At 29.4% G+C, this 60,948-nt stretch overlaps 2 protein-coding genes across 2 annotated transcripts; both read right to left on the bottom strand.

Annotated features, from left to right (window-relative positions):
• Positions 1–225: 225 nt before the first annotated feature.
• LOC123297703 (facilitated trehalose transporter Tret1-2 homolog) lies at positions 226–8,720 on the bottom strand. Its single transcript, XM_044879460.1, has 4 exons — positions 8,658–8,720; positions 6,902–8,202; positions 5,798–5,915; positions 226–2,009 (listed from the first exon to the last, which is right to left on the bottom strand). The coding sequence occupies exons 2-4, from the start codon at positions 8,078–8,080 to the stop codon at positions 679–681; spliced, it is 2,628 nt and encodes an 875-aa protein (XP_044735395.1). The 5' UTR covers positions 8,081–8,202; positions 8,658–8,720; the 3' UTR covers positions 226–678.
• A 5,224-nt stretch (positions 8,721–13,944) lies between these two features.
• LOC123299032 (facilitated trehalose transporter Tret1-like) lies at positions 13,945–24,187 on the bottom strand. Its single transcript, XM_044881169.1, has 2 exons — positions 24,017–24,187; positions 13,945–15,342 (listed from the first exon to the last, which is right to left on the bottom strand). The coding sequence occupies exons 1-2, from the start codon at positions 24,084–24,086 to the stop codon at positions 14,012–14,014; spliced, it is 1,401 nt and encodes a 466-aa protein (XP_044737104.1). The 5' UTR covers positions 24,087–24,187; the 3' UTR covers positions 13,945–14,011.
• Positions 24,188–60,948: the final 36,761 nt, after the last annotated feature.

Here is a 60,948-nt window from a genome sequence, read left to right as displayed (position 1 = left end):
TGAAATTAAATAAAAGACCTGATAGAAGGTAACCTTCACTTAGCCCTTGAAAACTCATTAGAAATTCAGTTTTTACCGCAAAGTCGCGGATTAACGGGGCAGATTAAAAATAATGTTTTTTAAGTCATTGAACACAGGCAAATGAATACACTAAATTTTTGTTATTAATTTTATTCAACAATAATTTAACAATAATAATTAAATAAATTTTAGAAGTAATTTTTTTTTTGCTTTTATGCTAGCAAAATCGTGAATTATCTTTTCGGCATTTAAATTTCTAGCGAGTTCACTGTTTATAGCAAGTACCAATAATCGAGAGCCAAAGATTCAAGGGCCTAAGGCTAAAGCCTTTTTGCCTAATAGTTAATCTGGCCCTGAATCCTAGTTTTAGAAAGTCCTATATGAGATAGTCGCCTATAACATATTCCTATCGATATTATCAAAGGCTTTCTCAAAGAAATATTATCGAAATTTTGTTTCTTTTTACCTTTTAAGTGATATTGCTACTTCCCAGGGCTGGATTTAAGCTAAGGCCCGTGAGGCCCAGGCTTAGGACCTCACGGACCTCCTTAGATTGAATGGTAGTTTAATATTTAGGCACGCATTGTGGCAAGTAGCCACAATTTCAACAGTTTTCTAATATAGGTCCATATTCTATGTGTATGTAACAAATTGTTTCTAACTTTTTGTCATTTCTTTTTTAGATTTCGGCGTTGTCAAATATTCTTGAATTTCTGTGATTGATTTATTTTTAGTTTCTGGTAGCCAAATATATGTAACTAATACCCCCATTAAGGTAAGAACCGCAAATATCCAGAAAATTATGTGCATGCCCCAATGAATTGTCATTATTTGAAATAGTGAATTTGCACCCAAACCAAACACACCAAAACTGATAGATAATATCGCACCGCCATAATTTTGCATATTATACGCAAATAATTCCGATGTATACACAATTGGAATATTACCAAGACCAATACTTGCGAAAAATACATATAAAATTAAAGCGATCAATGGTAAAATGGTCACTGATTCAACATTGTAGTTCATATTTTTGAAGAAAAAATACGTTCCTAAGGCAAATAAACATGCGGCTGTGCCAACGCATGAAATGTATAATAATGGTTTTCTTCCATATCGATCCACAATAAAAGTGCAACCAATTCCTGACAAAAATTGTACAAAAGAATATATGACTATGGGAATGATTTCCGGAAGATTGACTTGTGCTTCCAACACTATTGTGTGTAAATACATAGTCATTATAATAATTCCCGAGCAATTCCATATGAAAACTGTCACAAGAATAATTAACGAAGCTTTTAAATTAGCTCTTACTCGGAATAAATTAAAAAAATTTTCAAGTACTGAAACATCATTTTCAATATTTGTTTTAATTTCTTCGAATTCTTTGCTTATATCAGAATTTCGAACCATTTCTAACTGTTTTTTAGCTTCTTCAACTTTACCTTTTGATATTAGATAAGACGGTGATTGAGGCATGAACAGGAAAAGAATAAACATTATAAATGGAGCTGGAAGGCAATACAGTGGATATGTTTTCAAAGGTAGGACATAACCAAAGTATAAAGTAATTACTATTCCCAAATTGTATGAAATCATAATAAATGTTGATAATATTCCACGTGAAGATGGTTCTGAAATTTCTCCAATATATGCGGGTGCACCCACAAAGCACATTACATCACAAATTCCAACTAAAAATCTTGATATATACAATTCGAGAACTGATGTTGAAAATATGATCAATAAGAGTGATAAAATCATTGGAATATTACTCAATAAAATTAAATTTTTACTGCCAATTAAGCGAATTGAATGTATTGAAAATATTGCTGTAATTGACGCAGCTACTAGCATCATTGATGTAAGCCATGCTTCTTGTTCTGGAGTTATTGATATCCCAGAATCTCCTGCTACTAATTTTGGAATTACTGGTGACAACCACACGTAAATTAAACCATCATCAAACAATGCAATTGTAGCTAAAACAAATAAAAATAGTTCAATAAATATATAAAAAATAAAAATAATAAATGATATAAAATATACTCATCCGCATTGTGCTTTGGGAACTATACAATTTTGGGAAAATATCTTTTTCAATATATGCTCATTTAAAGTCTCTTTCACTACGTATCTTATTTCTGAAGAAGGGCAGATTTATGATATAATTATCCTCCAAATTCTCCTCCTTCAGCGTTCGATTTGCAAGAAATGAATTTAAAATATACATTAGTCGAACCTGAAGAAGCAAGAATAATATAAAGGTTCGATTATTATACCCCAAAAAAGCTTCTCTACACGAGAAAAGCAAATCTCTGCAAGTCTTTAAGACTTTTAATAACAAAATTCTATACTGCACGGGAGGGGATAACGATGTCTTGAGAAAGAACTGAGCAATATGTTATCATGGAGACTTTTTTAAGTTTAATTAAATAAATATTATCTCAAAATACAGAAACATTTTAAGTGTATGAAAATTTCAAGAAGCTGTATCTCGGAGAACAACAGTCTAATATATCAATCTACAGTTCGTTCAAAATCTTATACTAGTTTTTCAATCGTAAGTCGAAAATTTTTTATCATCCATTAACGCTTTGATCTTTGAATGAGTACACGAGCCTCAAATTATATCCTGCAAGAAATCCAATGTACCCTTTGGAAAGCTTATGTGCTATGCTAAAGCAAATTTGGAACTTGCGAATTTAAACCACTTTTTTCCTTTTGTGGCTTTTTTTACTCCAGAACGAAATATTTCATTTATGACGAGTGTAATTCTAGCTTTTTATGATACTAGAAACATTTTTATGCCTTCTTTATTTCCGAATACACAACTTGTGAAATTCAAAAGTCTAATTTCGTTAACTGTAAGCAGCGGTATCAAAGATAGCATTTCTCATCTCTCCTCGCCACAAAGCGATACGAGGAAAATTTTGCTGCAAAAAACTGCTTATATCAACTTTTCTACAAGTGTATTACATAATTTGATCGAAAAGGAATTTATAATCTAAAATAATCTGTTATTCATTTATTTCTATTGACAGCAACGTAGCAACGGTAACCAAATCCGTAGCAGAAAGTCAGTCAACTATCAAGGGAAAATTTTGTATATTAGGTGAGTAAATTTTTGGTGTCGGAAGACCCCAACACCAGCCTCCATAAGGGAAAATAAGAAAATTTTAAAATCATACAAATATACATATTTTCCCTCTGGCTTTTACAACATGCAAAAGCCATTTGGCTTTTCTTTAACTTTTATTCTTGCTGGAATTATTTGTTCATCATTTTCTCACTTCCAGAAGTAACATATATGAAGATTTTTTTCTTTGGAGATTACGACCGTATTATTATTGGTATCCTCGAGGATGTATTTCGTACAGTTGAACTGGATTTTGACTAAAGAACTTGGTTTGTATATGTTACCGGATTATTGTAAGAATCGTTAGTTTATAATAAATCTAGGAAGATTGTAAACTAACGATAGATTGTGAACGAATAATCAGATTTAATCTTACGCTTTTCTTTCGTTACTTTATACACGAATAATGTTTATCAGTCAAATCTGATTGGTTGAATAAGTAATTAATTATTCTTTAATGACAATAAATAAACCAGATAATTTTATGTATTATGTCAGTTATTATTAGTGCTAAAATAATATATTTTTTTATAAATATTTATTATTTATTTAATTGCCAATTAATATAAAAAAGGTAGTTTATATTAATAAGGTGATAAATAAATATAATTACCTTGATAAACAAGCCGTGTATAGAGTCTGGTGCGACCTTTGAGGTCCCCACGAATAAGTATCCAGCATAATAAAAAGTTATAAAAAAATTTCGAAATCTCGAAACTCGGAAAGGACTCAACCTAATGCTAGGAAATTCTTTTTGGATCATATTGTCTTTAATACGTTTCGATTGACACTTCAACGAAGTCGATTTCACTTTTTGATCGCGCGATATCGACGATGATAAATTAGTGTACGAACGTACACACACACACACGCTTACATACTTCTCTAAATTAGTGTTAAAGCCTCGTCCTATCCATGATACGTAAAGATATGTTGACAATTTCGATTTTGAAAATCGGACACATTACAATAAGCTATAGTGGGTGGGAAGTAAACGAAAATTTTCCATAGAACTACAAAAGTATTTTTGTGTTCATAAAGAAAATAATAAGAATTATATACGGTCAAATTAGTTAGTTTAAAGTGTAATCGAACAAATAGATAAATTAAATTTAGCTGAAATTCTAGTAAATGAACCATTTGATTAACAATGCCATCATGCTAAAAATATATGCCATAGCTGTTTCGTCCCTTTTTTTCTCCACAGCGTCATGTGGTTTATGAACGACACCTAAGTGATGCTAGACTATGTTTATAGTTTTTTTACTGGAATTTTATTTTATTCATTCTGTGAAATTAAAAGATATGCTAGAATATGTTTATAAATGTTGTTATTATAAACAACATTTTTAAGTAATTATTTAGTTTAATTTTTGTATTTTAATAAATTTTAGAGATATATTTCGTAGACATTCTTTAAACCTATTCATTTCGATTTGTAATTCCACTATAGGCTCTAAACAATTTTTATAACTAACGGCTGAAAATCGTTAAATTATTAGTTTATAATCCTACGAAAACACAAACGTTAGATTATAAATCTTATTATTTATTTCCAATCTTTTGTTAGTTTACAATATGTCTAGATTTATTATAAAATAACGATTCTTACAATAATTGGGTGACATATATATTCATCCGATAAATGCTCTTCTAATAAAAAACTATCTCCATTTATGAGAACTAGCCTGACTATTGCGGACTTTCACAGTCCTGTACCCCTAGCTAAAAATAATATGTAGGTACATGAGTAATTTATTTTCTTTTTATTTATAGGCAAGTTTATTACAGATATGACATACAAATTACATAGTGAACAAAATTTCTTCTTAATATAATTATTTCTCTAGCCTGTTTTTCCTAAACGCTACATTCTTAGACCGTGAGTCTGTTTTTCGCCAGCACAATAAGCTTGAAAATGAGGGATAAATCATGTAATTTAATAAAGGAATAAGAGAGACAGGGAACGACACCCGTGAACAGGGAAAAACAGGCTAGATAAATAAACAAATGATACATAAAATGTACATGGTTTAAGATTAAATACCTAAGTCTGAATTTGTTCAATTACAATAATCGATTCGTTTGATTAATTCGTACAGAAACACGAAATTCTTTTTTTGGATATTTTAAGGGATATAACACCAAAATGAATAGTTCTAGAGGGTACCACCTATTTTTGTATGTTGGTAACGAGGACAATATCGTCCTGTATTTAAAATTTAAATTAATTTTAACCAAAAACCAAATTTATTGTTAAATGTGTTGAGTCCTTTATGAAAATGTCAAAATACATTAAATCAAAAAAATCAAATATCTTAAAATAAGCCTAACTACCCAACTATAAATATTAAAATTACAGTATACGTTTTATTATTTTTGGATGATTTTTACAACGTTTCATGTAATTTTCATTAAAAAAAAACTCAACTTTAATGTGAAGAGTAATCTGTGCAGACACATTAGAGCCAATTTACGTAAAAACTTTTAGTTTTTTGGCTGGGTTTATGCCAAATTTTTTTTTACTTGAAAATGAAATTCCGCAACCTAATTTCCCATTGTTTTTTGTGATACGCGCGTAAAAGAAGCTTGATTTTCAATTGAATAATGTTACAAATTAGTGATATTTACCTGTAAAACATGCTAAATATTGTTTAAATTTTGCTGAACGAGCTCGTTTACTATAATCAATAGACACATCACCCATTATTGCACTCAATTGAGTATTTTTTTCACGCAATAGATCATACAAATTTTTTATACATATACCAAATTTTTTATTTCCCCATTATTTAGTTTTATTTAAAAAATTAAAAATTAGTCAATTAAGAAAAGTTTCAAAAAAATATATTAAACAATAACAATTTTTTGGATAGTAACAATTAATTGTATTGTTTAAAGCGAATTTTAGTACACTTTAGTAATTGTTGTACGACACTTGATAGTTGCCCACTCTAAATAAATTTTAGAAAGACAGGCTACTGTGTAAAAACTTGAGAGGCTGACTAACATGTCTAATCTTATACGGAAATTCGTTTAAAAAAAATCCAACGATTTATTAAAACAGGTTTTACCAGCTATATGAAGTTAGCAGACCACTTTAAGATCTTCCCAATTTTATTATACTGAGAAATTACCGTTTTTTATTCGTAAAATTTTAAAACGGGTCGCTAAACACGAATATTACTATTGAATTGGTCTCCGAGGATGAACGGTCTCTCCATCATCTCCTGGGGTTTTAGTTTTTTAGTTCGAATTCTCGTTAGTTTGATAAACGACTTGTGTCAATCTTTCTTCCGTAACAAGTATTACCTAAGTAACCTATTTCTCTAAAGTAAGAAGTAACCTATTTCTATAAAGTACCTATTAAAAAAAATTCTTTCCAATTATATCGGTGGACACACCATGAAGTAGTTAAGCAGTTTTAAACATTTTTTACTACTTGTTTTTGAGAAAACTACTACAGATGTGTTCGTTGTAATATTTAGGATATTCTATTTATTTTTAAATTACGTTTCGTTTTTGTTTCTATCGAAAAAATACCAAATCGCATTTAGATAAATTTGTTGCCTAGACTTGTTCTTTTATCATTATATTTGAAACAAAAAAAATCTTAATTGAACATTCAGTTATACCTACGCATTGGCAAGTAGTCTCAATTTTCTAATATAGCTACATATTCTATGTTCATATAACAAATAGTTTTTAACATTTTGTCATTTCTTTTTTAGATTTTGGTGCTGTTAAATATTCTTGAATTTCTATAATTGATTTATTTTTAGTTTCTGGGAGCCAAATATATGTAACTAACACTCCCATTAAAGTAAGAACAGCAAATATCCAGAAAATTATGTGCATACCCCAATGATTTGTAATTATTTGAAACAGTGAATTTGCACCTAAACCAAACACACCATAACTTATACATAATATTGCACCGCCATAACTTTGCATATTATATGCAAATAATTCCGATGTATACACAATTGGAATATTACCGAGGCCAATACTAGCGAAAAATACATATAAAATTAAAGCGATCAATGGTAAAATCGTCACTGATTCAACATTGTAGTTCATATTTTTGAAGAAAAAATACGTTCCCAAGGCACATAAACATGTGGCTGCGCCAGTGCATGAAATGTATAATAATGGTTTTCTTCCATATCGATCCACAATAAAAAAGCAACCAATTCCTGATAAAAATTGTACAAAAGAATATATCACTATGGGATTGATTTCTGGAAGACTGACTTGTGCTTCCAACACAATTGTGTGCAAATACATAGCCATAATAATAATTCCGGAGCAATTCCATATCAAAACTGTTACAAGAATAATTAATGAAGCTTTTAAATTAGCTCTCACTCGAAATAAATTAAAAAAATTCTCAAGTACTGAAACATCATTTTCAATATTTGCTTTAATTTCTTTGAATTCTTTGCTTATATCGGAATCTCGAATCATTTCTAACTGTTTTTTAGCATCTTCAACTCTTCCTTTTGATATTAGATAAGACGGTGATTGAGGCATGAACAGAAAAACAATAAACATTACAATTGGAACTGAAAGACAATACAATGGATACGTTTTCAAAGGCAGTGCATAACCAAAATAATATGTGATTGCGATTCCCAAATTTAACGATGTCATTATAATTGATGATAACACTCCACGAATAGACGGTTCTGCTATTTCTCCAATGTATGCGGGGACACTTACATAACACATGGCGTCACATATTCCCGCAAAAAATCTGGATATATATAATTCAGCGACTGATGTTGCAAATATAATTGATAACAGAGACAATGTTACTGGTATACAGCTCAGCAAAATTATCGTCTTGTTTCCAATTAATCGAACAGCTTTGATTGAAAATATAGATGCAATTGATAAAGCTATTAACGACATTGACGTAAGCCATGATTCTTGATCTGAATTTATTGGGATTTCAGAATCCTTTGCTACTAGTTTTGGAATCACTGGTGATAGCCATACTTGTAATAAGCCATCATCAAAACATGCAATTATTGCTAAAATAAAACAAATCTGTTTAATTTATTAATTTCTGTTATAATACTTATTAATTTTTTTTCGCTGTGGATATAAATGCGAATTCATATCTTAAAATTTTTTTTTTAAATTCACTATGACCTGTAACTATGGAATATGACTTAACTTTAAGGAAAGAAATATTAATATATTGCCGATTATATTAAAATAATAGCTTTTTAGATGAAAATTCGATCTAGAATGGCTGGTTCTTCTGACTGTACTTACATGAGACACTCAAATTAATACACTTAAAATCATATTGCTACGGCAAAATAGCCGTAGTCATGTCTAATCCAAAAAACATTGTTCAAATTTTCCTTTGGAAATTTTTTAATAAAAAAAAAATTATATTCCGACAAAAATTTTTACCCGTAATAATCACTGTATCACTTTTTATTCGGGTATTCCTGAACAATAAAAGTCTTTTAATTACCTGTAAGACAAGCCAAACATTGTACAAATTTTCCTTTCGATATTTTTTTTCTTAAATTATCAAATAAAATCATTTTAGTTCAAAAATGTTTATAGATTTTCATTTAACCCAAAAATAGTATGATTTCCTTAAGTATAATTCAAGAACACCGCATAACAGTATTTAATATACATTTTACTTCATTTTTTCACTGTAATAACTAAAATATACCGATAACAGAGTTTAGAAAAGCCGGCAATAATTAAATTATCACGATAATAATAATTATATAGAATCATAAAATTTTAATCTTTTGGTGTTAATAGTACAGTTAAAGATGTTACAGATAAAGGAAAATGAAAGAAACCGCTCGCATTTTGCTAAAATCTAATGGAATGTGTTTCTTAGGTGTCAAATATTATTAGTAAGGCATGAGTTAGTGGTACAAAAGTTTCTATTTGTTAATAAACAATATATTGTTAATTCAATGTTAAAGTTGACTTACAATATTCACAAATAGGCAACTTGAACTATATATACGTTGTACATGTATAATAGTTTTCGATTATTTGACAAACACTTAACATTTACGTCATACAAGTTGCCTAGTTACTCATTTTTTAAGTGAACTTTAACATTGATCGTTTCATTGAATTAAAATTTTATTATTTATTAACAAATAGTAACATTTTTACCACTAACTTATGCCCAACTAATGATATTTGACACCTAAGAAACACACTTCATGAGGTTTTAGCAAAATGCGAGCGGTTTCTTTCATTTTTCTTTATTAGCCGATTTTTGTAACATTTTTAACTGTACTATAAAATGAACTTGAATATTACTTAAGTAATGCATTTCAGATGCATGAGGTGTAAATTAACTCAAACCAAAGAAAACACTGCCTGCATACAAGCGATTCTGAAAAATATACTATAGAAAATTCGACAAATGATCAAAGAGAAATTTCCGTAACCAACTATCGACTAGCTTTATCGATCGAAATCATTGTTTTCATTTGTTTTCCTTGATAGTGTATAGTAATACCTATTTTTTATATGGTTGCTTATTTAAAAGAATTTGCATTTATCGCATACTATCCTTATAAAAGATTTAGACCATTTAAACCATAATAACTTTGCAAATAACAAGATCTGTAAAATATTAATTGATAACTGGAATTTGCAACCCGCCAATTTGTGTTAATAATTCGTACTTATTTAAAGAAAGTGGGCCCGTTTCCAGTTATTCCAATTAAGACTACCAGGTTACTTACCAGTTATCAATACTGCACTTTAATATGTAACAAATAAAAGAAAATGAGTGAAACCGCTCGCATTTTGTTGAAAAAACCTCATGGAATGTGATTCTTAGGTGTCAAATATCATTAGTAAGGCATGATGTTATTGGCGTAAATGTTTCTATTTGTTAATAACCAATAAATTGTTAATTAAATCAAACGGCCAATGCAAAAGTTGACTTAAAAATTAAGAGATAGGCAACTTGTAATACACAAATGTTTATGTTTATGAAATAATCCAAATCTGTTATACATATTTAACTTACACGAGATACAAGTTGCTAATTAATTATTTTTATACCATGTATATGCAATATACATAGTATATTAAAATTAGTCCCAAGTTTGTAACGCTTAAAAATATTGATGCTACGAAAAAAAATTTGGTATAGGTAAATCGATCGGAAATCGATCCGATATATCGTTTTTTTTTTCGAAAATTTCTCGGCCAATCGCCAAATAAACTCGATTTTTGAATTTCTTGGGTCAAAATTACCTTATAAACTGAGTTTCATCAAATTCCGAATCAAATAATTTTTTACGATTTTTTCGATTTTTTCTAAGGGGTACCCCTTGAAAAAATTGCAAAAAATCGATACAAATTTATCGTCTCCAATTTCGATAAAACTCTGTATATAAGGTACTTGTGACCCAAAAAATACAAAAATCGGTTTCATTTAACGATTGGGCGAATAATTCTCGAGATAATACCGGAAATCGATCCGAAATATCGTTTTTTTCGAAAATTACTCGGCCAATCGCCAAATAAACTCGATTTTTGAATTTCTTGGGTCAAAATTACCTTATAAACTGAGTTTCATCAAATTCCGAATCAAATAATTTTTTACGATTTTTTCGATTTTTTCTAAGGGGTACCCCTTGAAAAAATTGCAAAAAATCGATACAAATTTATCGTCTCCAATTTCGATAAAACTCTGTATATAAGGTAATTGTGACCCAAAAAATACAAAAATCGGTTTCATTTAACGATTGGGCGAATAATTCTCGAGATAATACCGGAAATCGATCCGAAATATCGTTTTTTTCGAAAATTACTCGGCCAATCGCCAAATAAACTCGATTTTTGAATTTCTTGGGTCAAAATTACCTTATAAACTGAGTTTCATCAAATTCCGAATCAAATAATTTTTTACGATTTTTTCGATTTTTTCTAAGGGGTACCCCTTGAAAAAATTGCAAAAAATCGATACAAATTTATCGTCTCCAATTTCGATAAAACTCTGTATATAAGGTAATTGTGACCCAAAAAATACAAAAATCGGTTTCATTTAACGATTGGGCGAATAATTCTCGAGATAATACCGGAAATCGATCCGAAATATCGTTTTTTTCGAAAATTACTCGGCCAATCGCCAAATAAACTCGATTTTTGAATTTCTTGGGTCAAAATTACCTTATAAACTGAGTTTCATCAAATTCCGAAACAAATAATTTTTTACGATTTTTTCGAATTTTTCTTCCACTTTCAAGGTTGGGATACCGCCGAATGCCTTTTCTACATAGGTACATTGAAATTTTATAAATCAATGTTTCATTTTAATCTATTATAGCTAAAAGTTCGTTTGGTAGTAAACCAATCAAAAACTACCTTTAATAAAGAGTTTAGGGAAATTTGAAAACAAGATGAAAAATATTTTGCAATTTTCTTTATTACAAATTTATTATAAACTAATTAAAAAAAAATAATTTATTTACAATTAATTAAACTATTTTTAATAATATTGTAGCTGAATAAGTGTGGAGCATCAATTGAATTCGACTGAAATGGATGCTTAAAGTATGCCTTTATCAAAGTTTTTCTTAAAATATTTTATGTAGTGAGGGCAGATATCGAAGTTGCTTGGCTTATAAGATGTGTTCATAATTTTTATAAACAAATAGAAAAAATTAAATTTTTGAACAGGATTAAATTTTATTAGGTTTTTTAACTCATCAGTACCTACTCGATAATTAAAACATCAATAGTTTTCGAATTATGAATTTCCAGATTTTTTCAACCTATCTTATACAATTTTTTTTCAAGCCCTTCTGAAATTAAGAGAATTTCCCTCATTATGAGACTAAAGATGGAAGCACAAAAATATTACTTATACGGATATTCGACTGTGTACGTTATAAATCGTTGAAATTTATTTGTGAGACTTTATAGTAGTGGGAACTTTAAGTATCGCTTTGAACATGTATTCGTCAACTTACGCCATGTGACCCCTTTAAAAAGTCTCTCAGCCTCCTCACATTACCAGGAAAAGTTCCTGATAATGTGAACATAGCGGATAAGTATGTTAGGCGCGAGGTATACAACAGCCTCATAAATTCCCGATGGTGTAAAAATGAGTTGCAAAAATGTACAGTACACTGAAACTTGGGTTAAACAAAAGCTTCTGGAAAGCCAGCAGTAGAGCTATTTAAGGATGTATGAGCACCGAGGCAATTTTAAATAAAAAGCTTGATTTTTTTTATATGAAGTTGGACTAAGTCTTAATCAATTCTGAAAATTTTAAGGGATTTGTCCGATTATTTAAATAAATAAATGACTTCAAAAGTAGGCATATTTAACATTGGTTTTATGGTAAAACGGTAGATGGATGATATGTTTTCATAGATTTCTCCAAAACTTCAATTTTGATGGCGAATTATTTTATAACTTGACAATATTAAAATAAAAGTAAGAATAAAATTTTTCGATATCTGAAATTATTTTCAAAATATCGAAAATTGAAAATTTTGTTTAATTATTTAGCTTTCGATATTTCGAAAACCAAGGCAGATATCGCAAAATTTTATTTTTAGTTATCGTCTACATTTATGAAGTTATAACAAAATTCATCATCAAAGTTGGAAATAAGATACAAATAATTTCAACCCTAAATTTAAAATTGCCTTGGCGTTCGTACTACCTTAACTGAGCTTATATCTATAGGTATTAGATAGATAATTAACAGCTGCAATCTTTGGAATAAGGCAACTCCAAAATGAAATCAACAGATGGCCCACTCTATACCTACATCCAAAGTTCAATATTATCTAGCCTTTTTTATTTTATCACACTATAGTTATAAAAATACTGGTTAATATATTAAATGAATTTGATTAAAGAGGCTATTTTTTGTACCCTTTATAAGTTTATATGAAACATATCAGAATATAATAAGTTAAGTTCCAAGTTTGTAACGTTTGGAAATATTGATGCTAAAAACAAAATTTTGGTATAAATATTTATTATATCACCTAATTAGTCCATTTTCGTATGTCAGTCCGTCCGATAACTCAAAAAAAAAAACAGTTATCGAGCTGAAATTTTTATAGCGTGTTCAGGACGTAAAAAATGACTATTAGTGTTTGAACGAGCAATGTAGAACGCATCTTTTAAACCGTATCAGAATTAACACAAATTTAAATTGAAAAATTGTCCCTTGACTAAAAATAAACAACTTTTGTTTGAAAATTTCTTTTGTAAAAAATCTTTGAATTCCTGTGAGGGCCCAAATTAGGGCAAAACTGAAGTTTCTATTTTCTCATATTAAATAGAGAGTTGAAAATTTTTAAGTAGGTAGCGTTAAATGGCAAGTCTTTTGGTTTCAATTTCATATTTAACCCAATCGATAATATTATGGAATTCGAAGGTTGAAAATTTTTTCGTTAAAAAAATCGTTTCAAAGCATATAGATACCAAAAAACAAAAACTCCTTGAATAATTTTCGAAAATTTTTGGGAAAAATGGCTATCATTTTATCCTACATGAATCATTTAGTTTTTAAAACTTATTTTATTTATAAAAATAATAGGTACAAGCACTGATATTCTGCACTGTCTATATAGGGTATTTCAATACTTAACTCAGTCAATTATTTATTTTCACTTTTTTAAATATTTTTTGGTAATAGAAATTTCACAAAAAATTGAAAATATAGACTTTACAATATATTAAAGAGTTTTATTTTTTTGGAAAACTTTTAATTATAATGCAACAAGTTTTTATAATTTTACGACAAAAAGTTTTTTTCATAAAAATTTCAGCTCGTCGAGAATATATGCATATTCAATCAGGAAGTTTCTAACATTTTGTCATTTCTTTTTTAGATTTTGGGGCTGTTAAATACTCTTGAATTTCTATAATTGATTTATTTTTAGTTTCTGGTAGCCAAATATATGTAACTAACACTCCCATTAAGGTAAGAACAGCAAATGTCCAGAAAATTATGTGCATACCCCAATGATTTGTCATTATTTGAAATAGTGAATTTGCACCCAAACCAAATACACCAAAACTTATACATAATATTGCACCGCCATAATTTTGCATATTATATGCAAATAATTCTGATGTATACACAATTGGAATATTTCCTAAGCCAATACTTGCAAAAAATACATATAAAATTAAAGCGATCAATGGTAAAATCGTCACTGATTCAACATCGTAGTTCATATTTTTGAAGAAAAAATACGTTCCCAAAGCACATAAACATGTGGCTGTGCCAGCGCATGAAATGTATAATAATGGTTTTCTTCCATATCGATCCACAATAAAAGTGCAACCAATTCCTGACAAAAATTGTACAAAAGAATATATCACTATGGGAATGATTTCCGGAAGATTGACTTGCGCTTCCAACACAATTGTGTGCAAATACATAGCCATAATAATAATGCCAGAACAATTCCATATGAAGACTGTCACAAGAATAATTAACGAAGCTTTTAAATTAGCTCTCACTCGGAACAAATTAAAAAAATTCTCAAGTACGGAAACATCATTTTCAATATTTGACTTAATTTCTTCAAATTCTTTGCTTATATCGGAATCTCGAATCATTTCTAACTGTTTTTTAGCATCTTCAACTCTTCCTTTTGATATTAGATAAGACGGTGATTGAGGCATGAACAGAAAAACAACAAACATTACAATTGGAACTGGAAGACAATACAATGGATACGTTTTCAAAGGCAGTACATAACCAAAATAATATGTGATTACAATTCCGAAATTTAGCGATGTCATGATAATTGTTGATAATATACCACGAATAGACGGTTCTGCAATTTCTCCAATGTATGCAGGAACACTTACAAAACACATTGCGTCACATATTCCCGCTAAAAATCTGGATATATATAATTCAGCGACTGATGTTGCAAATATAATTGTTAACAGAGACAATGTTACTGGTATACAACTCAGCAAAATTATATTTTTGTTTCCAATTAATCGAACAGCTTTGATTGAAAATATGGATGCAATTGATAAAGATATTAACGCCATTGACGTAAGCCATGATTCTTGGTCTGGATTTATTGGAATTTCAGAATCCTCTGCTACTAATTTTGGAATCACTGGTGATAGCCAAACATTTAATAAGCCATCATCAAAACATGCAATTGTTGCTGAAACAAAAGAAAAATGTTTAGTATAGTAATGTGGTGTTAACAATTAACCCGAAAATATAAATAATCTTTGGACAATTTAAAAAAAAAAGATACAATATCGGTTTATATTACTTAAACAGAGATAGAAAACTTATACAAGTAAAATATAAACAATAGAACATACGTGACAGTTCTAGAATTTGCTAGACTGTACGGTAACAATTACAAGTAAAATATATGCAATAGAACATACGGGACAGTTCTAGAATTTGCTAGACTGTACGGGAACAATTGATTGTAAATATATAAACAGAGCACAGCGTGCGATACGGTCAGATTACAATACAGACTCTTCTAGTTAACTGGTCATTTCAGGTCATTTTATTGAGGGCAACATAGAAAATACTTAAAAATGTCGATAATCTTCATATGACTATAACCCCTTAAGAAAAGAGATAATCAAAAGATATGAATACGTACCTATCTATTCAATAAATAATTACATACATACGAACAGTTTAATAATAAATAATGTGTAAGTTTATCGGTTGAACTCGAAGGGGGAATTTAAATCAATGCAATGGTGTATTATTTCATTATATTAGATAAATATTAACAAATAAATTTTATACAAATTAAGCATAATTACTTCGCATTAAATAGATCAAATAGGAGAAACAAATCATTGTCAATTACATGTAGAAACGTGTGTCCATGGTCGGCTTCATTTATACCTATCTATGTTTGAAACATTTGTATTCAATTTGAACATTTCAAGCTAACTCACAGCTTCGTATGTCTAATAGTTTTTGAGATAATAGAAAAATTTTCATGGTTTTCAGAAAATTTAAAATTTTGAGTTTTGCTTATGCTAAGCCGTTAGAGATAGAACAAAAACAACTTTTGTTTGAAACAATTTTTCGTAAATATCATTGTTTTCTCGTGAAAGAAATGAAAATTTGTTGGTAGCTTCAACTAGTGAACCTTATGAAAAATTTTTGAAAAAAAAGTTTTCCAGAAAATACAAATGGCAGCCGGAAGGCGATGTATAGCTGATTTTTCAGTATGTTATTTGGACCGCTTAGGGGAATGTGAAACTACGTTTTGCAAGCAAAAGAAAGTTGTGCTACCTGCATAATAGGTGAAAAATATTTGAAAAATATTTTTTTTCATTTTTTCCAAAATTTTTTCATAAAGCTCACTAGTTGAAGCTACCTATAAATTTTCATCTCTTTGTTTCAATTTTCTAATTTTTGAAAATCTTCAGAAGTTCACAAAATATGAACGTTTAAAACTCTTAATTAAACAAATAGTAAGATATTTTAAAAGTAACGCCATTGTTGAATATGGGTATTGAGATTTCGCATAGAATGGTCTGTTTTGCAAGAAAGAGGCGTTCAACAATCTATGAATGCCTATAACCTCTTCTTGTTTTTTAATCAATTTTAATTTTACTTTCATATTTTGTTATTGTATCAAGTCTATGGGTAGGTAATGTGGCAAATTCGTTGTCAGTCATCTACCAAATTAAAAAATTACAGTTTCCATTAGTGTTCTTTTTTTAAGGACAAAAAAGTATAACTTTTTATAAATTTTGGATAATATACCTCACCTTGCCCCGATAAGTTACGATGATTAATATTTTGAACTTTACCTCGCCTTGTGCCTCTTAATCGAGGAACGAGAGCAAGGGCAAAGCACTACATTTTGCCAACAAGCCTCTTTGGCTTCTAACGAAAGGAAGGTTTGTCAATACCTTATAGTGACAAAGGATGAGAAAATTTTGTGTGGTTATATTTGCTTACTCTTTAGTCAGAAACTTTATAGTCAAGCACTTAGCTAGTCTTCATTGAGTTATATTTTGTGGGGTAAGTTAGAAGCAGAAACATTTTTTCAACCAAAATTGTTCAGATCTAAGTGGGACAACCTATATGGACCTTGAGTTTGTTTTTAATAGTCATTTAAAATCTATCTGTACACAAAAGTCTATTTTTGTATTCAATTTCTGATAATTAAAACAGATACCTAGAGCGAAACTAAAAAAATTTTTTTTTTTTTTCATTTTTATTTATAAAAAAACTAACAGTTTTTGTTGGGAAATTTTGTTTTTTACAAAGCGGTTAGATAACGTAGAGTTCCTATACAAATTGAAGTTTTTGTCACTTATCAATCATAAAACATAAAAAAATTTTCAATTTGTACAGTTTTTACATTCCATAGCACACTAGTTATTCAATTCAATTCAATTCAATTTATTAATTCTTTTTTAAACAATACAATATTGTACAGAACATGTCATTATAAGGGATAGGGAAAAAGAAACGAAGGGGAAGGTATGCAGCTATGGTTGATTTTGTTAGGAACATATCTTATAAAAAATATCTTATAAAATTAAAATGAACTTTTATAACTAGTGTGCTATAGCATGTAAGAACTCGACAAATTTCTTATCTATAACAGAGAGCCGTAAGGTATAAATATCTTAAAATTTCCGAATCCAGGAATCCAGAAAGTCAATGAATCTTTATAAAAACTGTGCGAATGCATTGTTTAAAGCTTACTTAAAGAAGTTAAAAACAAAAATTTGTGCGATCTTGCCCAGAGGGTGGTAGCCACCCTTTTTCGGGGGTGGGAAAATTTATGCTGAAAATGACAACGGAAATCGATATAGTAAATTTTAAGTAAAGAGAGTCAATGAAACATACTTCGAAAAGTCAATACTTTCCGAGTTATTGGCGATTGAAATTCGGAGTATTTAACGTCAAATAATAGAAAAATTTGACGTTTTTTGTGAAAACTATATCGTGCACTTTTTAAAGAACTATAAAATATCTTGAAAATGAAAAAAATTTCAAGTCATTTGCATAAAAATTGGCGAAGCTATGATGCAAACAAAGCTTAACGGACCTTCCTTTTTATGTTTTATTAAGTACAAAAACTGATGAAAATACCCCGGGAACTAAAATTAATGCTTGCCGCTTTCCAATTAACTTTATTTAGGTATTAGCAACAGGCTCAAGATGTTCTAGCAGTTTCGGGTAAATATTTTTTAAAATATTGAAATTAAAATGCAAAAATAATTTTCTTTTAATAAGAAAATATGAGGGTGTCTTTATCTTAAATGCAACATACTGTAGATAATATTTCCAAATAAGAATGGGATGAATTTGAAAAAAATCAAATTTTATTATTTTGAATCAGTATTCAGTAGGTAAGTAAATATAGACAAATGTCCTTCATTATTTCAATTATCAGAGTTGCGTGTCGAACACATAAATACAATGATAATAGTTCTAGACATGCTATAATTATTGTACCTAATATTAATATATGAATTTATGAGCCTTCTCATCTATAGGTAAATATAATTTTTAATAATTTTATATAAATTATTTTAAAATATCTAACCCATAACATTGTTTATAAACAATTGTCATCAAATCTTGACAAGTTCATAAAAATTCATCATGCAAGAGCTGCGTAAACTAAGCGAATATCCTTTTAATAATAACTTTTTAATTTTTAATGTATGTTTTACAATTAAAAGTGGTTTTTCTAAACTTTAAATTCAAACGAGTGACGTCAACACATCGCTTTCGTAACGCCATCGCACGGAGAAATGATAAAATAACATGAAAATTTATTTTTCAGGACCCATCTTGTAAACCGTTAGAGATAGAACATAAGTTTAAATATAAAAAATATTCCTTATAAAAAACTAACCAACTTTTGTTTGAAACATTTTTTTCGTAAACATCACTGTTTACCCGTGAGGGCACAAATTAGGCGTAAATTGTATAATATGTATTGTTGGATGGGAATATCAGTCATATATGTGTGACGTGTATGTATGTGTAATATGATAGAGTAATCAACACTGTCTATGCATGGTATTTCAACAATTAACTCAGCCAATTGTTTGTTTTCACTTGTTTTTTGTAAGATTTTACTGGCGTATATAGTAGAAAACCCTGTTTTCAGTGTTTAATTTTCTGTGCTGTATTCGATTTAGTAATTTTTTATTTTTTTTAAATTTATTGATGTGTAACAAGATGGAATTTTATACGATGTAATTAAATCATATAATTATGAAATTTGTGAAAAAAGGAAATTATATGTCTATACATATATTTGTCAAAAAATCCCTTATATAAATTGTAAACATTCCTGACGCGCCGATTATATTAGGCATGTGAAGTGTAGAGATAATGAGTTGGTGGTCAATTTGCGCACTAACTTGTAATTATAATATAATTAAATAGATCATAATAACTATAGTCAGTCAATGTGAATTTAATTATCTTAAATTGAGGTAAAACAAATTTATCGTTCATTAATTTTTTATTTTTTAGTGATTTGTTATTAATTTATTTATTTTTTCAATTTTGTTATCATCCATGAACAATTTTCTTTTCATTGACATCAATTAATATACAATTTATATTATAAGTAATATCACTTATTAGTACAATCTCACTAATCCGACAATTCAATTGACCCAAACGTCCAATAATCCGGTACACTCCGACAGTCAAATTTTATTTTATTCTAGCTTGAATTTAATCTTTTCTCATAGGTGATATGTACCAAGCAAGCAATGTACCATCGTAGTTGGAGGTTTCTCTGCTCATTTTCTTTTTCCCATAATGGACCTCTAATTTTGTACTTAAAACTCATAAACAGATGTATAAAAGACACTAATTGATAGCGTAAACACTGAAAATTGTTTTATGATTATTACATATAGGCGTATCATTTTCTCATTACAAAGAGAATTTTTTTGTACCTCAACCTATCGAGCCAATTTTTTTAAAAATGATCAGGATGGTCCATATATCAAAATCTGCATCAAACTTGGTCTGAAACGTATACTCGGAGTTTTTCGGGGTTGCTGATCACTATTCCGACGTTAAAATGTGGATATACACCCCCTTCTTAGGTAATCCCCGCTGACCCAATACTGTAATATTCTGTAAATGTTCAACAAAATGAATCAAAAAAGTATACTCGGGGATTTTTGGGGTCGCTGATCACGATTCTGAAGTTAGAAATTCGATACTTCTCCCACCCCCCCCTGACTTAGTTGATAAGTTCTGATTAAATATAATACTAAAAACAAAATTAAATCCAAAATATGATGACTTATATAAATTTTATTTAACTCTTCGGAATCGTGATTAGTGTCCCCAAAACCTCCGAGTATACTTTTTTGGTCCATTTTGTTGAATATTTACAGAATGTTGCAATTTTGTACGAGAGGGGCGAATTACTCCAGGAGGGGGATGTATATCGAAATCATGACTTATGAATAGTGTCCCCTTTTCTGGCCAAATTTTTTAGCGGCACCAAGTTAGATATAGATTTTGATATATAGACCTTCTTGAACATTTAAAAAAAAAATTGTCTCGATAGGTTGAGGTACAAAAAATTCTTCGTTTTACACTTTTTTCGTCTAAAATGATTCGTCTAATAGTTTGATTTTTAAATTGTATTCTTTATTTTAGCACTATTAATTAATGTTCGTTTTTATGAAATTTTTCTTGATTTTAGCATTCTTAATTACTGTTAATATTCGTTTTTATGAATTTTTCTTGATTTAAGCATTATTAATTACTGTTAATGTTCCTTTTTTAACCGACTAGGACTTCAAAAAAAAGTAGGTTCTCAATTCGACAGTATTTTTTTTTAATGTGTGTTGCCTCAGAACTTTAGACTAGGATGTGTGTTACCTCAGAACTTTAGACTGGGATGTGTGTTACCTCAGACCTTTAGACTGGATGAAGCAATTTTGATGATTCGTTATCTATTTGAAAGTTGGTGCTTCCCGTGTGGTCCAATTTCATTTTGGTCCAGTTCTGAGAACGGCATCCATGAGACAACCATAAAAGTCTTAAATTTGCATTAATTATGCACGACATTATATCACACCAACCGATTTCGATTATTCTTTTTTCAGTGACAAATTAGTTAGTGTACTTCAGATTCACAAAAAATCACATAGTAAAAAAAAACTTTTAACAAAAAGAAAACCGACTTCGAAAAACTTTTCCGAAACAAATTAATATGCACTAAAAAGTAAAAAAATAACAATAATATAATCTAGTTAATGTTATTTTTGGAGTCGGTGTCAGCCAAGCTAATGTAGCAAACTGTTCTGTCAATATTATCGTTTTCTTTTAAAGTCGGTTTTCTTTTTGTTAAAAGTTTTTTTTTTAATGAAATTATTATTGATGCTTGTTATAAATCTATGATACTACTATTATTGTATTTTTCCACTATGATTTATTATTGTGTTTTTGTACTGTCATTTTTTAACTAATATTTGATTCATTTAATTTCTTTTTAGATATTTACCTATTTAATTTTGTGTTTACTACTATAACCTTGAAATCACCGATATTATAGCATACCTAAAACTTTCTAATATCCAAGCATGGGGAATTTTTTGGCAAATTTTCACTGAGAATGAGAATTGTAATACATGTTTTTAATCTATTTTTGAGTCAAAATAAGTCCGTAGGTCCGTCTGTTTTCCGAGTCATGGGTACGTTAGTCTATCTGATGTCCTGGTCAAGCAGAAAAATATAAAAGAACTTCAAGGGTTGTTACTTGAAGACAGTCCAATGCGATCTCAATGGTGCCGATGATGACAGCCTTCTGCATGGCAGAGATAAGGTAACGAAGATGGGACCTGCAGACCGGAATTTGAAATGAGAACAACCATTTTGACTGAGTAGCCAGGGTGTAGTTGTCGTAGTTCTTGTAGAAGATCATGATGTTTAGTCCGTTTTTGCTCCTTCTTCGAGGCTATATTCGTTTCTGTGAGCGCAGAGAACTCGATGACGTACGTAGTCTTGGATGAGACATCCTGGAGCACTATATCAGGCTTAGTAGGGGAGAGCTGCCTGGCAGTTGGGAACGAGAAATTCCAGATGATAATGCATGGCTCAGGAAGTAGTATAGCGCGCGGAGGGCGTTATGGCGATGTATGCAGGTGTTCGAGTCATAAGAAGGACTTGCCGAGATGAGGTGCATCAGCGTCTCCGGCTGAGATTTGCACGCTCTGCACATAGTGTTGTAGACTGCTTCCTTACATACATAATTTTGGTGAGTTAGCGTGACTATCACATCATCTTGGACAGCGATGAAAAAGCTTTCTGTTTCGGACTTTTATTATTATTATTATTATTATTATTATTATTATTCTTAATAATAATTCTGTATTTAAAGCCCAACGGCTTATTACAAGAGCTGAGTATAAAAAAAGTTTTTCTTAAATAAGATAAATAATAAACAAATATTGTACAATCTTAAAACATGGAAAATATAAAATCAAAATAAATATTTAAAAAAAAAACACAACAAATTAATCGACTAGGACAGGGTATTGACACTGGCGTTAATTAGTAACATTAATTAATTTAATAAATGATCAATAATAAATGATCAAGTTCGGAGTATGCATTCTACAAAGGCATAGAAATCACTAGTTGCTGCAACATTTAAAAGGATTTCAGCATAGTTTTCCTTGATAAAACTACCCGGACCCATCAGATACTTCTGTAGATCACTTGCACGAATGAAATCATATACTAGACACTCAATCAGTAGGGGAAAAATACTTTCATTGCGTAAGGTGTTACATACAGTGTCTTTTTCAATATTGACTTAAAATGGTCATTTGAACACTCTGTGTGAATTTCAGCTTTTATACTTTAACGTGAGAGAGTTCGGGTACTGCGCCCCTGATTACCTGCTACCTACCGAAGGAACCGTTAGTCAAGGTTTGTAGCCCCCAAAGATTGGTCCCTACACCAGTGAGAATACGCAAAAAAAATTTCAGCTTTTATACTTTAACGTATGTCTGGCAAGCGCTGGCTCTTAGTCCACAATATTTTTCTCAAAAATTGTAAGTGTAATTATTTTATTTGTAATCATTTATGGTATCTGGGTTAAAAAACTTAAGGGAAATATATTTGGTACATTCTTTACCTAACGTTAAAATTTCCACCGGTTTCAATTTACAGATACTACAATATTTACAAAAATAGGTATGTACGATTTACTATGTTACTGAAACTCTCTCACAAATTTGCCACAGAATTTTTTTTCCCTTCGGGATTTTAGGAAAGGTTAACTAACTCATAAAACCATTAAAATAAACCATTACATCCCAATAATTCAAATTTTTGTACAAATCTTTACGCCTAATTTGGCCCTCACGGATAAACAGTGATGTTTACGAAAAATTTAAACAAAAGTTGTTTATTTTTTGATAGGGAACATTTTTTACATTTAAACTTTTGTTCTATCTCTAACGGTTTACAAGATGGGTTCCTACGGACCCATAGGTCAAGACCCAATTGACCAATGTTCCTCATTTACGAACTCGACCTCACTTTTTACGTTCTGAGTACGCTGTAAAAATTTCAGCTTGATATCTTTTTTCGTTTATGAGTTATCGTGCTCACAGACGAATCGACGGATGGACAACCGGAATTTGATTAATTAGATGATTTTATGAACACCAATATCAATATTTTTAGGCGTTACAAGCTTGGGACTAAACTAACTATACCCCATGCATTTTACATATATGCATGGTATAAAAAAATGTGACGTGTTTTGTTTCGAGTGTAAAAAACGAATGTTCAAAGTGTAAAAATGAGTTTTAAAAAAATGTTATAATTACCTATAAAACAAGCCAAACATTGTATAAATTTTCCGGAGAAATGTTTTTGAATATTACCAAATATAATCATCTTGTTGTAAATAACTTTTTGTCAAATATTTTAATCCAATTGCTGATTAAAATATTGACCACACCACAATTAATATATTAAAATAAAAAGTGTTTTTTTTTTTAATTTTCTATGTATTCACCATTATTTATTTGAAAAGATACAAACAAATAAACGAAAACAAATAACAATATGAATAACAAGAGTAAAATAAACTATTAAACTTAGGTGGGTTCCAACAATTAAGTACACAAACAATAACAATAATATATATGGTAATAAATTTTTTAATGTTATGCTGCTAGTTTATATAATTTTAAAGTGAACTATTAAATTTATTGTTGTGGGTACCACATGTATTTAGATTTCAGTGCTTGTAACTAGAGGTATATCCATAGATGTAATAATGATACAGTCAATCTAGACGAAAAAAAGGCCGGACCTGGAAAAAATTTCAATGGTGAATCTGAAATTATAGATCGTTAAGGGGGCATGTAAATAACTTTAAAAAAAATTAAGCAAATTTTTTGTCCCGCTGTTTTTGAGAAAATCCAAAAAAATTTTGGAATGCGTTTTTCTCGGAATCTATTGGTTTAATGGAAAAGTTTTTCAAATAAAAAATGCAGAGGACATTGTCAGCTACATTTTATGTCATTGGAGCAACGTCATACGAGTTAAATTACAAAAAGTAGGTGGCGCTAAAGTATCAAAAAAAGAGTTTTTCACGATTTTCATTAAGAAAAATTCATTTTTTTTTGTAAAAGTGTAAAGGAGAAAGTTATTTGACTCAAAATTAGCTTCAACTTTTATTTAAACAATTTTTATGAAAAACTTACTATATTCTATAGCCCGATCATTAAGCTTTGATGATGTTATAGACTCTTTTGCGAAGCATAAAGCTCGAAGAAAAGATTTTTCTTAATAAATGTCATTGGATTTCAACGTGACGATTTTTACTGATAGGGCCGATGGTATAGTTAAGCCACCGGGAATTTGTCCTGATCTGAAAGAGTACATTATACACAGTAAAATATTTCCAAATAAAGTTGGAAGGCTCGACAGGAAGGAGGACACCCTCTAGTGTCCCCTAGTTTAGACTCGAACATCCAGGATCATTTAAAAGTCAATTTGGGTTCCGTGCACTTTTTTAAAAGCATTTTTATACCATGTATATATGAAATATATATCAAAGTACACTAATTTTGGTCCCGAGTTTGTAACGCATAAAAAATATTGATGCTCTTAACAAAGTTTTGGTATAGGTATAGGTGTTCATAGGTCATCCACAAATTTTTAAAGCGTGCTCAGGAAGTAAAAAGTGAATTTGATTTCGTAAGTCAGCAACATATGTGAATCGGGTTTTGGGTCCGTACGACCCATCTTGTAAATCGTAAGATATAGAACAGAAGTTCAAACGTAAAGAATATTCCAAATAAAAAAATAAATAAATAACTTTTGTTTAAACATTTTCACAAGTTTCCATTTTCTCCAAAATTATAGAGAATCAAAGGTTGAAAACTTTTAGGTTCAAACATTTAGTCAATTGATTCTTATTTCATACCAAACCTGTAAGATAATATAAAAGGGACCAAATAGAAAATCTATCGAAATTTTGAAAGGTAGGCCAGAAGATCACCGTTTTTAAACTTATCTAATTTACAAAACAATACAAGGTCCGGTATTCGACATTGCTTATACAGGGTATCAAACAATCAACTCAGTCAAATGTTTATTTTCACTTGTTTTTTTCTTAATTGAGTGCCTAATTAATTTGGCCAAATTGGTTACTAAATGGATTTTTTTTATGGTGTAATGGTTTAGAAACAGTAATAAAATTCGTAACTTGTGCAAAATATTCTAGGCGATATCATGGGATGAATTTTAGAAATCAATTTAAATGTTGTTTAAAGGGGCGTAATACCTGAAGCGCTGTTAATTTTTTTTGTTTATTCTAAAAACTCGTTTTTCTTTTATCAATATAATAAAATTTTTAATTATTATTAAACATGTTAAGCATGACATTTTTAATATAATTTTAAAATAATTGATAACAAGAAACTTTTATCACTAAAACTTTACATTGACATTGAACAATTCGAAATTAAAACGTATACTAATGAATAGCAACAAAATTGGGAAAAGGTTCATTAAGAATACATATTTTTAAGGCAACCAAACAAAATCTATACTGGTCCGCTCAAAATAATGTTTTTACGTAAATTTATGCAAAAGCAAAAAATGAAACTAATAAAATTGAAGGTTTCGGCATTTAATTTAAGACCCTCTTAACGCGCAGTCTCAAAAGTTGTAGAGTTTCGTTAAATAACGCTATGTATTCATAAAAAACGATTTTTGGCCAATATCTCGGAAACCATCAACTTTATGAAAAAAATAGTTTCAAATAAAAATTGCCGGAAATTTTGTTCCCTAAAAACAAAAAATGTAGTATCAAAAAATTTGATAACTTCAGCCATTTTTCCGAAAATTGGGAAAAACAGAAAAATATATATATATATATGTGCTAATTAACAATATCTTGACACTAATTGATTTCATAAGAAAATAAAAAAGATATCGAAATTGTTCACTCTACAATTGTTTTATAAAATTAATTAGTTTCAAGATGTTGTTAATTAGCATATAAATATATATATATATTTGGCCGTTTTTCCCAATTTTCGCAAAAATGAATGGCTGAAGTTATCAAAATTTTCTGTACCACATTTTTTTTAGGGAACAAAATTTCCGACAAGTTTTGTTTGAAACTATTTTTCATTGTTGATGATTTCCGAGATATTGGCCAAAAATTGCTGTTTTTTGTATACATAGCGTTAATTAACGAAACCCAAGAACTTTTGAGACTGCGCATTAGGAGGGTCTTAACTTAGATGCCGAAATCTTCCTTTTATTGTAGTTTTTTTTGCCTGTGAATAAATTCATAAAAGCGCATATTTTCAGTTTCTTTGGACGACCTATACTGCGTAATATTTTAATAATATTAATAAGGAATTTTAGTAATTTTAAAGGCTTTTTTAAATATGTCGTTATAGATAGTATACTGTTTAAGAATGTACGAACGCCTGGAAATTATCATCACTTCTGAAAATTTTAGGGGAAGGGGGAGTTGCTCGATTATTTAAATAAATAAATGCCTTCGAAAGTAGGCATATTACATTGTTCATATAGCCAAATCTAATTAGGTTTCGAGAGCAATAAAATTTTTAACAGGTAGCGACTAGGTGGAAATGTGAGTTTGGGGTTTAAGTTACATATTAAAGAACAATTAAACTCGAGACCTTTGGAAATTACTAAATGGGGGTTCATTTTAGGGGATGAAAAGTTTTTTGGCGATTTAGGGCAAAAAATGATCTCCTAGCGAAAAATGTTCAACAGGAAAGTTCTTGATAATAACTAATTGTAAAACTTTTGTAATGGACTTTTTTCAACATAACCTCAAAATGAAAAATCACGAAAAACTGTTTTTTTCGTGATTTTTAGCCCCATGTTTTTCGTTTCCAATCTTACAAGTATTGAATAGCTATCAAAAGTAAAAATTATTTTATACTTTTTAGTCTGTTATAAAAACATGGTACATTAAAATTTTTTTTAAATTTATTTTTTTAATTTTAAGTATAATATTTAGGCCGTGATAATGCTCATTGAATAATTTTCCATTCATTATTTTTTAATTTGTAAAGTTCCATACTCATACATAATTAATTAATAATACAGAGTAACTTTGTCATCAATATATACATTTTTTATGAGACTTAAATCCGTATATAATTTTCTTATATAAATCAGCTACAGTTAAGAAAGATTAGTTGACTTCATACTGACGCCGATGTAATTAACTGCACGTAATGAGTACAGAAAGTGAGCCACAGTTGTGATAATTCACTTTATTTTAAAATAAAGATGACATTTCATTTTTCATAAGATTTCTTTAAGTTTTTTATTTGAAATTTTCACCATTTTGGGGGTTCCATTTGACATAAGAAAGTTACACTACTTATTTCCGTAGATACACGGTAAGAAATTTTTTGTGGATATCACTGTGTCAGTATCGTTGTAAACTATCCATACTATGTATTGAGGGAGTAGTAGCAATAGGTATGGCGGACGAGTCAATGCAGTTTGGACGCCAGGCCCATACGGTTTGACGATAAAATTTAAGTAATTTTTTAATAAAAATAATCTTTTCGTTCAAACGCAACCTTATTTTTATTAATATCTTAAGCATTTTTTGAATATATATGTTACAGGATAAGTTGATTCTGCAGTAAAACTTGGCTCTTCCTAGGAAAAGTCGGCTGTTATTGTTTTTTTCCGTAAAAGTTGATTAAAAGCGAAAATTGTTGAAATTTGATCAACATGTACTAGTCGGAGTTAACTATAGCTAGGTAAAGTATACTATCCCTGTCTTGAGATAGTAAAAGTAGACTTTTTGCAAGGAAACGATCTACCAGCTAATAAAAACAAATAAGAAAGTAAAAAAAAACTATTAAAAATTACTATACGTAGTTCTAATGCGTAGACATAGAAAAGTTTAAAAAAGAAAACTAAACAAAATTACGATATTACAAAAAAAGGGTTAGGAATTATGCGAACACTATCGTGTGTTTAGCGTGAGTCTCACGTTAACATAATTCGAGTAGATTTTCTGTGTTTCTTGAACTTCTCGCAGATTTTCTGTGGATCAGTGAACGAACGCAACCACAGGAAAAAACAGTCTTTTCAAAAAACTATTCTGTTCACGTTAATTATCTAATAAAAATTATTTTAACGTGAGAGTAACGCCATTCATACGGTGTATATACTACGCAAAAAAAAAATAAACTAATAGAAATGTGGTGGGCTATTATTTGTAAAAACAAGGAATCTTGCATAATTATTAAACTTGAACTAAATTAATTTACGAGTAAAGGAGCGGTATCGATAAGGCCTCATTTCGGCCGAAAAAAGAACATAAGTTATTTGAACACAAGTTATACGATTTGATGATTTCGTTATATATTCTGTGTGACCCCAATGAAAGAATATCTTTTTAGAAAAAAATACAATTAATAATATTTGTAGGAGGCCAAACTTAAGCTTTTAAACTGTAACTTTTGCTCAAAATATTAAATTTTTAGTAACATTTCAACTTTCAACAAATAAACCGTTGATAAATTTTTTCTAGTTTAATTTTATATTGAGATTTTTAGGAGACATTGTCAAGAAACGTTTTTCGACGCCATTTTTCCAATATGGCCCAAGCGGCAAAGATACGAGGTAGCAAAGTGAAAATTCGAAACGACCACCTCAAAATCTATAAAATCACTCATTTTCAAAACTCCCAGAAAACTTTCCAGGTATCCCCTTTTTTGAGTATATTTTGAAAAACATAATTCATCAGATAAACACTGTTTTTTTTTAATTTTTTTTTTTTTAATTTTAAGAACCCTGATTAATGTTTATTCATCTTTATAATAATTACTTAAGTAAACTAATTACACCTTAATAAAAAAGATATTCTTTTTTTATATAAACTATGACATCGCCATTATTATAAATTAATTTGCGGAAATCATTATCTATAATTTGATCTAAACAGAAAACACTAAAACTCATTGTGATATATAAATATAAAATAAAGTTTTCTTAAACACGTAAAAATACTTATTTTATTCAATATAATTATTTTTCATTTAATTTAAATATTATTAATTTAATATTTATAAATTTTTAATCCTTTAAACGACTTATTATCTGATACTGAACAAAGAAAATAAATTATGAAAATTTTCCATCGAAGTTACTTATTTTAACTTTAGAGTATATTTTCTAAGTATACACGTGATCATAGCAACTAATTTGAGCGTGTTTCATGTAGTCGTTTTATAGATCCTGAAATTCATAACAATAATAGATACTTTTCATGAAAGAAGATTGAATAAATATCCATATACCAGGAATCGAAGCCGGGTTTGTAGGATTCATGCCAAGATTTTTAACTAACTGGGTCATATATGCTCTAGACACATGCAAAAAAATTCGTTCCGTAGGAGCTGGGTTACCAAGGAAATTCCGTCAGAGATTGGAATAATTTCATAACACATTTTTCTTAAAACGAATATTGCATTTTTAATTTTTCAAGAATTGGTCCGCTCTTGTTTTGCGTTAATTAACACTATGTGTACATAAAAAACGATTTTTGGCCATTATCTCGGAGATCATCAACTTTATGAAAATTGTCGGAAATTTTTTCCCTCCGAAAAAAATTGAATGAAAAATTTTGATATCTTCAGCCATTTTCCTAAAAATCGGGAAATATATATTTACATGTTAATTATTAACAATATCTTGAAACTTATTGATTTTTAAAAAGAAGTTTTCAAACAAAAGATGTTGGAAAATTGTTTTCCAAAAAAAAATGTAGAATGAAAAATTTCGATATATTTAGCCGTTTTCTAAACGATCAATTTCATTTATATTTTTCGATAATTATTCAATCAATAAGATAAATCTATATAAAATTGATTGTTTTGAAAACAGCTAAAGATATCAATTGCTCATTCCATATTTTTTTAGGAAAACAATTTTCCAACAACTTTTTTAATTTTTTTTTTAGAAAATCAATTACTTTCAAGATATTGTTAATTAGCATATAAATATAAACATTTGGCCGTTTTTGACGTTCCGGAAAAATGGCTGAAGATATCAAAATTTTGGATTCAACATTTTTTAAAGGGGAAAAAAGTTTTGCTTGAAACTATTTTTCATAAAGTTGATGTCTTCCGAGATATTGGTCAAAAATCGTGATAAAATTTGAACAAAAAATTTCATTCAGATTTGGGTGTATTATGACAAAAATTTATTTTTTGAATTATTTGACGTCCTCAAATTTCAAAGCATTGAATTTTGCTCTATCACATTCAAATTATATCCAATTTAAATAAACCAAGTATGAAATTATACTAATTTTGGATCATACTTTTCAAATTTAGCTTATCTCTAAAAGTTTTGAAGATAGTAAGGCCCTGGTACTGATATTTAGCTAAATATAAACATCAAAATGAAAAGTTTGATCCAAAACTAGTGGGTTTCATAAAAACTTTCAGCTCGGATAAAATTTCGGTGTATTATCAAAAAAATGATTTTTTTACTTTATGACATCATCAAATCCAAAAAATTAAATTTTGCTCTATCAAGGCCGAAATATATCTAATTTAAATAAACCAAATACGGAATTATACTAATTTTGGGTCCTACTTTTCAAATTTATGGTCCAATTTAACCTAGCTCTAAAAGTTTTAAGGATAGTAGGCCCTGGTACCGAACTAGCGATATTTCGCACAAATATGCTCTCTGATGATTATGCTCTTTGTTTATACAAATGCTTGTAGATGTAATCAATGTAGTTCTGAAGTTTTTGTTAAAAGTTATTATCAGGTTTAATTCTCAGCTATAAAATATGTTTCGTGTTATTTGGTGTGTTTCCGAAGTACGCGTACATTTGAATTAACTAGTTGATAGTGTATAACAGATGGCACTACCCTATACCTTTTGTACTTGAGGAACTTTACTATTACCATATAGCGTAGTAAATAAGCCGGAAAATACCATCAAATGTGGAAAAGTGGTGGAACAGCTCCGATTTTAAAACTTTTTTGTGTACGTGTTTCTTAGACCTTGAGGAACATTCAGCCGCACTAACCTTGGCAAACCAGAAAAAAATGAGGAAATAAGGGTAGTTTTCTCATCCCCAGAGCATTCCAAATAGTAACAGAGAAAACAAATCAATATTTCTATTCGAAAATCGTCTCTCGAGGGTTTTTGAGGTCGCTGATCATGAATTCAAGGTTAAAAAGCAACTCAATACAGTTGCAATCCCACTACCCCTAGAAGTGATAAACAAAAACTTTACTATATTCAAAATTTTGCTTCAGAAATTGTCTCTCTGAGGTTCTTGAAACCTAATAGTGCTAGGTTAATTTTGATCATAAATTTGAAAAATATGGCCCAAATTTAGTAAAATTACATACTTGGTTTGTCAAAATTGGATAAAATTTCGATGTAATAGAGCAAAATTAAATATTTTGAATTTTGATGACGTCATCAAGTTCAAAAATTCGATTTTTTTAATAACACAGGCAATTTTGATCCGATTTTATTGGAATTTTTTTTGAAACCCACTAATTTTGGGTCATTCTTTTCAGCTGTGATGTCAGTTTTTCGCTAGTTATCACTTATGTGCTTAATTCCGGGACCAAACCTCCACATTCTTGAAATCTAATAGAGCTAGGTTAATTTTGATCATAAATTTGAAAAATATGGCCCAAATTTAGTAGGATTACATACTTTGTTTACCAAAATTGGATAAAATTTCGATGTAATAGAGCAAAATTAAATATTTTGAATTTTGATGACGTCATCAAGTTCAAAAATTCGATTTTTTTAATAACACAGGCAATTTTGATCCGATTTTATTGGAATTTTTTTTGAAACCCACTAATTTTGGGTCATTCTTTTCAGCTGTGATGTCAGTTTTTCGCTAGTTATCACTTATGTGCTTAATTCCGGGACCAGACCTCCACATTCTTGAAATCTAATAGACCTAGGTTAATTTTGATCATAAATTTGAAAAATATGGCCCAAATTTAGTAAAATTACATACTTGGTTTGTCAAAATTGGATAAAATTTCGATGTAATAGAGCAAAATTAAATATTTTGAATTTTGAAGACGTCATCAAGTTCAAAAATTCATTATATTTTGTCCAGAAATTTGCTATAAATACTCCACTGTGCGTTGTATTATTACTGTACGGTAATTTTTGAATAGAAAGAAAGAAAATTGTTAAAAAAAATCCTCTTTCATAAAATTTATTTATCATTATTATTATTATTATTATTATATGCATTCAATATTAACATCATTTATATTAATTTTAGTGACAACTGCATATAATGCATATCATTGAGAATAAAAGAGGAAGAGAAAGGTCTCTTAGAAAAGTAAAGAAGCACACAATAATAAAAAGATAAATAAATATATTATGATCTGATCATGATTAATTTTAATATGCTTCTAAAACTTTCTATCGCTAAGATATAATAATGAAGATATTTAAAAAAAAAGAACATTATTTTCAATTAATTTCCGTTCAATTGCACTTATTTCAAATATATAATATTTTGCAAGTGTTACCAATGTCCCAGTATTTTTAATCATTATAATTTTATGTAGTTTTTATTTTTAAATAACCTTAATATTTTCATTATAAAGCATAATGTTCATCATCCTTGGCTATGAAATAAATAATCGATTACATTCAAATTGCAAGAAAAACCAATACGAAAATAATTGATGTTCTGGGAATCGGTATTCAGGGGCTGATCTAGCTATTTAGTTGCGCTGGGCGAAAATAATATTTGCCACTTTTTACACTCATACCATATACAGGTGTATTTTTTAACATGACATATGCTTGAAATTCGATAAATAAATTTAATCGAAAGCAATCCTTCAATCGCGTCACGTGATATACAGTTTAAAAATTACGATTTTTAATTTTAATATTTTAATAGAAAAATATGCTTTTATGACTCGAAATCAGAATATTTAAGTATATTTTTACATAAATTTTAACTTTTTTTCAAATTTCATGATTTATTTTTGACTAACGATAGAATTTTGATCCGGGCGCCATATATTTTGTAAACAGCTTCTTTGTTGGAATCATGAAGGTTATAAGAAGGAGAACGATCGCTATAGAAAATATTGTCCCCGAAATATGGATAAAATAAGTGAGGCGCTGCGACCGCTAAGTAGTATCAATAAAAGCGGGCTGTTGTGCGCTAATTTGAAATGATATATCAATTTGTATATTATGCAACTAACTTCATCTACTTGAACTATAAATTCTACAAATTTTCAGGGACAGACGCGCTAATGCTTTAACACGTAGCGATCGTTCTCCTTCTTTATAACCTTCATGGAAGGAATGCACTATATCGATCATGAGCGAGTTCATACTCCGATTTGTATTTGGCCGGATTTTAGATACTGTGCCGTGCCAATCACCTTTTTTGAGGACTGGTTTACTCAAGAGATAGGCACTGAACTTTGATATACCAAGAGCCTAAACCACCCCTTCGATAATTTTGGATTGGGGATCATACTGCAAATATACCTATTTGTAAAAATATAAGATTCGTATATCAAAATAGATATCTATCTGAGCGTAGTTGCAGGCAGGCATAAGTTAATAGAGAGGTTGTACCTGCAGGGTAGAAAAAATGTATAAAATGGTTTCTAAAAAAAAAAGAAAGTATAACAAAACATACATCCACTAAAGTGAAACATACAGTATAATAGAGAACAACACAATGCAAACTTCATTATCGAAGCATTACAAAAAATGTCATTGCCCCTGTCTGGAGTTTTAAAAATAATATTCTTGAAATTTTTCTGGATAGCAGTTGTTGTAATTTTTTGTATTTGATATTTATTCGATTAATGTTAAAAATTAAAAATAAAAGTACGTAGAGACTTTAAAACATTGACTACATAATAATATGGGTACTTTCAATAATTTGAGTAAAAGCTGTATTTACAGTGCGACTCGTAAATCGTTTCTTCTAAAATGTACAACGTGTCTCAATATAATTTAATTTACTTAAATCTATATATACAGGGTTGTTCACGCTATGTACGCTTGATTTCGAACCTCACATCATCGAAGCATGCGACCAAGATTTGTACTCTATTATAAAAATGTTCTTATAAATACTGAACACTCTTCCGGCGAGTTTCATCAGAGAGGTCGTTTTCTACACTTCGCGAGGTAAAATCTTCGTTGTGTGTCTCAATAGGACAGGAAAGGATATCGATGACATTATTAACGTTTTCGTGAAAGAAAAAAAAAACGAAAGCTTGAATTTGTTATTTAAGTAAGCACCTAAATAAAATTATTTAATGTAAAATGTATTCTAGCGTATAATTTTTCTGAGTTTGTAAATTTGTTCAGTAGTTCAGAGTCTATATGTGTAAACAAACGTACATTTATTTTTGTATTTTTTGTGAGCATACAAACTAACATTTTACAGGTTTATTAATTTAATAGTGTTCGCTAAACGGGTTTGCCCACGTGGGCAAATACACTGTACAAAATCTTGGTCAGGGTGTCATATATTTTGTAAATATCTTCTTTGTAGGAATATACTATATCGATCATGAAGGAGTTCATACGCCGACTCGCATTTGGCCTATTTTCGGGTTCCTGTGCCGTGCCCATCACCTTTATTGAGGGCTGGATCCGCGCCTGGTGTGGCTGGATACAGCTTCAAGTATATACAAAACTTAATCAACATTCAAATTTAATATTTTGCCAAAAAAAAATTAGAAGATTTTGGGACTCAATGATGTGACGGCATATCTAAGGAAGTTAATGGTTATAAAACCATAACCAAAAATTATATTGAAGAAAAAAATAGATATGTACATAATATCTATATCAGGGGTGGCCAATCTGCGGCTCCCGTGTCACATGCGTCTCTTTGACGGATTAATTGTGGCCCTCGAGAGATTTACCCGAGTTCCCTTTTCATTTTTATACCAGTCATACCATTTTATACCATTTACAAGAAAGTTGATTTTCATTATAGCCCCGTTAACGCATTTTCATAGTTTTTTAAATTACTTTTAAAAGTGTATGATATACTTTCTTAAAAAAACTGCAAATTTATCAGTTATTTGACGTTAAATTCTCCGAATTTCAATCGCTAATAACTCGGAAAGTATTGACTTTTCGATTTATTGACTTTTTCTGCTTTGAATTCATCCTCCTATCGATTCCCGTTGTCATTTTTAACATAAATTTTTCACCCCGAATAGGAGTGACTACGACCCCCTGGACAAGATCGCACAAATTTTTGTCTTTAACTTCTTTAAGTAAGCTTTAAACAATGTAGTCGAACAGTTTTTATTAAGATTCTTTGACTGAAAACTGAGACTCAAAAATTTTCCTTATACCTGTTTTGCATACCTTTTAAATACGTATTTAAATGCGTATCGCGAAAAAATTCAATTTTTGAAAAATGGCTTTGACTATCAAAGAGCTTGACCACCCCTGATCTATATATTCGCATTTTGCATTGTTTTTTCCACAATTTTGATAATAGCCTCCTGCTGCATTGAACATGGTTAATAATAGTAATAATAACGGGAACACTAAAGGATGATATGTTTGCCTTTAGGGTAAGGTGGGGGTGGATGTTTGTGTTGGTATAGGAATAGTCATCCATATTATAACTGAATGAACGAACGTACATTGTTGGTATGGTACTCCCAGACGACGACAAGCAACGAGGAACGTCGAGCTACGAGGAACATTCATCATCGTCACTGTCACTTCCATATATGTTGTGTTGCCGTTCGTTGTTTGTTGCACTAAATTCATTCTTTATCCGTAGTCATCTCTTTTTAATGTATGCAAAAAATAAATAACTCTATCTTTTACTAACTTTTTTTTTTCTAATAACTACTGTTTGGTCCATGGACTTGGTGGTGCATTCATTTCATATATGAATATACATGCATTCACGTATAGTCTATGCAATTCGAAAATTTATACAGGGCGTTCTGTTATTAACTGCAGATCGTTGGCCTCAGAACAAGCTCATAAAGACGAAGGAAAAAGTCATTTACCAATTTTGGATCTGAGCCCTAATTTGGGCTCTACAGGTATGACAAAAATTGATAAATTGGTAAATTCACTGGCTATCATTCGATAACCAGTAGCCAATGATAATCAGTAGATATTAGTATATGTCATTTGATAATATTAAACTAAAGAAGGGGTATGAACTGATTTCAATTGGATTATATTATTTTGAAAAAAACATTTTAAAAAAACTATTATATTATTTCATTGGTTTGGTCAATTCCCACCTTTTTTTTTTAAATTATATTTTTGCAAGAAAACATTAGATTCTTAGTAAAAAAACAAACAATATCACAGAAGGAGTGTCTTTAATTTAACGCAAAAGTTTATTGGAACTATGTTCCTTAACGCACGTTAAAGTACAACAAAATAAATGACACTAAAAACAGGTCAATTTCATCTAGGTTACCTAGGAATTTTAAGAAAATGCAAAAATATATTTATCATTTATCAATTTGTATTTTGTGTCCAAATTTCATGTTTTATCATTTTAAAGAATGAGTTGTGAAAGTTATCAGAAGTTAAAGATAATAGAGATAATTTTAAGTCAGTAAAAGGAAATTTTTATGTTATGTCATAGTAAATGTGCTGATCAAACCATGTTTAATGTACGTCCATATTGAGTTGAGAACTAAATCAGAAGTATGCCTTTTTTAAACTAATATTACAATTATTTCATACAGTAAAACTAAAAGCAGCTATAAAGTTAAATTCTTCAAAGAATCAAACAAGTATTTGACTCCTAAAAATTATTAAATTTTCAGAAAAATATCTTGTAAATAAAAAAGACAACGCTACATTTATAATGTATCTCAGTGTCCAAAAACATGCACGGATTACATATAGTACTATACAGTCCGTGCACTTTTTGTGGGACTGAGGTACCAAAGTATGAAAGGATTTAGTTCCTACCCGGTAGGAACCGGGTGTCTCACGAAAATTCTCGGTTTTTTTAATAATACAAAAACAGTTTGAAAACTGAAATACTTAATTTTTAAAGTGCATCGGGAAGTATTTAACGATACACTTTGTACAATCATTATATAAATACGTCTCTATCGTGACATGTATGTAATATATTGTGTATACTTGTAGAATAAAACTTCTGTTTTGAACCAATACATACACACATACACATATTATAATGGTGATTCGATATTATTATGTGATGGGTATTAATTATAATATATTCAATCATTTTTTTGTTATTATTTTCTTTAATCATTATTAAAAACTATTATTTATCATTATATTAATTAAAATATGTATTATTTATAATATATGAATTATTTAAATTAACTTCATGTCTTGATTTTAATAATCAAAATAACTAAATTACATTTTGGTTTTTTGTAGATAATATTTTTTAAACAAATAATCCATGTATTACTCTAATAAGCAAGCATTCATTACACACTATGGAGTATGTACATAATCGTTCAGTTGAACAAGTTGCCATGCAAAATTAAATGTTGGAGAAAATATGTTGAATTAAAAAAAAAAACAAGTGGAAACAAACATTTGATTGAGTTAATTGTTGAAATACCATGTATAGACAGTGTTGATTACACAATCGTTTATTTTTTTACGTGATATAAGTAAAAATAGATAGCCAGACATGCACACATGTCACACAAAAATGACTGATATTCACATATTAATACATACTATATAATTTGCGCTCTCACGGGTAAACAGTGATGTTTACGAAAAAATGTTTCAAACAAAACTGAGCAAATTTAATGTGTCAAGGAACATTTTTTACATTAAACTTTTATTCCATCTCTAACGGTGTACAAGATAGGTCTCACGGATCCAAGACCCAATTGACCTTTGTTGCTTATTTACGAACTCGGCCTAACTTTTTATGTCCTGAGCACGCTATAAAAATTGCAGCTTGATATCTTATTTCGTTTTTGAGTTATCGTGTTGACAGACAGACGAGTGGGCAGATAGACACAAGGGGGTACAAACAGACAGTTGGCAGACAGACGGGCAGACAAACACACGGGCAGACAGGCGGGTAGACAGGCAGACGGACAGAACTGAACAGGGACAAATTAGATGATTTTATGAACACCTATACACAAACTTGGAACTAAAATTAGTATACCTTGATATATTTCATACATTTACTCAGTGTCACAAAAAATGCACGGCTTACATATAGTATTATATGTAATGCATTTTTTGTGATACTGAGTATACATGGTATAAGAATTAACCTTAAAAAAGCTGAGTTCGGTGAATAAGTCATATTGAATACAGAAAGAAAGCTTCGACTACACAGCTTAGTCTTCACTGGAGTCGATTTTTTATAAAGTTAAAAAAAATTTGTATACCATGTATACATGAAATATACATAGTATATTAAGTATAGTCCCAAGTTTGTAACGCTTAAAAATAATGATGCTAGGAAAAAAAATTTGTCATAGGTGTTCATAAAATCACCTAATTAGTCCATTTCCGGTTGTCCGTCCGCCTGCCTCCGGACACGATAACTCAAAAACGAAAAAAGATATCGAACTGAAATTTTTACAGCATACTCAGGACGTAAAAAGTGAGGTCAAGTTCGTAAATGAGCATCATAGGTCAATTGGGTCTTGGGTCCGTAGGACCCATCTTGTAAACCGTTAGAGATAGAACAAAAGTTTAAATGTTCCTTATCAACAATTAAACAACTTTTGTTTGAAACATTTTTTCGTAAACATCACTGTTTACCCGTGAGGGCGCCAATTAGGCGGAAATTTTATAATATGTACTATACTTGATTATCAGTTATGTATGTGTCACATGTTTGTATGTGTAATGTGATAAAGAAATCAACACTGACTATGCATGGTATTTCAACAATTAACTCAATCAATTGTTTGTTTTCACTTGTTTAAATATAAAGGTAAAAATTTTATCTACGCCCGTGAGTTAAGAACTTCTCATTTTGCGTGCTACTCGTTGTGTAAACGCATGCATACGGTAATAATGCCCTTATGCCACTTGTATAGTAAATAACTATTACAACACAGAAACACAAAATTTTACAAACAATTTAATTTTTATTTAAATATCATTAAGATATTATTGTTATGACAATGAATGAATCAATGAAAAATTACTTTTCAATCATTATTATCTTTGTCTATGCAAAGACCATTAAAACGTCTTTCTAAAGACTTTGAATGGTAATTTAAGGATCTCAATTACAAATATTTAAAAAACAAAAAGAAGCAAAGTAAACATCGTATAAACTTGGAATATATAAATCTTCGTCTATAAATATTTTATTTTTAGTGTTTACTTGTAGAAAATGTTATAGAAAAATATGTCAAAATAAAACCATTAATTTTCATAAAATATCATAAAACTAGAAATAAATAGAAATATTATATACGATCTGTTTGTACAATGTGTATCAATGTCATGAGATTTTATAGGTAACTATCAGAATTCTGATGAACCAATGAAAAATCTGTTGATAATTACATAGCAAATGGAATTTCTCCGGAATTTACTATTCTTTATTTGTTTACCTTTTAAGTTTTTCTTTTAAAGTTTAATCATTGTTCCGTTTTTCAAAATTACAATTAATTACCGGTCATAAGTGAAAAAAATTTTGTGTTAACTAGTATGTAAAAAGGGCAGACCTTGATACAGATTGTATATATTTATGTAATATGTAATGTGTGTACAATAGAGTTGTTGATCATAAACTATTTATCATTTTAAGTTTTGCAGGAACTATTAAAAGATATACAGATTGAGTCATTTGAAATTCATAAAGTTGAATTTGGTTTTTAGATATCTGTTACTGCCATTTTTTATTTAAAAGTGGTGGGATTAGGAATACAGACAGTGCTCACTTTTGCATTTTCTCAAAATTCATGAATTCATGACATGCTGAATCGATAGAGCTTTTCATTTACAAAATGATTCTTTTTTTTCGGACTGTTTTCAATCAAGTAAAGACATATCTTATACCTTCTATCTTTGTCAAAAAGCGCTGCTTGAAAAATATATAACATATTTAACTTTCTTAGGAAGCACTGCTTGAAAAAGATCAAATATATTTAACTTTCTTAGGTTGAATAGTTTTTTGACAACTGTCCGAAACAAGAGCAAATCGATGAAAAGGTCTATTGAAAAAAATTTAATTTCCTAGCTAACTTTGATGAAAATGATAGGTTTTTGGTGTCGTTTTTTATTGTTCTAATTTGTTTGGTTTTACCTCCCAACCAACAAACAAATCAGAACGATAACGTGCGATAGTGGAACATAGTTCCACTAAAATTTTACAATTTCTGAGGGACGACTGAAATAGGGAAGACAGTTGTATATATAAAATAAAATTAACTAATGTTGGTTTACTCACTCGGCAACAAGTGATATATACCATAGAAAAGAAACCTTTAAAGAATTCGCAGAAAATAGAAAAAAAATAGTCGTTATATAATAACATTAAAAAGTAATTATTATTATTTATTATTTAAATAAATTTAAATCAATAAAAAACATTTTATTGCAAATTTTATTGACAGTAAATATAATCATAATTTTTTGTTGCATTTTTTTTTTTTAACTTTTTATTTTCAAACGAATGCGCGATATTTTTATTACAAGAAAATAATTATGAATGAATTAAAGAGCTTTTTTAGAATTAAAAAAAAAAAATCTAAAGTGGTTGGTCGAAGTAATCAAAAACAACAAAATTTCAGTTTCTCATAACACTAAATAAAAAACGTTTTTATTGGTTATTACTCAAAATACAGTACAAATGTAAAACAAATACACTGTTTTAAACATTTCGAAAATACGAATCTTTTTATATTATGTATATGAAATAAATCAAGGTATACTAAGTTTAGTCCCAAGTCTGTAACTAAAACATTGATGCTACGAACATAATTTTGATATAGGTGTTCATAAAATCACTTAATTAGTCCATTTCCAGTTGTCTGTTTGTACGTCTGCCAACACAAGCACTCAAAAACGAAAAAAGATATCAAGTTGCAATTTTTACAGCGTGGTCAGAGCGTAAAAAGTGAGATCGAGTTCGTAAATGAGTAACATAGGTCATTTCCAGTTGTCTGTTTGTACGTCTGCCAACACGAGCAGTCAAAAACCAAAAAGATATCATCAAGTTGAAATTTTTACAGCGTGGTCAGAGCGTAAAAAGTGAGATCGAGTTCGTAAATGAGTAAACTAGGTCAATTAGAGTTTTAGGTCATTATCTTGTAAACCGTTAGAGATAGATCAAAAGTTTAAATGTATGCAATATTCTTTATAAAAAATAAACAACTTTTGCTTGAAGTATTTTTTCGAAAACATCACCATTTATCTGTGAGGGCACAATTATATTCGAACATTGTATAGTATGTATTATATGGGAATTTCAGTCATGTGTGTGTGACATGTATGCATGAGTGGCTATCTCTCTTTACTTACATGACGTGAAAAAACAAACGATTCCGCAATCAATACTTTCTATACATGGTATTTCAACAATTAACTTAGTCAATTGTTTTTTTTTTCACTTGCTTTCATTATATTTGCTGACATATATATGTTCGTCGGTATTGGTGGATTTTGTTAAAGGGCGGCAAATATTATTTTTTCCCGAAGCGGCTAAATAGCTAGATCGGGTCCTGGTTACAATATTTTTGAGTGGTATTAAAATCACCACGAAGACTCAATGCAGTGGTTAATTTTATACTCTTTATTCGATGAATGATATCATTATAATTTAATACCGATAATTAATATTTTATTTTAAGTCTTGATTTAAAAAATAAACTACACATCATAATACATAATGGCTACGAAAAATCTATAAAAATTTATGGGATAGGAAGGGGGCTTATTCCTTCTTTTATTTTTATCACGTTGTGTGATAATAAATAAATACATCACGATTATACATAATAATAACTAAAATTTATAGTTAAATTATATAAATTACTATCCAATTTAATTACTTTTATTAAATAATTGCTTCCTCTTTTTGCTAGTAATGTTTTTTTATTTTTTGTATGTAGGTTTAATGTTTACGTATAGACTGAGAGCTTATTACAAGAATTATGGCGTGATAAAAACTAGTCAACACTAATTTTGTCCCAGAAGCATGCATTTAATTTTGAAAGTTTTTTGATGTGATGAATTATTAGCAAAATTGCTTCACCACGTTACGTTTTCGAGAAATTCACCTAGAACTATGGAATAAAACTTGTTTTAGCCCTAAAATAGAGTCATATTTAACCAATGAATAAATTTTTCTCCCAAAAAAGTTTACGCCATCAGAAAATACACTTCAAAAGCTATTTTGAATTATTATAAAAACTTTTTCTAGGAAAATCTGTTAAAATCAGAAAACGTTCACAGTTAGCTATAGGAAAATTGATGGTATTTGAAAGTTAACAGTTATAATTTACATTTGGTGTTGACATAAACCCTGTGTTGTATTTAAGTTAAACGAACTATTATAAGAGGGAAGGAAAAGAAAGGCTTTCAATTTCCATATGAGAAAAAAAATTACGAATTGATGTTATAAAATTTCAAATACAATCGAAAAACGAATTTTTACCCTTTTTAAGAAACAAATTTTAAGAACCTTATGTATAAGAGTAATTCCGAAGCCAAATTCTAATTTTATACTTCAAGAACTATAAGAAATGCTCTATCGCGTCAATGTGGCAAAAAAATCAAATTTTGTCGACCAGTGTAATTTTTCATCTTAATTATGACATTTTTGACTCTTAAACATTATATAAGAATAAATCTAAATTTTTAAATAGAAATTATGCCGGAGCGATAAAACAAATTATTACCATTTCCAAAATTTATACCAATTACCAAAACTTTGTTCGTATAATCAATATTTCTAAGTATTACAAACTTGTGATTAAAATTTGTATACCTTGATAAATATATCATATACTGAGGGTATAAAAACGGAAGCGGAATGACACAGGCAATATCCTTTCTTATTGATCTTATTGCCAGAAAATGCATTACTAACTTGGGCCAGTTTTTTTAATTGTGGGCTCTCGATCTAATAAACAGTGGCCACTGTAATTTACAAAATAAAATAATTTCTATATTTCTATTTGAAAATCTTTTTATTTTAACATTCATAATGTTTTTATTTGCATGTTACTTTTTTTTGTTGTAATTTTTATGTTTAAAATCCATTAGACACATTTATGGTGAATAATAATAGTAAGGTAAGTAATGTTAAGAAAACTCAGTAGCTTCTTGTTATAAAATTTTATAGTCAATGTAATGCAAAAATAAAAAATAAAATCAACATTCTTATGATGTTGCTAATTAATTTTACGATAATTTATTAAGAATTATGATGAAAAATAAACAATTTTTAGAAAAAAAAGTTTTTGATAAACACGCCGCTTAAAAAAAGAAGCAATTTTTTTTAATTCGTTATTGATCTGTTTTATTACAAATAGAATCGCATAAGAATTCAAAATAAATCTTTCTAATATATCTCGATAATAACTTATAATATTTAGGAATACATTCAATTGGAATGCAAATTGGGACATGTACTACTATTGTAGGGAAACAATAAAAAAATCAGAACGAAGATGTTTTATCATAATAGATTTTAATAGGCATATCTGATATTCAAATAAAGTCGATTATTACGTATGGATGTCCGATATGGGACAATGAAGATGGAGTAATGAAGTTAGAGAAAGATAGAAACAAATTACTTATGATGGTTCTATACACATTTTTCAATGGCGTGAAAATTTGTTGGTGGAAAAACTCCTCTTAGATATCGTTGGTGGAAAAAAATGTTTATAAAGAAAATCGGTTTTCCAGATAAAAATGGTTAAAGTTACAATTGAATTGCAAGCACTGCGATTATATCCTTTAATACTCTATCGATTTCGAATTTCGAGGTGAATTATACCTGATAGACCGTTGTACCTGCAGACCTTTTAGAGACCTTTTATAACGATCCAATTCAAGTTTGTTGTAGGTAAAAAAATTTCAAATTATTATAAAAATTGACATATCTTGGTTGTAATTTGAAAAAATGTTTAAAAGAATAATTTATTTTGCATAATTCAAAGGTGTATATCAAAATTCAATCAGATTAAGAGATAAGAAAAAAGACCCTTGGTTATTTTTATAGAAAGTTTATGTTGTATATGGTCAACACTTGTTTGTCTGGTGTCGTTTGTACACTATCGATAATCAGTTTGAGACCACAAATAAAATACAAGATTGTTCAGTATGAAGTTACTACTTACATGAATTTCAAAGTAGCTATCAGTCTTTCATGGAGAGAAATAGAACTTCTCATAGCTAAACCAATATATATGAAATATACAGTGTGTCGCATTTAAGATGAAGACACCCTCATACTTTCGTTATTTATAAGAATATTGATTTGAAATTTTGCAGTAATACAGGGTAATGGTTCACATTTCTTAAGATACTTAACAAAAATCTTACCTTTAAACTCAGTCTAATACAAATTGACAAATAGAGCCGAATTCTTAATATTTTGTTTATCGTCAGAAATGGCTAGATTTAGTTAAAATAAAATATATTCAATACGGGAATGCATAACTCGTTCAAAAAGTGTATATTTTACTGAAAATAATATAATAATACTGGGGGTTTAACCTCCGTTTTTCAGACATCTATCTATAACAGAGGCCACCCACATCATTATTTTTTTAATCTTTATTTATATTTATATTTTATTTTAAACTACATCCAATATACATTTAAATATTATGATGTGGGTGGAATCGGATACTACGTTCTAATACAAGCGACGATAATGTGATCAATTTTACCACCCCATTAACTACAATTGTTCACACAACCTCCCAGTCAGTAGTCAAACGTTTAAAGACGACTTTCCTCGCTAAGCCACTGAGTCGGTTAAATATTCAAACGTTTTCTAAAATTATGAAATTTTTTTGCGATTTCAACGTTAAGATACGCGAGTCGAAACTCATTTTTCAAATTAGCATCTTCATGACAATTTCAAGTAAATAAACTAATTAACGAATACTTTTCTATTTTTTATTACAAATAAAAAACGAAATTTTCCCGAAAATTACAAAAATCTTAATTTTTATTTTTTGAGACATTATTTACGGGGCATAGAGACAATGAGAATTGTTTTATTTTTTCTAGCTATTTGCGATCAAACTCTCTAAGTACTTGTGGTTAGATTTCGTTGGGGAAAAGCTTGGTTTGAAATATGAAAACTTATGTAAGGAGCATTGTTTATGAAAACATGTCGTATTGTAAATTATCATTAGCAGCAAAATCGTTTTTGAAAATTATAACTGATTCTATTCATGTTCTACCAAAGTATATTCTATCAATAAAACAAGTGAAAAGAAACAATTGAATGAGTTAATCGTTGAAATACCATGCATAGTCAGTGTTGATTTCTTTATCACATAACACATACAAACACGTGACACATACATAACTGATAATCAAGTATAGTACGTATTTTTTAAATTTCCGATTAATTTAAACTTTTGTTCTATCTCTAACGGTTTACAAGATGGGTCCTACGGACCCAAGTCCCAATTGACCTATGATGCTCATTTACGAACTTGACCTCACTTTTTACGTCTTTAGTACGCTGTAAAAATTTCAGCTCGATATCTTTTTTCGTTTTTGAGTTATCGTGTCCACAGACGGACGGTCGGAGAACTGGAAATGGACTAATTAGGTGATTTTATGAACAGCTATGACAAAATTTTTTTCCTAGCATCATTATTTTTAAGCGTTACAAACTTGGGACTAAACTTAATATACTATGTATATTTCATATATACATGGTATAATAGAGATAAACTTTGTTTAGGTAGCTTTAGATAATAAATCAAAATTTTTACAAACTTGACATATAAAATTTAAAATTGCGTGTAAAATATAGTTATAACCATTTTTTTCTGTGTGAATTATCTTTTTTTTTGGAGGCAAAACATATAATGATTTAAAGATATTAATGAAAAATAAAATACAATATTAATTAATAATATAAAAATATACTATAGGTAATAATAAAAACAAAATTATATTTGATATTTTTTAATTGGTGATTAATATATATAAAAAAAAGTTCTATCATTTCAAGCACTACCTATTTGATATTATATTGGCAACTGATACCTGTTGAAAAATCAATAACTTCATCTAGTTGACAACTAATTTGTTTTTTCTTTTTTGCTAATAGCATAACAAATTGAAAACAAAAATCATGACAGTAAGAAAATAGTGTTGCCTTTTTAAAATTTTCCATAAGTATTTATGAAGTTATAAAAACTTCGTACCTATAAATCGGTCATACAGGGGGTGGGGGTTCTTAAACCTGTTTTAGGGGGAAGTTGGTGTGGTTTTAATCAGTTTTTTTACAAATTACAAAAAACTATACCTCAAGTATAAAAAAGCTTGAAAATTGACTGAGTTCAAAATTGAATGTTACTACTTATATGTATATCAAAGTAGCTCTCAGCCTTTCATGGGGGGCCGTTCATAAAATACGTCACGGTAAAATTACGATTTTGAGACTCGCCCCCCCCTCCCCCGGTTGTGACACTGTGTCACACTTTCTGTGAACTACCTCAAGTGAACTTAGCGCGTTTTTGTTAGAGTATTGTTTTATTTTTGATCAGCTTTTAACTGAAATTGTGAACTGTTGAACGTAATAAGAAGACATTAATCAATGCAAGTACTGAAAGAGCTAATGAATTTCCAGAATATCTTAAAGAGTAGAAATCTATGGCTATGAAGATGAACTTTTTGAATCGTAATATCTCAGAAACAGTGGGTCTTAGGAAAAACAAGTATCGGGACATTTTATTTCCTTCATGAAACCAACCACTGGAGTTAAAGTCGGTCGCCCTCAAGATGAAACTACAAATCTGACGGAAAAATGGAGGAAATATTCAATTACATTGAAAATAGCGATGACTGTCAGTTCACGCTAAGTGCACTACCACAAAGATGGTGTGGAAACGTACGCATATTATGACGATCACAACTCCTTCAACTATTTGAATCGTAATATCTCAGAAACGGCGAGTCTTAGGAAAAAAAGTATCGGGACATTTATCTATTTAATTATCTGATCTATTATTTTCGCCTAATGTAATTTTATGATAAAACTTACCGTTTTGCTGATAATAACAATTTTATCGTTTTTGGTTCATATTCTTTTAAAAAAAGATTTGTTAACAGAGAACCAAGAAGATTGGATTTTCAAGAAAACTGTACATATGTGATAGAATTCGTAACATGTGTGTACGGTATGTGTGTATGTATGTATGTGGTGTTTCAGTTATATTTGGCAGAATCTATGACCACATCATTATAATAATTTATAGCTTTGCAAAAATCTGATTGCAGTTGGTTTTTTTGTTGCTAGTAGACAACCTCGAAAAAGTGCAATGACCGCATACATATACACATATAGATAGATATATATACATACTATATATATATTTATTATATGTGTAACCATGATATAAAGAACTAACTATAAATAGCTATGCTATTCACAACACACTGTACCATAGAATTTATATTAACGTTCTTTTTTTGTTAATGCTTGTTTAAATTCACAGGATGATTTGTCATTTTCTTTCATAATTATATTTGATGCAAAATATGAAAAAATATGCAAAACTTAGCATATAGCAATGTTATAAAGAAGTTACTTTTGTCCATAATGCACTAAATTACAGTACTTATTTTTTTATTTAAATCGGTTCAAAAATAGGCGGGAAAAGTGCCTATATTTTAAGGAAAACCGTTTTAGGCTATAACTCTACAACCACGCACTTTAGACCAAAAATGGTAATAATCTTATTGATAATTAAATTACCTACTTTTTTTGTATCACTAACCGTTTATGACTTATACGACTAGGACAATTTACTTATTGACTATTTGACCGATATATCTTCTAATATTTGTTTTAACAAGATATGATAATCTTAATATATATATTTCTTGTGTTCGTGTGTATGTGACTGAACTCCTCCTAGACGGCTGGACCGATTTTGATGAAATTTGGTGCAGTACAACTGTTTTTGAGGGCTCCGTACCAAAAAAATGAAATTTCATTAAATGGTGGGAGCGCATATAAATCATATCACATTATGTATACTATGTGTACTATGTATTTTTAATAGTATTCAGGTATTGTCAATAGGCATTTATTAGAGCCATATGCGAGCGCAGCGAGCTCTACTATCAAAGGTCAGGCCAAAGGTCGAAGGTCAGGCCACTCCAATAAATAGGAGTTAAATTGGGGTTTAGCGGGATGGGTTTAGCGGACAGGCTAAACGTAGTATAGGTATTCATGAATTGGAGTTACGTTTTTACGGGACAACGTCCGTCGGGGCCGCTAGTAACTTTTAAATCTACAAATTTCCTAAAATTTGTTTTTCTAAAATTAATAATTATGAAGTTATGCACCACCGGGTGCTAGATTAATAAAAAAAAGTATACATAGCGTAATGATAAAAATTCAATAAATATATGAAAAATGTTAATGTAAGTGACATAATTAGCAATAAATAATTTGCTTTCTTACCTGCAAAAGCAACCCCCATCCCATGAAATTTGGACCCAACGGGTATATGATTAATAAAAGAGAAGTATACATAGTGTAATGATAAAAAATCAATAAATATATGAAAAATATTAACGTTTGTGACATATTTAGCAATAAATAATTTGCCTTCTTATCCGCAAAAGCAGCGACCACCCGTTACTTTGTTGCTTAGAACTGATCAAAAAATACAAAAACATTTTTTATTTTGAACAAATTCAAAATTTTGTAATTTATTGTATTTTATTCAAATCGGACTTAAATTGCAACCGCTAGAGAGTTTACATTCACATAAACGTATACATAATACAAACATAATATATATATATATTATATGCCGTTTTCAAAACGATCAATTTTATATATATTTTTCGTTAATTATCTAATCATTATACTTGAATTATGTGAAAAAAGTCCTGAATTTTGTTACTCGGGGGTTTTTGATTGTGAATATGACGATAAAAAAGATGCAGTGCAGTAATTATTAAACTGAAAGTAAATACCTCTAACTCTACTACAAAATGAAATTGAGATTTTTTTTTAAATAAATAAACAAACCATGCGACTTTGAAGAAATTATAAAGCTAAAAACTAAAGACCCCACGCCTCTTTAAGATAAAATCATTTTTTTGAATTTCAAGAAATTATTTTCTACCTTTTAGTTCAGCTAGTTACAAAAGCGTTTTTAAACTATTATTTATTTCGTGTTTTTTAGCTTATTATTTTATTATCAAAAATTCAGTATAAATATGGCGGGAGCGCAAGTAAATTTAAGTATTTTCAGATATGGAAATCGTTAAAATCCTGATAGGGATAATCAAATAAACTTATTAAACCTCCGTTTTTCTCACATATGCCTATAGCAGAGGCCACCCACATCATGATTTGTTAATCTTTATTTATTTAATTAAATCCGTATATATACAATTACGCTTTATGATGTGGATGGAATCGGTTACTTCGTTCTTATCCAAGCGACCGGGCTCATTAATTATAATTTGTTCACGCTGCCACTGCCTGGATTCAAGGCCGTAACCTCCCAGTCAGTAGCCAAACAGTCAAAGACTAACGCCTTAGAATGCTCGACCTTTGAGCCGGTAAAAAGTCTCAAAATCATGTTCAAAGTTTTCGTTACATACTAACATACTAACATATATATGAAGCTAATAAAAGCGTGTTAAAAAATAAATACTGCGGAAAATTAAAAAGTAAATTCAATCATTAGATTATTCAATACGAAAAATTTGGATTGCCTTTGAGTTATTTCGTTTTTAAATTTTTGACTTTCCGAAAATTTTTCTGCCCCTAAAATTGTGTAGACAAAGGCACTTGCTTCCCGTACCTAAGCCTAAATTCAGCACTAACTATTGGTATTTTGAATAATCATAACTCTTATATCTATTTTATTTATATATTTTTTTTTTACTATCCATAATGATAAATTACTTTTCATTACTTTTAATAAATATAGAAGGTCATCATTTACCTACTAGGTAGATAGTTAATGCATATAACATAACACACCAACAAGTGGCACCTTCCTTCATACCTTCATCGCATCGTGTGAAGTTGCAATGTCATTCTATGTTCTGCACGACCAGAGGTTTATTCTTTGGATATAAAATATAATACTGTATACCTATGTATAAGAAAACAAGGACCTAGAGCGAATCCAACCATTCACTTAAAAAAAACATCGAGGGAGTTCTTTCTACTTGAATCGATTTAAGACACTTTCTGCACGATATGATTCTAAATATATTACATATACACAATACGTCATCTATCATAGTATGTACGATCTTAGATAAATAGTTATCGAACTAGTCATACTGATCAAGCCCCTTTCTTTTTTACTTTAAAAATCTAACAGGTCAATGAAATTAACAAAAATTAAGTGAAACATATCCAAAAACTTGCTGTTTTACTCTGTGGAAAATAACTTTTTAATACAGGATTGTTCAAAAAGATATTACCACGAAAATGGGAGAAATTTTGTCCAAAAAGTTGTTTCTTTAAAAGGAGGGGGGCGTAAATATAAAAAAATAGTACAAGAGTGAAATTATATTATGCCGGGGCCCATTTTTTACTCCTACAGATGACATTAGTTCCAATCAGTGCTGGATTTAGGCTTAGGCACGTAAGAAGAAGAAATTAAAGTACAATTACAAAACCTATCCTTGAAACCTATAAAAATTATAAAAAACCTATAATTGAAATGAAAAGGACAATTTCGGCATAATTAGATTGAATGCGGAATAATTTCAGAGACTGAACGGAATGAAAATGTTGGCTCTACAGATTCATAACATATCTCGAAAATTACTCATTTAATGGTCAAATAAACACGATTTTTGTAATTTTCGGGTCAAAATTACCTTATAAACTTAGTTTTATCGAAATCGGAAACAAAAACTTTTTTTACACTTTTTGCAATTTGTAAAAATCGAAAAAATCATAAAAGATTAAAAAAAACACAATTTTTGTAATTTTTGGTTGGGTTGGGTTGGGTTAGGTTGGGTTAGGTTGGGTTAGGTTGGGTTAGGTTGGGTTAGGTTGGGTTAGGTTGGGTTAGGCTGGGTTAGGCTGGGTTAGGCTGGGTTAGGCTGGGTTAGGTTGGGTTAGGTTGGGTTAGGTTGGGTGTGGGTGTGGGTGTGGGTGTGGGTGTTGGTGTGGGTGTGGGTGTGGGTGTGGGTGTGGGTGTGGGTGTGGGTGTGGGTGTGGTTAATCTCTGAAAAACTGCTTTACCGTAATCTCTCGGACTTACCAGATGTCAATCGATACGTTTTTTTGAGATCTAGAACTTCCCAAATTTTTTTTTTTCTTTGGACTTTTTTTTAATTGCAGGTTTTTTTACTTTTGTGAATTTTTTTGGTAAACTTAGCTCTAAACAAAAACGCTATATTTCTTGGCTTGTCCGTAATCTCTCGGACTTACCAGATGTCAATCGATACGTTTTTTTGAGATCTAGAACTTCCCAATTTTTTTTTTTTTTTGCATTGGACGTGAACTTTTTTTTAATTGCTGGAAAATCGTTTTTTTTTTTACTTTTGCGAATTTTTTTGGTAAACTTAGCTGTAAACAAAAACGCTATATTTCTTGGCTTGTTTCCTTCTATAACAACGTATTTTTTGCTTTCTGATACCAATTTTGTCAAATTTAACATTGAACCTCGATTGATTAATTGAATTATATATGGTATTTTAAAAGTGCGGTTGTTTATTATTAAGATGTTGAATACAAGAGTAATCATCGTCATCATAAGATCATCCATAAATATTGTATGCGTTTTTTTTTTTGTTTTTACAGAAGTGAGATACTATTGAGCCACGTGATGTTACACATCATGACACATTCTGATCTAAAACATGTACAAACCAATATGTTTGTATGTGTAAGTATTAGCAGAGACGATATAATATATTTTATATATATATGCCTTCACTTCATGTGTCAATAATGTATAAAATCTTGGTCAAATGACTCAATATCCCATCAACATAACAGTGGCGAAATATCTACCCCAAAAACATTCTCTCATCCAAATAACCTCTATAAATATATCAAACACTTTGTTATTGTGAAATTTTCTTTGAAATTTTCAATTCAAAATTCCAATCTTATGTATTTTTGATCGATTTCAAACATTGTAGGAAAGCTTTGATGATTGAGAAATTAAAATAAATAGATTGAACAGGACTCTGATAAGACCTTATTTCGAAGTACTTCAGTAATAAATCTAGATTTTGTTCGAATCTTTTTTTCTGACAACAAGCCAAAAAGCTTACGCTGAGTACGTTACGGAAATACCTTGCCTGCTATCTATTTTCATAAAGTCGTCAAAGGACGGGTTGTGTTCGTAGTTCTTATCTGTCCATTTTTGAGTTTCGTGTCTATGAAGTCATATGATCAAAAGTTCATTAGCCTTAAGTTATTGAAAAAATTTTTATTTGTTCAAAAATGAAAAATATCAAAACGGTTATTCATCGAAATTATCGAATTTTTATTTTTGTTTGGTCGTCAACATTAACTCATTTATTAAATAACCGAAAGGCTTTTTCGCTTAAAATTCTATTCAAGCTACTGAACAAAACTAAATAATAAATACTGTACTGTAAATAATTATCAGTTTTTCCATAAAGCTATTCATCAATAGGATTTATCATTTATAAAATTGAAGTGAAACAAGTGACATTTATAAAAGTTAAAAAGCCCCCAGACAAATGCGGTTTATTCCTTGTAAACCAATGTTTGGAAACTTAGGTATAAAATGTTCTCAATCAAGGCGGTTCGACTATTTACGGGCTACGATGCCACTGAGAAACAGTTTATTCAACAAGTCAGTATAGTATATTCAACTTTCAGAATACTCCATTTAGGTTCGAAATCCGATCATTTTTTGTACTTAAGGATGTATGAGCATGACAACAATGTTTGATTTAAAGGCTCAAAATTTGTTTGTAGGTAGTCTTTTACTCAAAGAATATGTGGTTAAAATTTCAGCTTAGATAACCGTGCAAATTTTTAAGAAAAAAGTCATTAAAAATCGATATAAAATACATTGGCTCTTATGGAGGAATCTCAAAAAACGACATATTTTGGAAGTTTTTGATAATTTTCATTTGGAATGAATGAAAACAAATTAAAAAAAAAACTTTTTAATAGAAAGTAAACATATTAGCAATGAATTAGAAAAGTAAAAAACTAAGTGTCACCGTCCATATAAGGGATGTAAGAGATTAAGGGTTGAAATTATTTTTATCTTATTTTCAACTTTGATGATGAATTTTGTTATAACTTCATGAATGTAGACGAAAAATATGAATAAAATTTTTCGATATGTGTCTTGGTTTTCGAAATATCGAAAGCTAAATAATTAAACAAAATTTTCAATTTTCGATATTTTGAAAATTAAGCCAGATATCGAAAAATTTTATTCTTACTTTTCGTCTTATATCGTCAAGTATGTAATAATATAAATTTTTCATCAAAATTGAAAATATCTATTTTTAAATTTGTGCCCCCAATACCATTCTCATACATCCTTAACAAAAAAACGTTGCCAAAATGTATTACACTGATCTTAAACTTAATAAATGAAATAATTATTGATCATTGATAAATGTAGATCAGCCATATATTGTCTGTGAGTATGACAAAACAAAATAAGAAGAGGCACAAGCAGCAAACAAGCAGCGAATAGTAAAAGAAAACAACGGAGTTCATGCACAATAAACCTTAAGTAAATGTCACTTCCTTAGAATAGTTGCTTTTCTATTTCTATATAGACTTTTTTTCTCATCATTGAGATATACACTACACAATATATATATTTTTTATACTCTTCTTATTATGAGGGTATTTTTTGTATTATTATTCTGTTGTAGAATATGGAAGGTAAGCAAGCTTTATGTGTGTATGTATGTATGTTCAGCATCACTGATTTCTTCACTATTTAGCCGCAGAAACAAAACACAAAAAACAGTCAAACTTCGAAAAATTTGTACAGTAAGTCGGGTTAGAATACGGTTTTCGGTTTTTCGGCTTTCGATTCGTTAGAGCGTCAGGAAATTTTGTGACTTAAGTTGATTTATAAGAAATTAAAAATATACAATTTGCATAAATAATATGCATTTTATAAATGTATTTTAAATTAATCGTAAATATACTAAATTCACAATTCGATTAATAGGTCTCAACCTGGTGCCTAGAGTGCAGGTATCGCCGCCGTCAGACTCGATCTACGAGGTACATGGTACCCAGGGTAAACGGTATCCTCAACGTCTCCTGAAGTTTTCGGGAAAGTTGTTATATAATCAGTCCAAACTCGTTACTCGGAAGTTTTTGGGATTGCTGAACACAAGTATTGCGACAGAATTGGTCTCCAAGGTACTTGGTGCCCAGAGTATCTCAGGTACCCTGTATTACCACGAGTGCCAAGTAATTGTAGCATCATTATGTCGCGATATTCGTGTTCAACGACTCGAAAAATCCTCGCCTAACGAGTTTGGACTGATTATACAACGACTTTCCGAAAAACTCCAAGAGACGACGGAAATACCCGCACCTTGTGCACCAGGTAACTCTGAGACCAATTCCGTCACATTATTTTGACGTAACCCCCGAATAACAAGTTTGGAATCAGTTTCATCACAATTGTGAATTTTGTATATTTACGGTTAATTTAAAATGCAATTATAAAATGCATATTATTTATGTTAATCGCATATTTTTAATTTCTTATAAATCAATTAAGGTCACAAAATTCCTTGACGCCTTAACGAATCGAATATCGAAAACCGCATTCAAATTCGTCTTACTGTTAAAATTTTCAGTGCTTCGTTTCCGTGATTAACTATTACAATACAAATAATGTTTGTAGTAAAAGAGACACACTCAGAAAAACAACTAGACATGTTGTTTTACTATAATAGTTTTTCATTTTTTAATTTTATTCTCTACCGAAATATATCAATATAATATGTATAAATACTTTCATTCATTTCAAATAATATATTTATATATGTATGTATCTTTATACCATGTATATATGAAATATACATAGTATATTAAGTTTAGTCCAAAGTTTGTAACGCTTAAAAATAATGATGCTAGGAAAAAAATTTTGTCATAGGTGTTCATAAAATCACCTAATTAATCCATTTCCGGTTGTCCGTCCGTCCGTCCATCCGTCTGTAGACACGATAACTCAAAAACGAAAAAAGATATCGAGCTGAAATTTTTACAGCGAACTCAGGACGTAAAAAGTGAGGTCAAGTTCGTAAATGAGCATCATAGGTCAATTGGGTCTTGGATACGTAGGACCCATCTTGTAAACCGTTAGAGATAGAACAAAAGTTTAAATGTAAATGTTCCTTATCAAAAATTAAACAACTTTTGTTTGAAACATTTTTTCGTAAACATCACTGTTTACCCGTGAGGGCGCCAATTAGGCGGAAATTTTATAATATGTACTATACTTGATTATCAGTTATGTATGTGTCACATGTTTGTATGTGTTATGTGATAAAGAAATCAACACTGACTATGCATGGTATTTCAACAATTTTCGATGAATTAGGGTCAAAATTTCTACAGAAGTTCGAAAACATGATAAACTTTGAATGGCAATATCCTCGTAAACTATTGGATCTACATAGACAATTTTACTCTCATAGGAAATTAAATCTAGTTTTAAAATATCCCGAAAAAGTACATCGGTAAAATCTGGAAAAAAAAGCCGAAATATTCACGGATTTTTCAATTTTTGAAAAATTTGCGTTCGGTGCTCGTTGGCACAAACTTGTTATTACTACAGATTGTTATTAATAACCATTAAACCTATCAAGTCGTTTCTACAATAGTAGGGGTATGTTGTTTGTCCTATAATGTATCCGACTACCGACACGCGTGTTTTCGATTAAATAACTTCCAGTATGCATTAATGCCTCTTTATTATCAGAAACAATCCTAAAATATTTTCGTAAAAAAAATTATCACCCAGAGAGGTTTATGAACTTAAAAATAAGACCTGAAATAACTAAAAACAAAAAAATTCTCAAAGCAAGACGAATTGAGTTTTTTTTCCACAAATTTATTAATGTAAGCATCAAATGGAATGCACTAAAAAAATGTTAGTAAACATTTATGTTGTGTAAACGATTTAAATTTATGCGATTCATATCTCTAAACATTTAAAACAAATTAGTGCTCCATTCATATATTAAATGTGTACAAATTGCAAGTCTTTATAATATTTAGTTTCTTGGCTTAAGGTCTAGCCAGCCATATAATCACATAGTGCTAGCAGTAAGTAAAAAAAATCGGCAAATAGTCTTACAACCATGAAATATTTTGTACAGTTGCTTTTAAGGTCCTTTTAATCGATTTGACCCGTAGCACTATAATGCAGAGGTCTTGGTTTATATTGGGATGATAAAAAATTATTTACTGTTCATTCTTACTATTCATGTTATTTGTTTAAAATACTAAAACCGGCAAAATATCACGTGAACTAAAAACATCCAAGTTTAATTGTTACTGTTTATCTAAGATTTATAATTATAAAGTTTATGTACTAAGATTTATATTTTAAAGTTAAAAAGTTATGAAGCTTTCAAATCAATAAAGGACTTTTGGCTCTATCTGTGTTCGTTTGAATTATGAAATCGTAATGTCAATTCCTTCAAAAATGTCCAATTTAGTTCAGTGATGTTTAGTTTAGTTCAAAAATGTTCATTTAATGTAAACGGACGGACGGAGGAAGAGAGTTGGTCTTGAAGAATGCCAGATTGATAAATTTTCGAATTCAGCATGTAGAAATCAAGTCTGACTTATTTTTGAAAACTTTTTTGAAGTGAAAACTTCTTTTGGCACGTTGAGCACTTTTTGGATGAACAAAAATAATGGAATTCGCGCTATCGGTGTTTGTAATTGAATTCCTCCTAAACGGATTTTACGATTTTAATGAAACTTATGTGCGTTCATGGATGAATGTGCATACTAATGCGACCATCATGCCCAAAACCTCGTGTTTGAAATTTCCGTCGTTTAACTAAATCACTAGAACTTTTGCTTAAAAACCAATTGTTGTTATAAATGCCTGTGATATACATAAACATACATTATGTAAATCTCCTTTTTTAAATTTGATTCCTATAATTATAGGCTCAATAATATGTTTGGAATATTCATAAATAGTTATTTTTAAAATTTATCAAATTTCTTTTTCTACATAATTTACATATACATCATATTGCCTCAAGAAAATAGTGCTTAAATATTGATCAACATATTAGATAATCTTGAAATAAAAAATTTTCGGTCAAATATGAATCAAACTAATAATACATATAAATGAGAATGAAATTGCTAAAAATTCTGTCTTTGTGTCTATGGCAGTAATGAAATGAAAAGCTATTAAATAGATAAATCGATTAGCGTAATAGTCATTAAAAACGGGTCACCCGTTTGGTATCAAAGAACCAATCATACGCCTCAAAGGACTAAACATACATACATAGGCTGAAAATGAAAGTTGGCGAACTATGGTAAGTGGGATATCGTTGAATGGGCGTTTCAAAAGCGTAACTAAAAAGGCCAGCAATTAACTTAGCGACTTTAACAGTCGCTATGTTAATTGCTGTACTTGTTTTTTTTCTTTTCAGTTAAAACTCAGTTGGGTGTTTTTATTTTTTAAATAATTTTTTTTATTAACATTCATATTGTTAGATCCATTATTTCTGTCATTCAATCGGTGGTGGTAGTCGATTATTCTGGTACAGCTTCTTTCTCTCATGAAACAGGTATTATCAGGTAAACAGGAAAAAGTAGCAATACATACTTATAACTTAGGAACGTTTCATGGAAAAGCTCAGCGTTTAAAAAATAGAATCCAAAAATTGAAAGCCCTAATTTAATACATATTTACATAATTTTTACTGAATTCCAGCTCTGAACTTAACAAGGAAATCTACTAAAACATTAACTTTTATTAAAACCATTAAAATCTTTCTTTTTGATATAGGACCATAAAAACTAGGTATAATTAAATAATAGTATTTTTGGTCCACTAATAAAATCATATATCAAAAAAGAATCAATATAAGAATAATAAAAAAAATATGTATCTTAGTAAAATTTTGCAAAGAAAAAAAAAACCGTTCGCAAATAACTATAATAATAAAATCATTTCCTATATTATTTTATTAATATTTTATTATAGACTTTGCAAAATGTCTATTGTAAAATTATATTATTTTTCAATAACCAGTTAAGAAAAAAAAACATTTAAATTAATAGTATATTTATTATTATTTCAATCTAAATTATTATAACAAGTTACTCTGATTTTGACCTTGACTATTGCACACACACACACACACACACACACCCATACGCACACACATGTCCAAACATCCATTTAATAAATATATTCAAAGAACAACGGTCGGTCTAAGGTCTTTGCCATTAATGATAATTTTTGTAATTATTTTCTTTTATAAATCCATACTAATAGTACGGCGGCCAAAAGGGTTTTTAGCCTCGTATAAGGTACGTCCGGTAGCATCAATTGTTTTTAACGAATTTCTATAAAAAATTAGAAAGTCTCACCTTTTTGTCTGAGAAAGGTTTTTATACATTTAACATATGGAGCAAAAAATTTCGGAGCTTTGTGTGTCGCCAAAAAAGTGTGTCGCCAAAACTTTTTTTTCTTACTGTATAGTGACTTAGAAATTAAAAAAAAATAGAGTGATTAGGAAAACAATCACTTCATCGTAAAAAGCGTGGGGTGCTAGATCTTAAATAAATATTTTTTTGAAAGATATTGGTAAAAGTGAAGTCATATTTTTACTATCCAATGATTTTTTTCTTAAGTTTGTATGATCACGATAGTGGGGGTATAAATTTAAAAAATCTATATTTTCAATTTTGATGATAAATTATGTTATAAATTGACGATATAAGACGAAAAGTAAGAATAATAATTTTTCGATATCTGGCATAATTTTGAATATCGAAAATTGAAAATAATCATTCAGTTTTCGATATTTTGAAAACTAAGGCATATATCGCAAAATTTTATTCTTATTTTCCGTCTACTTTCATGAACTTATAAAAAAAAGTTCATAATCAAAGTTGAAAATAAGATAACAATAATGTATGAATTAAATTACAGGTTTTGAAGTGCTAAAATAGAATAAAAACCTAATAAAAGCGTGTTAAAATAGAATAAAAAGGCTAATTTGTCTTTTTTTTCTAAAAATAACCGCTTTCAAGTTTTTACCAGTATAATATTTACAAAAAAATAGACATGGCTAAAAAACAAAGTTAAAATATGCAATTTTTAAGTTAAATAAAATACAAAAATACAGAGTAATTGCAGATTACTTCTTTAAAAAGTTATTATTATTAATAATCCCATTTATCTTAATGAAATGGATACGAAATAACATTTATTATTAAAGATCTTTTTATAAAACATTATGATAAAATGGAAATATTATTAAAAAATAACTACTATTTATTAATTTAAGAATGAAGTAACCTGCAATTATTTCTTGGGATTTTATTAAGAGATGTTAAAAGCTTACTTTAGCCATTGGACAAACTTTGATATTTACAGAGGCTTTGACCACTAAACTGTCAACTTTATGACATGATACTTTTTTTTATTAAGAATAACGGGTTCTCGATCATACAGTATGCTCCATAAGTCCTTAGACACCCTTTACAATGATTTATTTCTAAGGTAAGCAAGATACAGAAAAAATTTTCTAACAGAAATTGTTTGTATCAAAGGTTGACATTTCATAGCCACGTTGAATTGAACATTGGTCTTAAAGTTCTTTGTTTTGTCAAAAAACTAGATTCAGAACTTTTTTCTGTATCTGAATTACTTGAAAAGAAAGATATTTTAAAAGAATGGCCAAGGAGTGTTTGTCAAACATTGACCAATTTTTATTATTTTTGTTTGTGTAATTTGTGTTAAATAAGATTAAAATTTAGACCGGCTCAAATCTTCACAATAGTGGATACCGACTGTTAAAATTGCTATACACTGGA

The sequence above is a fragment of the Chrysoperla carnea genome, chromosome 4 (assembly GCF_905475395.1).
Source record: "Chrysoperla carnea chromosome 4, inChrCarn1.1, whole genome shotgun sequence".
NCBI classification, from domain to species: Eukaryota; Metazoa; Arthropoda; class Insecta; order Neuroptera; family Chrysopidae; genus Chrysoperla; species Chrysoperla carnea.
Note: the sequence above shows the minus strand (reverse complement) of the source record. Positions and strands in the feature narration are given on the sequence as shown.

Excerpts from the sequence above, each read along its gene's own strand:
- LOC123297703 (XM_044879460.1), bottom strand. The coding sequence starts at position 8,080 with ATGTCGTTAATAGCTTTATCAATTGCATCTATATTTTCAATCAAAGCT. Across the intron at positions 5,916-6,901 it reads AAGAATATTTAACAGCACCA|TATGATCTATTGCGTGAAAA; the intron begins AAATCTAAAAAA and ends ATAAAAAATTTG. Across the intron at positions 2,010-5,797 it reads ATATTTAGCATGTTTTACAG|CTACAATTGCATTGTTTGAT; the intron begins GTAAATATCACT and ends TATTTGTTTTAG.
- LOC123299032 (XM_044881169.1), bottom strand. The coding sequence starts at position 24,086 with ATGATTATATTTGGTAATATTCAAAAACATTTCTCCGGAAAATTTATA. Across the intron at positions 15,343-24,016 it reads ATGTTTGGCTTGTTTTATAG|CAACAATTGCATGTTTTGAT; the intron begins GTAATTATAACA and ends CTTTTGTTTCAG.